Here is a 72,089-nt window from a genome sequence, read left to right as displayed (position 1 = left end):
GTTATAGACAAATCAACAGATCATGCAAGATAAATGTAGTAAACCCTAACATGGAGAATTCAGCCTCGCAGTAATGTCATTATAATACTTGAGATATATTCAAATAAGAGTCAGGGTAGTTAAAGGTACCGTATGAGTTTTACGGGGATAAAAGAAAGTGCTACTGGGAAGGCAATCAAAATGTCAGTTCAGAAGCAACCATACAAGCACAATGGCATAGAGCTAAGTAACTACGGATAATTATAAGCAAGGAAGGATATCAAAAGATCCGTAATAAGCTCACAGCTTTATGAGGGTCAAGGGTTCTCCCTAAGTATTACAACGAAAGACCAACTGAGGAAATAGGGAAGAAGGCTTCAACTTAAGCGCAATGACCTAAAGAGGAAATGGTCTTGTAACAATAGTCTCACAACAACATCGTATGCACTCTATAAGAACGTGGCACCTACCATGACTAATGAACGGGAAGTAAAATTTAAAGTAATATTCGAAGATCATATGAGTTGTATAAAAATTCCGGCATGCGTGGGAGCTAAGATAAGCTAAGTATGCACGCAACAAGGGGGAGAAAGATCAGGAAAGGTAATAGCTTACGTTAAAGAAAGCTGAGAGGGAACGAAAGAAATTATTTGATCAATGATCCTGAGTTGGTGATGTTATAAAAACACTTAAGATTTTGGAGTTTTATACATGTAGCATATATTTTGACAATCATACAGCCGTAAAAGATTCCGGCATAAGTTAAAAGAAAGAATTGAGCCCAGGTCATAGACAGAGGAAGGAATTGTTAGAAGATTGTATCATGGTTATTCCATAGCGTCCATGGAGGGCTAAAGTAACAACTAATACCATGAGCCGCAGATTGGAAGATAACTTAAGCCAGCATAAAGGCCGATCAAAAGAAGAAGGAAACTAAAAAGTTACATCAACAAAGTAAATCAGGAATCTGATTATTGGACCCAAAGGTTATAGGAATCATGATTAAGGACATAGCAGAATTACTCTTAATATTAGAGGTTCAAGAGAGATAGCACAACAACTATGTTCCATAACAGCTCTACGATAAAGCTAGTTATAAGGGTACCAATCTCATAAGAAGTCAGTATGAAACTCCCACGGGATTGTGTATGCACCAGAGGTGCAAGTATTATAATAGAGCTTCAAGTCATGGACGTGAATTACACCTAGGTGGAATGGAGGTCATGAGAGAGATAGAAGATACGATGCGAGATTTTAAGGTAAGTATGGTAAAGGTGAACAACGTACGAGATACTCAAAGGCAGAAGATCGTGAATAGTCCATACTTAGGATAAAAGGGCTAGAAGCACGAGGATTCATTATCTAGGAATAATAGCGGCATCGTCAGTAGCATACCTTCCAGCCTATGGTGTAGGTATTGAAAAGCTTGACTAAGAGAGTAAAGAATAGTTAGAGACGATGTGATGTATCGTTTGATATTACTAATAACATAAGAAAATCTATGGTGCAAGAAAGTTGAAGGAAAGTTGCGAGTAGTATAAATAGATATGTATAGGCCGCAAGCTAAAGTATAGTAAAGCGACAAAGTTTTATAACAAGATGTAAGAACGAAAAAAGGCGAGTGAGAAGGTGACGAGAATGAATTAGTCCTCAGGATTAGGCCTATGAAAACAAGGGAGCTAATGGCTTCTCTATGTTATAGTAAGTTCAGTATAGCCTGAATGGACTCAAAGAAGTTACATCATAAGTAGCATTTAGAAGAGATGGAATGCTACCCTAATAGTACAATAATGGTGTAATTGTGATAGATAAAGGATGACGATTGGGCCTTCGATTGAGTAATGATTTGAAGAAAAAAAAAGCGGGATTCCATGAGTTGCACAGGATTAAAATACCCACGTAATGTGAATCACATTGGGATGCAATAAAATACGGTTATAGAAGTATGGTATCACCCCCGGGTAGACTAGGAAAATCACTTCCAATGTTCCTTGATGCGACATGAGCTCTAACCACGGTGTTACATAAAATTTCAAGTTATCAATTGTAAATTATAGATCAATATTGAGGTAAATCAACAATAGCTAGATAAATGTCACAAAGTATGAGATGAGATTAGGCCATCATTCTAAAGATGAGCAGTAATGAGGAATCATTAAAGGACTTAAATTTATACATATGGAATAAGCAACAAGAGTAAGCTGGGATTTGGTAGCAGACCTCAGCAACGATAAACTAAAATAAGAGTTATGGCAGTAAATTCATACGGATGGCTAAACGGACCTATGCGATGAGATATAGCAATATTCGTGAATTCAACAAAGTATCGAACGAAGAACTTCAATATACTCATAGATGTCCAAAGGGATATCTTATCAAGCTCTAAATATGAAGCCTAGAGATTGGGCATACTTACAAGGTCAAAATTATACAGACTACATGATGAAAGGTAGCAACAATTACGAGATTGGAAGGATTCCGACTACAAGTTGTGGTATGAGAAGGAGGCCAAAGGGGGAAATGCCCTTTGAACTTTGGACTCATTCACAAAAATGTGAGAAGGAGTCCAAAGGGGGAAAATGATAAATGCATCAGTCAGCATTCAAGGACGAATGTTCCAAAGGGGGGAATAATATTACGCCCCACAGTATTACGTCGATGTTATGCTCTGCAGTAATATATTATGATGATGTTACCCTCTGTAGTAATATATTACAATGATGTTACGCTTTGCAGTATTACATTACGATGATGTTACGCTTCACAATATTAAGTTATGACAGTGTTGCACCCAACAGTATTACATTACGATGATGTCACGCTTCGCAGTATTAAGTTACGAAGATGTTGCATCCTGTAGTATTGTACGTTAAATTTGTCATAAGGTAATTGACATCAGTCCAAGTAAAAGATTATTTGGAGATTATAAGTATTATGCTATTTTACAAGTGATTAGTAAAGGTGAAAGGGAGAGCAAGTCAAAGAAAATAAATTTTTGTCCAAGTTTGACATGTTGGGATAAAATACGGCTCGAGCTAAAATACTCGGTATTTATGGACTAGTACCATACAAGGTACCACATGACCATAATATTAAGGTGTATAAGGTATGTGAAAAGTGAGTTATATTTCAAGTAAGTGGGAATAATTCTCAATTTTGCAGGTAATTGATTAATTACCGGATAACGGGACATTACCTAATTAATTGGAGATATATTTGGATAAGATTAATCCCTCCCCCCCAAACAAAAAAAACGTGGCAGCCAAATATGTGTAACCTAATGACTACTAATGTCACATGAAATGTGGCAATAATTTGAAGGGATTAGTGGCCAACTAAGCCATCAAAGTGGGGCCCACTCTCTTTGAAAAAAAAGGACCATCTTCCAACACTATTAAAGGAAACTAACTATGTCCAACATAAAAGGTTACAATGTCCCAAAAACATAAGACTCTCTCAAAGTTTACAAGTCCAAAAACGTGAGTCTTTGAGAGTTTACAAAGTCCAAAACGTGAGAGTCTTTGAAAATCCAAAACGTGAGACTCTCTTGAATATTACAATGTCCAAACGTGAAGTTCTCTAAAATGCTACAAGGTCCAACATGAAATGCTAATTCAAAGAAAGACTGGTACAATCTTTCTTAAGGATATCATACGAATTTATTTTCCTACTTCGATCCGCCGTTACGTGTTTTCGCAAAAGAGAATTGGTTCAGGTACAGATAGACAGGTCGAGAGCCCTCCAAGTAAGCTATCAGCTCAGCAAAAAATGTTGGTGCGCTCCATTTGCTTCGGAGTTGCGTGTTTGGTTAGTATGATTTAGACGTGTATTGTTTGGTATGGCGAGACTCTGTCCCAACCTTTATGACATTTATGTACTCTTAGAGACTTGTAGATATATATCATATATGTGAAAGATTGTACGACCTTATCGGCCTATGTTTTGAGTTTATAAAGGATCATGTTGGCCTATTAGGCCCATATGCCATGTGTATATGATGATGTAATAAGAAAGATACGTTACATTGGTACTCGGTTGAGTAAGGTACCGGGTGCCCGTCGCGGCCCATCGGTTTGGGTCGTGACATATCTTTTGCAAATATCTCTTATAAATATAAAGAAACTCTTTGCTTTTTCTTCGATTTGCATTGAATCCCGTTTTTCTTTACTTGTGAAAAATTTGATTGTATGACTATAATGATCAGTTCGAATATTGGTTTGGACTCAGAATATAATAAACCCTTAGGTTTTTTATTGATCAATATAATACCTCTTAAGGTTTTTGTTAATCCTCGAGCTAAGCTTAAATTGATGCGAGCTCGGGATGTCGGGACTCTTGAGATTGAGTGGAGTGAGACCAAAGTCTCGAACCTTGTACATTTTGGCCCTTAGACTTTTTTATATCGGCCCTTAGGCTCTTTTAGGTCGGCCCTTAGGCTCTTTTAGTTTTGCCCTTAGGCTCTATTGGTTTGGCCCTTAGGCTCTTTAGATTGGGCCAATTCGGCCTCTAAAACGGCTATAATATTTCCCCTTTTTCGGCTAAAAGACTTAGTAAAAATTTATTTATGCCTTAGTGTGTGTTTTTGTACCCGTTGGGCTTTTCGAAGGTTCGATCGATTGGAACCTCATCTATAATTCGTTTGTGTATATATAATCGAATACCTCTTGAGGTTTTTTTGAAGGATGATGTTATCGAAGCCTTTAAATCATTCGAGGGATGATGTTATCGAAGCCTTTAAATCATTCGAGGGCTGATTTTATCGAAGCCCATTTATTATTTGATTTTGCCTAGGGTATCCTGATTTAACCGATTTTTTAAAGTGTCTGAAGGCCTGTTATTTATGGCGAAAGTCGGACGTCTCCGAGCCACATTATTTCGACCGTAGCCTTTATATGACCGTAGTCTTTGATATGGCCTTAGCCTTCGGGTATGTCTCTTGGACTTTTTTCCAGATAATCTTTGGAACTTGTTCGAAAGGTTAATCCCCGAGTATGATGGCCTTGGACTTTATATTGAGGGGATACCTCTTTGAGGTCTTACTAGATCAGGTTTTTGATGACTCAAACATGCTGACTATCGATGACAGTCCCCGAGTATTTGGGGCGTATTTGCGTTTTGGCCCTTGGGCCATTTCTCGTAGAATTATAAGTGTATAGTTCTTCGAGGAACAAAGTGTTTTGATATAAAAAGAATGCTTATTTGAATAATTGATACATGAGTACATGTTTTGCTGTCGGGCCTCGATTATTCTATATGGACACGGTTCATCTGACCGTTTGGCCCATTACAAAGTTCTCCTATCGAGGCTCTTTGGCGTGAAGTATTTTCCTCGAAAATATAACCTCCGAGGGTGATGCCCCCAGTATTCGAGGTTGATTGAAAAGAAGCCATGGATACTGTTGAGTTCTTCTTAGGTAGCACATAGTTGTTGCCTCATTAAAAACCTTGCCGGTAAAACCCATTTGGGACAAAATCCGATCTAAAGGAAAAAGAGTACAAACCTAAGGCCTTCATGTAAAAAGGTGTCTTCGATAGCTTCGATTGAGCACCTTCAATGGGTTAGTTTCAAATTCAAATGAACAAAAAGAGGAAGCCATACCTTATAAATAGTATCGTTTGAGTAGTGATACATTCCAATTGTTTGACAATTGCTCGCCTTCTATCGTGCCAAGTTTGTAGGACCCTTTGTAGACAACTCCAAGGACTCGGTACAGTCCTTCCCAATTCGGGCCTAGTTTCCCTTCATTTGGGTCTTGAGTACTAAGGGTGACTTTTCGTAGAACTAAGTCCCCGACTCCGAAGTGTCGAAGGTTGGTCCTTCCATTGTAGTATCTCTCGATTCTTTGCTTTTTTGTGGCCATTCGAACAAGTGATGCCTCTTGTTTTTCATCTAATAGCTCGAGGCTAGTGTTCATAGCCTCGTGATTTGATTCCTCCGATGCATGTCAAAACATAGTGCTGGGTTCTCCAACCTCGATAGGGACTAGGGTCTCGAAGCCATATACTAAAGAGAACGGAGTATCCCCCATGCTAGACTTCGATGTTGTTCGATATGCCTAAAGGACCTCGGGTAGAACTTCTCTCCATTTTCCCTTCGCATCGTCTAACCTTTTCTTCAGGTTTTGAATGATCGTTTTGTTTATTGACTCGACTTGTCCATTTCCAGTTGGGTGGTAAGGTATTGATAATATCCTCTTTATTTTATGAGCCTCGAGGAACTCTGTCACCTTGCTGCCGATGAATTATTTTCCATTGTCACATACAATATCAGTAGGTATCCCAAACCGACATATGATGTGGTCCTAGATGAAGTCAATAACTTCTTTTTCTCTGACCTTCTCGAAGGCTTGTGTTTCTACCCACTTAGAAAAATGATCAGTCATAAACAAAATAAATTTAGCTTTACCTGGGGCCGTTGGTAGAGGGCCGACTATATCCATTCCCCATTTCATGAAAGGCAATAGGGATAAGACCGAAAGGATTTGTTCTCCGGGCTTATGGATCATCAGTGCAAATCGTTGACACTTATCACATTTTTTGACAAATTCCTTAGTATCATTTTCCATGCTATCCCAATAATACCCCACTCTGATAATTTTGTGAATCAAAGACTCAGCGCCGGAGTGGTTACCACAAGTACCTTCGTAAATTTCTCGTAGAAAATAATCGATGTCCCCCGGCCCTAAACATACTGCCAATGGCCCATCGAACGTTCTTCTATATAATGTTCCATCCCCATCTAGTGTGAACCTAGCAGCCCTGGTTCGCAGAGCCCTCGATTCTTTGTGATCCGATAGAAGCTTTCTTTTTTTTAAATAATCGATATACTTATTTCTCCAATCCCAAGTTAAGCTTGTGGAATTTATTTCGGCATAACCTTCCTCGACCACAAATCTCGATAACTAAACGATAGTCCCGGGGACAATGTCGTCTTCTTTGACCGACGATCCTAGATTTTCTAGCGCATTGGCCTCACTATTTTTCTCTTAAGGCATATGATCCAGGGTCCATTCCTTGAAGCGGTGCAACATCACCTGCAGTTTGTCTAAGTACCTCGACATTCTATATTCTCGAACTTCGAAGCTCTTGTTTACTTCATTCACCACCAATAGGGAGTTGCATTTGGCCTTGATGACCTCTGCCCCTAAGCTCTTAGCTAGCTCGAGACTTGCAATCATGGCCTCGACCTCATTGTTAGTCAATCTTGAAGTTTTGATAGATTGTCTAATAGTACTACCTGTTGGCAGCTTCAACACAATGCCGAGTTCGGATCCTTTCACATTCGAGGCACCATCCGTGAAAAGGGTTCATACCCCCGATGATGTACCCGATCCCAGCAGAAGTTCTTTTTCTACTTCAGGTATGAGGGTCGGCGTAAAATCGGCCACGAAGTCAGCCAAGATTTGGGACTTGATAGCCGTTCGGGGTTGATACTCGATATCGTACCCGCTAAGTTCAACGGCCCATTTGGCTAGCCGGCCCAATAGATCGGGCTTATGCAAAACATTTCGAAGGGGATATGTTGTTAACACACATATGGGATGACATTGAAAATATGGCTTTAGTTTTCTAGATGCGTTTATCAATGCAAGTGCTAATTTTTCTAAGTGACGGTATATGGTTTCAGCATCTCCTAGAGTTCGGCTTACATAATAAACAAGAAATTGCGTACCTTGCTCTTCTCGAACTAGTACCCCACTTACCGCTATCTCGGATACTGCCAAATATAGGTAAAATTTTTCATCTACCTTCGGGGTGTGAAGCAAGGGCGGGCTCGATAGATATTGCTTTAATTCTTCTAAGGCTTGCTGACATTTCGAGGTCCATGCAAAGTCCTTTTTCTTTTTGACAAAGGAAAAGAACCGGTGACTCTGATCTGATGACCTCGAAATGAATCGACCTAGAGTAGCTGTTCGACCTGTTAAACTTTGCACGGCTTTTACACTATCCACGATGGTGATATCTTCGATGGCCTTGATCTTATTTGGGTTGATCTCGATTCCTCGATTAGATACCATGATGCCGAGAAACTTCCCCAAGCCAACTCCGAAGGCACATTTCTCCGGGCTAAGCTTCATGTTGTATTTTCTCAAAGTTTTAAATGTTTCCTGCAAATAAGTCAAATGGCCCTCTGCGCGCAAGGACTTAACCAACATATCATCAATGTAAACTTCCATTGTTTTACCTATTTGTTCTTCGAACATTTTGTTGACTAGGCGTTGATATGTAGCTCCCACATTTTTTAGCCCAAAGGGCATTACATTATAACAATAAGTTCCAAATTTGGTAATAAATGAAGTCTTTTCCTGGTCCTCCGGGTTCATCTGAATTTGATTGTACCAGGAGTAGGCGTCGAGAAAAGTTAGGATCTCATGGCCGGTCGTGGCATCGATCATTTGGGAAGTGGGAAAGAATCTTTCGGACATGCTTTGTTCAAGCCTTATAGTCTACACATATTCTAAGTTTATTTCCTTTTTAGGAACTACGACTACGTTGGCTAACCATTCAGGGTACTTCACCTCCCGAATAGACCCTATTTTAAGAAGTTTGGTTACCTCATCTTTTATGAACGCATGTTTCACCTCGGACTGGGGCCTCCTTTTTTGCTTCACCGGTTTGAACCTGGGGTCGATGCTTAACCGATGTGTGGTGATTTCCGGTGGAATCCCTGTCATATCTTAGTGGGACCAAGCAAAGCAATCCATATTTCAATAAGAAATTGAATGAGTTCCTTCCTGAGTTCGGGGGTTAATCCCGTTCCCAGGTATACCTTTCTCTCGGGCATATATTCGATCAGATGACCTACTCTAGTTCCTCAATCATTGACTTAATTTCATCTGACTCTTCGGGAACGACGAAGTTTCGAGGAGTAAGGCAATCCTCATCCTCGTCTTCGACTACCTGTTGCTCCAATTCTGTCGAGGCTGGAGACGGTGATTACTATTTGGCCGCCTGTTTACCTTCGATACTCGATTTCTTCGAGGTTAAAGGCTTTGGTATCGGTACCACTTCCTCGATTGTAAACATCTCCTTTGCAGTATGTTGCTCTTTGTAGATTGTTTTCACTATATCCTCTATAGGGAACTTCATCATCTAATGTAAAGTTGAAGGTACTGCCCTCATGTTGTGTATCCACAGTCTTCGAGGACTGCGTTATACCTCATGTCACCTTCGATGACATGGGACTTTGTAGCTTGTATGGTCCCAGCTACATTTACGGGCAGGATAATCTCTCCTTTTGTTGTTTCGCTTGCCATGTTGAAGCTATTTAGGACCCGAGATGCGGGTACTATCTGATCTTGCAGGTCGAGCTGTTCTATGACCATCGATCTAATTATGTTTGCTGAGCTACCTGGATCCACTAAAACATGTATAACTTGAATTTTATTTAAAAGGATAGAAATTACGAGGGTGTCGCCGTGTGGCTGAGATATGCCTTCTGCTTCATCATCATAGAACGATAAGGCGTCCTTGGGCACGTAACTCCGAGTCCATTTTTTTCTGGTGATTGATACCTTGGTACATTTGAATACAAGTCGTTGAGGGACATCGACTCCGCCAATGATCATGTGGATAATATGTTGTGGTTCTTCTTGCTCATTTTTCCTTGCATCTCTCTCTCTGAAGTGATTTTTGGCTCGATCACTGAGGAATTCTCGAAGGTGGCCTTTGTTGAACAACACCTCCTCTCTAAGCTGCCTGCAATCTTTGGTTTTATGGACATGTGTGCCATGATACTTACACATCAAGTTTGGGTTCATTTGAGAAGGATCAGTTTGTATGGGCCTGGGCCATCTGGTGTCTTTGATTATTCCAATAGCTGACACGATCCCTGATGCATCTACGCTGAAATTATACTCTAACAATTGAGGTTCCTCCAAGGGGTCGGTATGCTTATCGAACCCACTCTTACTCATGAGTCCTCAAGAACTTTGGCCTCGATCATTTCTCCGATCATTACGAGGAGTGTTACGACCCGATTTGTTGTTCCTCCTATTGACATATGGCTGATACCATTCTTTGTTGAATCTTGATTCCCTGTCTGTATCCCTCTAGGGCTTAGTCGCTTGCCTGCTAGGATGAACTGAGCCCGAGAGGGCTCTAAACTGGTCTTCCTCGACCCTAATCTTGGACTGGTAATGGTTATGCACATCTAACCATATCACAACTGGTTACTCGATCAAGTTCTGTTGTAATTGTCGAGATGCTATCGAACTCCGTTCGTTCAAACCCTGCATAAAGGCCTGCACTACCCAGTCATCAAAGACCGGTGGTAATTCCATTTTTTCCATATGAAACCTGGACATGAACTCCCTCAACATCTCGTCGTTCCTTTGTTTTATCTTGAAGGTGTCCGATTTCCTTGTTTCCACCTTTATGGCCCTGACGTGTTCTTTTACAAAGGCGTATGCTAACATAGCAAACGAATCAATAGAGTTAGGAGGCAAGTTGTGGTACCAAATCATAGCTCCTTTCGATAGCATTTCTCCAAACATTTTCAACAAAACTGATTCGATCTCATCATCATTCAAGTCATTTCCTTTTATCCCGCAAGTGTATGAAGTAATATGCTCATTAGGGTCAGTTGTCCCATTGTATTTGAGTATATAGGGCATGCAAAACTTCTTGGGAATGGGCATCAGAGCCGCACTCGGGGGGAATGGTTTTTGTATGAACTTTTTGGCATTTAAACCTTTCAAAACTAGAGGTGCCCCTGGTATTTGATCAACACGGGAGTTATAAATATCCACCTTTTTGTCATTGTCTTCAATCTTCTTTTCCCCGGACTCGATCATCTTGGTGAGCTCTTCGAGCATTCTCATAATGGTGGGTTCAGTCCCCGAGTTATTTTCGTTCGACCTCTCTTCCGCTGGTTCAGCACACCGAGTGTTTTCTGGTTCAGCTATACTCAGAGTTTAATTATGACTTTGAAGTTGAGCGATGGCAATATGTTGAGCCTGCACCATCTCGAATATCACTTGGAGGCTGATTCCCCCATCTCCCATTCCTTGTGCTCCTTGGCCACCAGATCGAGCCTCCCTACGTACATTCCCTCTGGGGTCTATGCCTAAGTCCGTGTTTAAATCATTGTGTGAACTAATATCAACCGGTTCCATATTTAGCATTTCCTCTGGGTTTATTGGTGGTACACCGACCCCGATACTGCTATTTTCTCCAAGACCTTCGTTGTCATGAAAATGTGCGTTTTGTGAGCTAGACATGTTTCAACTTGAGAATAAAAAATTCTTGACAAGAAAAAGTATAAAAATAACGTGTGTAATGAGAATCGCTAATGAAACAATCACTATTATCTTTGGCTCCACGGTGGGTGCCAAACTATTTACCTCGAAAATACGAGTAACAATTAAATTCGATTTGTGGTTTTAAAGATATGTGATTTAGTTCAATACCAATTAATAATCAAGAAATATGAAGTATAGATGAAGTAAAATAGGCAAGACCAAACCAGCAGATAGGTTAGTAGGCAGTAGCGACCTCGAGCTTAGTGACGTCGAGATGAACCAAGAACAGTAAAGTAAGAGCAATAAAGATAAAATGATAATTCTGATGAATAGTGAGCAAAAAGAAAGATAGTATATTCTTTGCCAATGATTAGATGAAATGATTGGGGTCCCCTTTATTTAGGAGGGGAGACCTAAATAAGGTATATTTCCATTTAGAGTAAAGAATCTTATTGGTACGACTGTCTAACTGCCCAGTACGGAATAGTACAATCCTATTCCGGGATTTGCACCATAATTTTAGAGACGTGGCAGGAATCTCGCTCATCCTGTCAATCTACAACGGCTTTATTTCGGGGGCGAGCATACTCGGCTTCGAGGTCTATTGTACTTTGATCCTCGGTCATTGCATCCTATCTTCGAGCATAGATCTGATCCACCGGGCTCGGGCTTAAGACGTACCCCCGAGCCTATAAATCGGAAGCATACGATTTTTACTGTATACAAAACTCTATCCTTTTTGAGTGGCTATAATTGTAAATTTTAGACATGTGATATTTTATTTAAATAAAAATATATATTTTTTCTGTTAAACCTACACATTTTTTGGTATCTATTTTCCTGGTCAGATATAACAAGCTTGGCCATAGTTTATTTTGGCATAACTTCAATTTTACATATTAAACATGCGATATTTTATTTTATATCAAATTATTTTTCTTAGTTTAACTCATGCATTTTTTGGAGTTTATTCTTTTTTGTCAGATCTATAACAAGCTTCGTTATAACTCTATCTCTGTTAGATCAGATCCGACATTCTAAATAAAAAGGAAAACAAAGAGTTGAGAGAAATAGTTATTGTAAAATTTATAAAATTATAAAAATTACACAATCGAAACAAAAGTCATTATATATGATCAAGTGGCATTTAGTTAGGGGACGAGAAAGTAAGGCTTTTTTACTTTTGCTTTGCTAACAAGGAAGTGAGATCCCCACATTGAAGATTTAACCAAATAATCACTCACCTAATCTCTTAAATTTAAAATAGCCGGCGCATATATAATATATATAAAATTCATGTCTAATATAAGTATAACTATATATAATCTATGTATATCGGAATATTAAACCCGTCCGGCTATTTCTGTAACAATAGGCACAAAAAAAAGGTGCAAGAGGGCTATAAACTCACCATAGTTTAGGTGTGCAAATTATAAATAGAGCAAAATTAGGGAACGTTTTATGTATTGTCCCAAATAATTAGCATATATATCTCTTGTTTTATAGGTTTTTTGTATGGGTTAAAATCTGTCCACACGTGGATTAGCGCTAAAAGGAATGGTAAGGGGTCGACTGAGCCACGATCGTACTCACAAGGCATAACAACGATAAGCATCTCGGCCATTGCCGAGATCGAGCCATCACCAAGCTTGTACGACGAAACATGTAACGTAATGCTTGAGGGAAATAATGAAAAGTATAATCAAGAGAGGGCATTCTGGTTAAAGACTGTTGGACAAAGGGGAACATTCTTAGTATAAATAGAAGGTAAGAAGGCAAGAAAAGGGGATGATTCCCTCAGGAGAGAGAAAGGGATAGAAAAGCAGAAGAAGATCTCTTTCAACAGACCAAAAACTTAGATTTCGGTGGCAAGTCTTTATAATCACTATTATTGAATCAATAAAGATATATCCCATAGTTATCAATAGCATTCCTCTTTTTCCTTCTTCACTCTTATATTACGGAACGATGCATTAAAGATGTAAGCTTATCATTCATATTTGATGTCTTTTGATAGTCTCAAAGAGAGTTATATAAGCTTGATTATATTTGATTCTCATATCTGGCATGCTTTATTCTAGAACTAATTACTCATGGCTAAGATTTATCCTTCATTTTCTTTTATTAATTAGTTTAGCAAAAAGCTCAACACTTTTTGTCAAACAATTTGGCGCCGTCTATGGGGATTTCTTAGCCAAATCTTTAGTTTCCTTTAGATCGAAAACCAGCCGAGTATCATTTCCAGACTGTCATAGCCTCACCATCTCGGTACGAACACCAGCTCGAAAAAGTGATAGATAAACCTTCGAGATGACCAAACCAATCTGAGTCAGATCTCTACATGAAATCGAAGTCATGTCCGATGCCTATGCAAAACCCACGCCTCATCTGTAGACGATGGGTTTGGCACGTCATATGCATGTTCAAAGTAGAACCACAGTCATAGACACCTAGCATGACCGCAGTCCTATTTAATGTGTTTACTCTATATACCGGTCAGTACTCCCACCTCTTAGGAAGGGATGATAGCATACTGAGTGATTCTCTAAAATAACGGGAGTATCCTGCCTTATTTTCATACCCACATGTACTACGTGATTTATGAATGAGTATGGCATATTTCCCTTGTTGTTTAAGCATATCGGGCGGGATCAGATTGGGACTCGGACTCGAGACCCCACCGGCGAAGTAAGTCCAGTCCACGAGAAGTCAAGATGCGACCAACAACGAAGTGAAATGCGGCGACAAATCTGAAACCGCCGTTCGAGCATGGGGCAAAGCAAGTAACCTTATAACGCCTCCCCCCTTCCCCGACTCTCCAAGTCAAGGTAACATGCAATTCTGTTTGGATTTAACTTACCATACTCTCTTTGGCCTAAAACCGTAACACGACCATTCTTACAGGTACGTGAACGAGGAACGAATGCCACTAGACACACTAGGAAAATGTCAAACACTGTACCATCTCGCAAGCAACGACCGAGCAAAGCCCTATGCGCCATGCCGTATTATAAATAACAGATCTAACCCAAAATAGGCTGACATTATTAAGAAACAACCTATGGAACCAGGGACTAAGCAACGGGCCCATGAAGGATATAGTCTCCCCAACTGACAAAACATGGGCAGGAAAAGCCTGATGCCCAGTAACCCGAATAAAAAGTTCATCATCCGTCTCACCAACGGCCTTTTCCGGGCCGATCAACGATGGGACCGGATAAACCGGACTCCACCGACGCATACAAACTATGCAATGACGCACAATACTCTCCAATAAAAGCAAAATCAAGCAAATTAGGACTCACCCCGATGCATGCACCAACAATGCGGTAACGAGTAATGATCTCCAATAAAAGCAATGCAACATGCAAATCTCACCATCCCTCCAAACCCGCACATCGTTAAATAGGTTACAATTCGACCTCGCTCTAATTAACACCTTTATGGCCATCGACCATCATCAAATGGGTTACAATTCGACCTCGCTTGAATTAACACCTTTACGGCCATCAATCATCGTCAAAAGGGTTACAATTCGACCTCGCTCGAATTTACACCTTTACGGCCATTGGCCATCGTCAAAAGGATTAACATTTGATCTCGCTTGAGTTAATACCTTTACGGCCATCGCCCATCATCAAAAGGGTTACAATTCGACCTCTCTTGAGTTAACACCTTTACGGCCATCGACCATCGTCAAAAGGATTACAATTCGGCCTCACTCGAGTTAACACCTTACGCATTGGCCACCGCCAAATAAAAGGAAACTTTGACCTCACTCGAATTTGCAATGGATTACACTTTCGATCTCTCAAATTTACATCCCTATGGCCATCGGCCGTCGCCAAGTAAAAGTAAAAATTTGCCCACCCGAATCGATAGATTGAAGTTCGACCTCGTTAGAATATAAGTCAGAAACGGACTTCGCCCAAGATGGTGAGTCCATGTTCGACCTCGTTCGAATATAAGTTAGAAATTGACTTCGCCCAAGATGGCGACTCCAAGTTTGACCTCGTTCAAATATATAAGTCAGAAACTAACTTCACCCAAGATGGCGACTCCAAGTTCGACCTCGCTCGAATACATATGTATGGCAAGTCCGAATTCGACTTCGTTCATATCAAGGTTGATTCTGACCAAGTTGGCAAATTGGAAGTCAATCCCGCCCTAGTTGGTAAATTGGAATCAAGGTTGATTCCGCCCAAGTTGGAAAATTGAAAGTCGACCTTGCCCGAACTTACAGATCCAAAGTGACTTCATTCGAACTCATATGACGAGATCCTACTCAATCCGGGAAAGGTCGGATTCCCAATTAAAAAAATCAGGGACTCGTCATGAAGAAATCCAAATATCTTCTCCCTAAGAAAGAAAGGACAAAGAAAGGAATGAGAGAGGAGGAAGAAAGTCAAAAGGTACACAAATAAAGGTGAAACAACTGTTTTATTCAAATATACATGTGCAATAGTTGCTTTTACAAAAAGGCCGAAATGGGCCCTAAAAAAGAAGTAAAAACAAACAACAAAAAAACTAGGTACAAAAGCTGCAGCAAAGTTTCACTCGGCGTCATCTCCATCGCTGTTCTCCCCATCATCATCATCAGGAAGCCCATACTCAACATCAAAGCCCTCGCCAACCTCCGGTGTCGCAGGGTCATAATCGCAAGCAACACGAGCCTCGCGTGCCTTCGCCCGAGCATCTTCAAAGGCAGCCTTCGGAACACATCCTGCCTCCCATAAACCCTTGTATATTCTCATACAAGCAGCAGGGAACTGCGGCAGAGAGAGATTCAACCTGAGCCAACAGTTGCGCCTTCTCAGCCTCGAGAGTCACGACATGATCTCCCAGGTTTGAAACTTCCCAGTTGATTTAATCGATACACTCCTCAAGCTGCGCCTCCCTCATCGTGGCCGTCACCCTCTCAGATTCCTGCTCGGACCTAAGGACACGAATAGAGTCTTCTAGCACCGCAACCCTCGCCAAAGCTGAAACTCGAGCATCCTCGACTTTCTCCAACTCAACCATTTTCTTTTCCAGCTCGGCCACCTTCTCCCCCCATTCTGCACTGAGGGCGTCGACCGTAGCAGTATTTTGTTCAAGCTCAGCTCGTAAAGATAGCACCTTCGCCTGAAGGTCCTCGCGTTCCACTGCAACCCCTTTGCCCACCTCGAGCTCCTCATTCTTGGCATGAAGTAGCTCCTCAAGCTCACTACATCTGTGGATAGACCGCATCAGTTCCTCATCTCTCTTCTCCAACTCCTCCCTGGAGAACTGGGTACTAGCGCCCGCTCTAAGCTGCTCGTGCATCTAGCGGTACCTTTTACGATACCGCTGATACTTCTCGGCCATTTTCAAAAAATCTCAGCCCGCGTCTCAGCCCTACGAGCGCTTTCGATCTCCATCATGTAAGTCTACAAACAAACAAACAAAAATAGAAAGAGTCGGTAAAGATAAGAGTTGCAAAATAAAGAAAACAAAAGGGAACTCACCCTTAGGCCCATCACGGCCACACCACGTGACAGTTGAGAATCGCTGACTTCTTGAAGAGCACCGCTTTCAACGGCGGAGCAGAGAAGATCAAACTGCGGTACCAAATCCACCGTATCCTGCATCTAGTTGAGATCCGATGGGATTTTGAGTATGCGGGAGGGGCCTTCCGCCCTTACCTCAGTCCTGGTGAAGCCCTCCTCGAACATTCTCATGTCCTCAGGGTCAATGTCGGACTCGGCTTCATAATTCTTAACCATGACACCTTTCCCTTTCTCTTTGGCCAAAGAAGGGCCACAGTTCTGCCGAGATGATGATGGTCTGCTCGAAACAACTGTGGTGGCCACGAGATTCCATCCTTCCGCTACATTAACCTCTTAAACGCTCGCAACAGGCGTCACCTCTGCCTCCTGGTTAACCCCACCGCTAGTTTTAGGAACCGACGAAACAAGGTCGCCCCTCGAGGACATTTTGTCTATAGAGGCCCCTTCCAGCACTACCCTCTGTCTCTTCGACGGGGCCTCTCTACTACCGGCGCGAGAAGATTCGCTTGTTGAACGAACTGCGGGGATCGGAGTCTCCGGTTGAGAAGCGACCTCTAAGTGCACAGCTTTAGCTGCGGGCGCGGTTTGATGAGCGACCGGGTTCTTCGTGTCCTCACTTGTAGTAACTCTTGGTGCAGGCCGGGCAGAAGTCGCCGGTTGACGAAATGCGAACGGAAGAGCCCTCGTCCTTCTCACTCCTCTCCGACCTATCAACAATGAGGGATTTGAGCATATAACGATGAGGTTAAAGAAACTATGAAGCAGAGAACAGAACAAACCACATCGAGTCAACTCACTGTCGCACCCCCTTTTTCCCTCTGCGAAGAGAGGTCCGGGTTTTGACATTATATGGGGGGTAGTAACATACTTCCTTTTGGGAATTGGGTATTTGAAGAGTCGCCACCTAACGGATTAAGGTGCGTTAGGGCACTTAAAGCGATTAACGCTTGGATGGGTTTGCATTACCAGAGACTTAGGGTAATGGCTCGAAATAACCTTGAGGGAAAGGTGTTAGGCACCCCTCTCGGTCCACAACTGTGGGTCCCAATCGAACTTATACTTATGAATTAGTCCTTTAACGAATAAGTATTTGAAACAAATAATTACAGATAAAGCACGGTGTACATTATATGACTCAAGCAATAAGACAACGGATTTGAAAAGGTTGTGTTCATATAAAACAAAGTTGTAAACAAAAGGAATTTGGGAAAGGAGGGGTCCTAGGTTGGTTAACCTACAGGATCACCCCATATAATGTCTATTAAATACTCCTCAATAAGGGGCTACACGTGACATTAGCGAGTAGTCATCATATCCCATATCTACCCTTCCCCCCTTAGCGGTTATTAAAGCGAGTGTTGGTTTTGAAATCTCTATTGCGTGTTGTTACCCGTCCCTTCTTAATGGTCCTGGAGGAAATTAGGACCTCTACCTATAGGCAGTTCTAGACAGACTCCTAAGGTTTAAAGGAAAAATACTAAGTCAACAAGCAAGAACACATAGGACTCTTAGAGACTAAAAGTAGAAAGGAGAAAATAAGAGGCTCAGTTTTACCTCCACAGATAAGGCATGTAATAGCATGACTCAAACACAAATAAGGGTAATATTATTAAACAGGATCCTAAGGCATGATGTCTAAGTGAATATCAAAACATAGAAGATAGGCAGTTTATTTTATAACCTCAAAAGTAATGGCCCTATCAATTTCCCTACTGATTTTAAGCCTGTTGAATCTGAATAGTTTTAAGCAGCAAAAAGAGTTTTAGAGTTGCAGAATTTAAAATCACATTGTAGGTTTGCCTAAACGTAGAACATTGATGTCCTAAGAGCATGGTAACTACGTTGATATAGTAAAGCAGTGAACAGTTTTTAAAATGGGCTCTTGAGTTCCTATAGGCATGATTTCTAGTGACAGTGATGACACTACTTGCAAGAATTCATTTAAGGAAAACAAAACCATTGATTAGGACAGTTTCGAAGTAAACTAACATGAATTGAACTAACTTATTGATTTTTTATTCTATAGGCAGAATTTCTAATTTTTAATTCCTATATGCATGGTATCTAATAAGAACTGATGTTAGAAACCTATAGGCATGATATTTGTTATGCAACGCCTTCCTGATGTTCTTTGGAAGGGCAACGTAAGGCTAAGGAACCGATGTCAGTGCGGTTGTTGTCCGCCAATGAGATCCCCACCGCATGCTAGACTAGATTGTCAATGCCGTGCGGGAAAACCAATGTCAAGAGCAATTGCGGAAGCTGAGAGAGAATTGAGTTTTGAATGATGATGATGATTTTATTGATGAATGAAATGCTGAAATGCTGAATGAAAATGATGTAAACTAGCCTATAATTACAATGAAAAGGACTTAGTTTATTACAATGTAGAACCAAGTCCGATGGCAACAACTTTGTCTTGTGGATTAGGGTCTGCGCGCGCAGTGCTGTGGGCACACGCGACACTTGTTGTGTTGGCCTGAGGCTGGGCGCTGGTGCTTGGCATCAGGGTCTGTGCGCGAGGCACTGCTGGAATAGGCCTGCAGCTTGGCGCTGGCGAGGCATCAGGATCTGCGCGTGGGGCATTGTCAAGGCGCGTGACGCTGTTGTCATTGGCCAGCCACTGGGCGCTGGCGAGAGGCATCGGTGGGGCAACAGAGGCACATGCATGCTTGTCACTTGGCGCAGCCAAGACCACGGGGACGACCATGGAGCTAGGCATTGTGAGGCTTGCTAGGCCGCCATGGGGCGCGACCAAGGGGTCATGGGGCATGTCTGGAAAGCAGCCCATGACATTCTCTCCCACCTGAGTTGGCACCGTCCTCGGAGCCTTATGATGATGATGATTCTGGTGGTTGTTGGATGGGAGGTCTATTCCCCTCTATTCTTTGAGTTTGCTGTTGTAGCGACGCAATGATTTCATGCGGCTGACATAGAAGACTGGATGGATCTTTCACTAGGATGGAGTTTTCACCTGGTATGTGGACTTCCCAATGCGTTTTTCAATGGGCAGGGGCCCGATGTATTTTGTTGCAGGGGAGGGTCATGGGTTATCTCTGCAAACAAGTATTGCTTTGGGATGCATAGCATTACTTTGTCCCCTGTTTGATGTTGGGCAAAGCAAAGATTTTATTCGGTGAATCTTTTTTCCCGCTCTTGGGCTTCGACGAGATAGCTCCACACTATCCCCATGTTGCGCTCCCATTCGCTCGAGAAGTTGGCAGCTCGAGGAGATTTCGGCCTGGTTGATGCATTCACCATTTGTGGGAGAAGCGATTGCTGTCCGGTAACAATTTCAAAAGGGCTTTTGTTTGTATGATGGCTCTTTTGAGAATTGAAACACAGTTGAGCAGCATCCAAGAGCTTCACACAATGCTTCTGTGATCCGATTGAAAAGTTGCGGAGATATTCCTCCAGCATGTCATCGAACCGGTCTATCTGGCCATCCGATGGTGGATGGATGTCTGAGTTGTGACTCAATGTTGACCCAAAGCACCTGAAGAGATGGGTCTAAAAGTTGCTATTGAAGTGTGAGTTGCGCTTACTAACAATGTTTTTGGGCAGGCCCCAATGTTTGACAATGTGCGAGAAGAAGAGTCGAGCTGTATCTTCTGTTGAGATGTTCTGCGGGACTGCTATAAAGGTTGCATAGTTTGAAAATTGATCTATGACAACCAAGATGGATGCAAGATTACCGACTTGGGGCAATCCCGTGATGAACCTGAGGGAAACACTTTCCCATGGTCTTTGAGGGATATGTAATGGTTGCAAGGGTCCCATTTGTGATAAGTGATCCGACTTGTCCTTGTGGCATGGCTGACAAGTCTTCACACGCTGAGGCGCATCACCAGTTTTTTGAGGCCGATGACATGATGGCTGATTGTTGCTGCGAAGGGTAGCCGGAATCAGGGGTTCATGTCTGTTGACTACCTTCTCCAACTGCATGGCCGAGATGTTTTCAGTAACCATCTTTATCTTGGTATGGTGCAGGGCTTGGCCCCGTCTTCTCCCAACATCAGGAGCATGTTGGTATCTGGTACTGGTATGGTGTTGGTTTGCCTCATGAACTCCAAACCCACTATCATGTCGAAGTCATCTATGATTGTGATGCGCAGGTCGATGCTTCCTTTGTATGGGCCAAGTTTCACTAGGACATCTGTGGTTGTTCCACCCAATGCCTAGGGTGGTGAGTTGATGGCCTTGACACGGCCTTTGCTCTTTTGCACAACAAGACCCAGGCGCTCTACTTGAGTTGAAGCCAAGTATTTGTGGGTAGCACTCGTGTCTATCAATGCGTGAAGGGGCTTGCCGTTCACTTTTAATTCGACGAACATTAGGGTCTTCGCTTGTTTAGGAGGTCTTTCGTCCATCTTTTCCTTCCCTTTCTTGGTGATTGGGACTGAGATTTTCTTAGGAGGACATGCACTGGTACCCGCTAAGGCATGTGGGATAGAGCCAACAATTGCATTGAAGGCGCCTACCTGGTCTGATTCTGATGTGTCTGATGTATCTGACTCATCCTTGACAGTTTGATGAGCATTGACCTTTATGTTTGGGCATTCATTGTTCCAATGTGCCCCACCGTAATGACGGCATTCTGAGGGAGGCTTTCTCTCCTGATTATTGTTGATGGATGCAGTACTGTTGCTGTTGGAGGGAGGAGTCTTAGTTTTGGATGCACTCCGATCTCCCCCACTTTTGCTTGGGCCACCATTGTTGGGATGTTTCCCGTTGAATCCCCCTCGAACAGATGGTTGGGGTCTGTCGTTCTAAGTTCCCAAATGATAATCGCCAAGACATTCTGCAGCTTGAATGGCCTTGGGCAGGGTGTCTACCCGTTGTCTCTGTAGTTCCATACGGGCATGAGGTTTCAAACCTTCTATGAATGCAAAGAGTTTGTCTTTGTCCCCCATGTCACGTATGTTTAGCATGAGTGCGGAGAATTCGGGCACGTACTCCCGCACTGATCTGGCGTAGCGGAGCTCCCGTAGCTTTCTCCTTGCGTTGTATTCCATATTTTCGGGGAAGAACTGCAGGCGTAGTGCTGCCTTCAATTCATCCCATGTCTGGAGAGTATCTTCACCGGCCTTGATGGCTTCGTATTTGACCCGCCACCAAAGTTTGGCATCGCCCTGAAGATACATGGCAGCAGTTTCTACCTTTTTGGGTTCTTCCAAATGGCCCACGGCATCGAAGTATTGTTCGGTGTCGAAGATGAAATTTTCCACTTCTTTAGCATCCCGGGATCCGTCGTATGGCTTTGTCTCCAGTATCTTAAGCTTTTGTGGAATGGGGGTGAAGTTTGATGCACCCCTAATGTGGTTGTCGCCTCCTAGAAGTAGGCTTTGTAGGGCAGAATTGACAATATTGAGCTTGCCTGTCAAGTCGTCTATGGTTTGCTGCATGGCAGTTAGTCTGTCTGCCTCTTGTTGCCGATGGGCTAAATCATCGGCACGCTCCTGTTGGAGGTCCTCAAATTTGCCATAAATATTGGCAGTTTCAATGGTTGCCGTTTGTCGGTCATCCTCAGAGTCACGCCTGATAGTTGCAATGTCATTTGCCGCCTGCCGCATTCGACGGTCCAAGTCGTCCAACCTTTGCACTAGGTTGTTGTTTTGATCAGGCACTGTATCCACGATGGGTCGTAATCAGTCAACCATCTCTTCTAGGGATGCTAGACGCTCCCCATGATTTACCATGGTCAGAAATGGTGATGATGGCAAATGTGTTCCCTCGTCCGATGTCAAGCCTAGGCTCTGATACTAACTGTTACGCAACGCCTTCCTGATGTTCTTTGGAAGGGCAACGTAAGGCTAAGCAACCGATGCCAGTGCGGTTGATGTCCGCCAATGAGGTCCCCTCCGCACGCTAGACTAGATTGTTAGTGTCGTGCGGGAAAACCAATGTCACGAGCAATTGCGGAAGCTGAGAGAGAATTGGGTTTTGAATGATGATGATGATTTTATTGATGAATGAAATATTGATTACAAAAGATGCGGTGTCGAGGGGGAGAGACACCAGTATAGAAAATTGCTTGCTTGAAAATGTTTGATTGTTTGATCTCCCCTAATAATACTTAAAAAAAATAAACCAAAGTTACATGACTAGTCACAATAAAGCTGTAGAAGCACACTAAATGAAAATGATATAAACTAGCCTAAAATAACAATGAAAAGGACTTAGTTTATTACAATGTAGAACCAAGTCCGATGGCAGCAACTTTGTCTTGCGGGTTAGGGTCTGCGCGCGCGGTGCTGTGGGCGCGCGCGATACTTGTTGTGTTGGCCTGAGGCTGGGCGCTGGTGCTTGGCATCAGGGTCTGTGCGCGAGGCGCTACTGGAATGGGCCTACAGCTTGGCGCTGGCGAGGCATCAGGATCTGCTCGCTCGACATTGTCAGGGCGCATGACGCTGTTGTCATTGGATAGTCACTGGGCGCTGGCGAGAGGCATCGGTGGGGCGACAGAGGCACATGTGCGCTTGACACTTAGCGCAGCCAAGACCACGGGGACGACCATGGCGCTAGGCATTGTGAGGCTTGCTAGGCCGCCATGGGGCGCGGCCAAGGGGTCATGGGGCGTGTCTGGAAAGCAACCCATGACATATCTAATGAAAACACATGTAAATACCCATTGTAATAGAAACTGAACCTGATCACATTCTATAAGCATGATATCTACTTATGAAGTTGGTTTTTAAACCTATAGACATGATTTCTATTATTGTAACCACTTAAACCCTATAGGCATGATTTTTATCATGGTAAGGCAAACACATCAAGTATAAAATCCTATAGGCATGGTTTCTACCCATATTACCCCATAGATATGTAACTACCCACACCTTTTTTTACTAATCACCCCAATATTTGTTTACAAATAATTATTACAAACCAGATGAATGAATTACATAATTAGATAGAATAAAAGAAGAAGTTACACTATAGGGAGCCTAACACAGGCCCAAATGATTTTCCTAAGCCTCCAATAGCCCCAAGTGCCAAATTCCATAGACAATATCATTGTCTAGGTGCGTCAGAGTACCCTAAGGATCTCAAGGATCCTGGGCAGTGATCACAGCTAGACTTTCCATACCAAGGATTGAGTAAGTGTAGTGTGGAAGGGCCAGCCTCAGTGTGCCAGAGCTCAGAGGGATCTCAGAAGAATCCCAAGGCAGTACCCACACTAGAGGGGGGTAAAACCTAGGGACTTAGGAGTAAAGTGAGAGTGCTTGACATAATTTTGAAAAGGTTTTAGCAGGAAAGCAGTGTAAAAAGAGACTTAGTTGAAATAATTTTGTAAACAAGAGAATTGTTTAATAAAACAGCTTTTGAAAACAATTGTGTAATTAAACAGACGGCAGATTAGTCAAACAAGTTCAGCAATACTCAAATAACAGTCCTTCACACAGGGAAATGGGAATTGGGGACACATAGAGCACATAGTATACAGGAACATAGCAGTTCTTGTGGGGTTTGTGGGATTAGGGGATAGCTATTGGTATCAACACAATAGGAATTTCAAAAACAATCATAGAATCAACCATTTTAACATCTTCAAGGATAACCCACTCTAATACCAATTGATATTTTATACGTCAATACCACACAAGAGGGGGGTAATTTTTTTGGTACCCAATTTTCGCTTAACTTGATTATAGAAGGACCTGGTTCTTCTATGTGTTCCAACTCCTACTGTTTGCGGAATAATAAGTAAAGAAAATAAAGAACACAGAGATTTTTACTTGAAAAACACCTGGCTCAAAAGGTGAAAAAACCACGACCTACTACTCAGTAGGATTTTCCCAAACTTCCACTAAAATTACTGAGCCAAAAACTGCATTTACAAAAACTCTTTTGTAAACCTAGGATTAACTCTAATCCTGTTGTGGCACACAACCTCAATTATTGCGACAACTTCAAGTTAACTCTAACTAGAACACTCTAGGTACCTAATACAATTGCTTCTATAAAAGCTGAAAGGTACAATGTAAAATCACCTACTACAATTGAAATAGACACTTGGAACTGATTTTTCTATCTTGTTCAAGTAGCTTCAGGATTACACGCTTGAATCACACATAAATTGCTTGCAAAATCGCCTTGCTCTTTTGCTCTCAATTTAAGTTTAACTTCTACTTATGTGCATTACCTTTAAAAGAGAACAACACTAATATTTAATGGGTTAGTAAATAGAGATTGACTGGGATTCAGATACTACTCTTCTATCGTAGAAGAGTTCTAGGTGATCTCATACTCTAACACCATCTTATTCCTAAATTGTATTCTCTTCATGTAAGGAGTCTTTCTCTCCTTATCCAATATGCAACCTTTTCGATTAGATCAAGAGACATCACTTCTGATAAGTTAGATTTATCTCCTTCACGTACTTCTCGCATATTTGGTTTGATCATGACTGTGCTTCACAAGATGGACTTGGTCCATGTCTGGGTTCTTTTGTCAGTCTTCAAAACTTCACATGTATTTGGGCCAACAAATTCCCCCTTTTTGATGATGACAAACTTTGTGATTTTTACTTACTTGGATCCTGTAAGAACTCAGCTTAACCATTAATACAAAGATTAGAAAATTTACTTATCATCAAGGACCAGGTTAATTAGGTTATAAATATCACTTATTCAGAATATATAAAGCTCAATATCTCTTCCCCCTTTTGGCATCATCGAAAGGTTGCATACAAAATATGAGTCCCAGATTTTAATAAGTACTCATGGCCACTGGGGCAACTGCAATGGCAATCATGGATTAATCATCAGTAATCAAGCAAATATATTTAAACTATCAAGGAAAGATTAACAATGAACAAGAGCAAACATAGTAGATATCATTGATAGAAGATATGTTGCTACCACAATCCACAACTAGAAAGCAAAAACATTCAAAATATGAGCAAAAAGAAATAAAAATCCCTAATCCGAGTCATTGAAGGTACTAGACAGGTTCAGGAGATAAAGGCTAGAATTCCTAAGGCTTGGCAGAGCTAGAGGGTTGGTTTTGGGCTTGGAGAAGGGTCAGCATATTCTGATGAACCCCATTATTCTTCTCCTTTTCCTTATTGAGCTTAGTTCTTAGACCATCCCTCTCAGATTCAACCTCAGCTAAGCGAGCCTTCAGCCTAGCTATCTCAGCATCTTTTGCTCCACACTCCTGCACCAGGGCTCTGACTTTGCTGTTTATAGGTGTCTTCTTGGATGAACCAGGTTCATTGGGAATGGCAGTGATCTCATAATCACAGGCAATCAAAGTGTTGATTCCAAAGTGATCTTTGGTTGAGGTCATCTCCCACTTCTTTAGTGGCACCTTGCAGCGATCAAGAACAATAGCCAAAATGAACCCATAAGGAGTGGTATGGGCCTTGGAGCCATTGATAACCCTGTCTAGCAGCTTGATAATGAATGCAGGCATGTTGATCTGCCTTGTTCTTTCAAGACACTCCATCAGCACCAAGTCCATGTAGTTAGCAATGTGTCTCCGTTCCTGTCGAGGCAGCAAACACTTGTTGATAAATTCAAACAAGACTTTCTGTTGTGGCCTCATTTCACTCTTTTGAACAACCCTAGCCTCATTCACATCTGCAGCATCACAGAACCTCGTGGTAATTTTGAGGGCAGTAGGAAGGGAGTCCAGACATGGCCACTTTTGCCTTGTATAGTCATTAAACCCTTCAGAGGGTATGTCAAGGATCTCACCTAGCTTCTTTGCATCAAAGGTCACTTGAACTTCTTTTAGCAGGCTGCTAACTCTTCCATCCTTAACCTATGCATTTGTCATAAACTCAATGGTATCATTCCTAGCTAGCTTTCCATCCATCTGAAGGACCATGCCCTTCTAGCCCTGAGTAGCTAAGGCATCCACTAGTCTTATCATTCCTAGTTCCACCAGGCCTTTCAGCAATCTACCCTTCAAAATTTTTCTCTTGCCAAACTTGGCCAGCTTGTCTTGTTCACTATCAGACTCACTTTCTTCTTCACCACTCCATTCCTCCTCTTCAGAAATTCTAACTTGTTTGCTTTTTACTGCAGACCTTGTCCTCTTGGCCAATGAGGGTTCAGTAGCCTTAGACATAGAGGAAGACTTCTTGGAAGAAGTCTTGGGCTTGGGGGTATGAACCTCCACTGTTGTACCTTTCTCTTGATAGACCTGTTCCATCTTCTCAATATCAATAGCTTCTGAGGACTTTGCAACCTTACCCTTTCCTTTAGCAATCCTTTTCTTCTTACTTTCAGCCAGAGCCTTTTGTAGATCATTCTCACTCAGTTTCACCCTACTTTTTGTGGCTATTCCCTTGGGCAAGGAAGTTTCAGTAGTGGTTGGGGAGGAAGCCTTTCTTTTCTTGGAGGGTTTAGGGGCACTGAGGGCTTTTGGTGTGGGAGTTATCCTTTTCTTTGGATCGTAACTTGCCCCTACCTTTTTCAAAAGGTCTGGTAAGGTCTCTTTAGTTGATGAACCAGGTTCATCTCGCTGTGCACTTAAATGAACTAACCATTCAGCAGCTTTACCAGAACCACTTTCCCCTGACTTCTTGCCATTTTCTTCAACATTTTCTTGTACAACCCCACAAATAGCAGGCACAGACAAATCAGCAGTGGGTGAATGATCAACCACTCCTTTTCCTTTTCCTCTCATCACCACATTCACCTTCTCTCTCTTTTTCTTTTTCAGATTTCTTTTTACCTCCACTCCTTCTTAACTCAGGCAATTCCACATCCCTGATAGGCCCAACCAAACCTATTTTCTAAATTCTCAATCAAAGAAGAACTGACCGTAGAAGGGGATTCTTGAGCCTTCTAAGAGTCAGAAGACTCAGGTCCTTCCCCCTCACTAGTAGATTTGTACAACTCAGAATCAAAGTCTTGAGCCTGACTTGCCTTTAATTGCTCATTCAATTTCTTTGAGAGAGCACCAGATGCCACCGTTTTGAGAGCAAGCATTTTTACTCTTCTTAGCCTGGATTTGGGATATGTGCTAGGTGGAGGAGGGGTAGATAAATCAGAAGGAGTAGGCTGTGGAGGAGTTTTAGGATTGTCTTGTGGGTTTGTCATTATAGCTGATTTCTTGAGAGAATTGGTGAGTTAGAACTTTGGCGAAGAACGCAATTGAGAGTGAAGAAGGGTTTTTGACGGTTTAGAATTATGAAGATGGCAGGAGGTAATATTGTGTATTTAAAGAGAAATACTCATTTAATGAATAACGACAACTTTTAGCAGTAGTCAATTAGAGGTCTAATCAACCTGAAATTTCAGGTTTGAATGACTGGTTAAGCTTCCCTAGATTTTAGGCAATTTTTGGTTTAAAGTTCTAATGCGGACGAAACTGGTTAAAAACAAATGGATAGAAGTTTCTAAGGAGTTGAACAATTGTAGGACTTCTACTCATGATTTAAATATTTATATTTATAATTGTGCAGAGTATAGAAAATATAACTTAGCATTCAAATGAACTAATACTGATGAACCAGGTTCTTCATTTAGAATTATCTTGACCATGCCTCAATTTGCCACAATAGAGAAAATTTTGTAAGAGATCAGTGAGTCATATTAATACATGTTACAGGAGTATACTAATTACAGTATGAAGCTGAGTAAAAATTAATATAGATATTTACACAAGTTCAGATTTCCTAGCCAAATTTTTTTTAAATTTTTTTTCGTTGTGCATTCTGAGTTAGTCCTATTAGGTGATCTTAATCATCTCTAATTCCAATCTGCTCCTTTTAAAGTTTTCTCTACTCAGTTCTTTAGCAAAGATGTCAGCAATTTGTTTATCAGTAGCATAGAATTCTATGGTGATCAATCCTTTCTCATAGTTATCTCTTAAGAAGTGATGTCTAACATCTATGTGCTTAGTCCTCTTATGATGAACATGGTTCTTTTTCATACTTATAGCACTAGTGTTATCACAGAAGATAGGAATGCAACCAGCTTCACTGCCAAAATCTATCAGCTGTTGTTTGATCCACAACAAGAGGCAACAACAGCATATTCAGCCTCAGCAGTGGATAAGGCCACTGAATTCTGCTTTTTAGTGGCCCATGATACAAGATATGAACCAAGAAAATGAGCCATACCTGAGGTGCTCTTCCTATCCACAAGGAAACCCGCATAGTCAACATCAGCATACCCTACTAGATTGAAATTACTACCTTTAGGGTACCAAAGAAACAGATCAGTAGTGCCTTTCAAATATCTCGGTATCCTTTTGACAGTAGTCAAGTGAGATTCCTTTGGATTTGCCTGAAAACGAGCAAAAACCCCTACACTGAAAACTATATCAGGTCTACTGGCAGTAAGAACAAAAGTGAACCAATCATACCCCTTTACAACTTCTGATCAACAGATAAAATAGGTTCATCTGTGTCTAATTTAGTAGTTGTTGCAATGGGAGTGTCCATTTCTTTTGATTCATCCATTTTAAACTTTTAATCAACTATTTCGCATATTTTTGCTGATGGATCATGGTTCTATTTAGGTTTTTCTTGATCTGTAAGCCTAAGAAAAAGTTAAGCTCACCCATCATACTCATTTCAAACTCACTCCCCATTAATTTGGTAAAATCCTTACTTAGTTTGTCAGTGGTTGCCCGAAAAATTATGTCATCAACATATTTGTACCACAAGAAGATCCTTACCTTTTTCCCTCAGGAATATAGTACTGTCAATTTTACCTCTTTTGTAGCCGTGTTCAAGCAAGAATTTGGACAATCGTTCATATCATGCTCTAGGAGCCTGCTTGAGTCTATAAAGATCCTTGTCTAATTTGTACACATGTTCTCGACACTCCTTGCTCTCAAACCCTGGAGGTTGTTTAACAAACACTTCTTCTTTTAGGTAGCCATTTAGGAAGGCACTTTTGACATCCATCTGATGAAGAGTGAATTCCATGTGTGTTGCAAAGGCTTTGAGGAGTCTTATTGCCTCCAGTCTTGCAACTGGAGCAAAGGTCTCATTATAATCTATACCCTCCTCTTGGCTATAACCTTGGACTACCAGTCTTGCCTTGTTTCTTGTAACTGTTCCACTTCATCAAGCTTGTTTCTAAAGACCCATTTAGTGCCAATTACTGATCTGTCCTTGGGTCTTGGAACTAGATGCCAAACTTGACTTCTCTCAAACTGATTGAGTTCATCTTGCATTGCATTTACCCAATCTACATCCTGCAAAGCCTCAACAACATTTTTAGGTTCAATAAGAGACAGGAAAGCATCAAAAACACACAGATTCTTTAATTGTGATCTAGTTTTAACTCCAGAGGTTGAATCAATGATTATGTTCTCAATGGGATGAGAACTTTGATACTTGTGAGGTTTCACAACCAAGTGATTTCTGCTTGATGTTTCTCCCATGTTCTGTTGCTGAGGAATAGGGTCATGAACAGGTTCCTTTAGGGGATTGGTTTTAGTTCCTCTTTGTTCATTTCCCCCTGTTAGGTTACCCTGGATGGAAGAACCTGTTCCATCACATGTTCCTTCTTTTGATGCAACTTTAGCTTGAGCTGAGACTTCACTCAGATCTTTTACCAGCCTAATAGCTTCATCTTCATATTCTTGTCTCTCAGAAAGAATGTTAGTTTCATCAAAAACTACATGTACACTTTCTTCTACACACAAAGTTCTTTTATTGAACACTTTATAAGCTTTGCTATGTGAAGAATGTCCCAAGAATACTCCCTCATCACTTCTGAGATCAAACTTACCTAGGGAGTCATTTCCATTATTGTGCACAAAGCACTTGCATCCAAATGCCCTAAGATGGGATATATTTGGTTTTCTCCCTTTAAGTAACTCATAGGGAGTCTTCTCTACAAGAGGTCTAGTCATGCATCTATTAATGATGTAACATGCAGTATTTACAGCCTCTGCCAAGAAGCTATGTGGCAGTTTACTAGAAAGAAGCATAGTCCTAGCCATATCTTCAAGAGTCCTATTCTTTCTTTCAACTACTCCATTTTTTTTAGGAGTCCTAGGGGCAGAAAAATTATGATCTATACTATGCTCATCACAAAATTTAGCAAACTTAGCATTTTCAAATTCAGTTCCATGATTAGACCTGATTGATGCAAGTTGATTACCTAGTTGTTTCTGAGTTTTTCTAACAAAGGCAGTAAACATGTCAAATGTTTCATCCTTAGATGTTAAAAATAGTACCCAGTTAAACCTAGAGTAATCATCAACAAGTACCATCACATATTTCTTACCACCTCTGCTCAAAGTTCTCATTGGACCACATAGATCCATATGAACCAGTTCTATCGTCCTGGTTGTGCTTACCATTTTCTTGCTTTTAAAGAATGATCTTACCTACTTCCCCCTTGCACATGCCTCACAAACTTTGTATTCCTTGAACTTGATATTAGGTAACCCTATCACCAGGTCCTTGGAGACTAATTTGTTGAGATTTAGACTTGCATGACCAAGTCTTTTGTGCCACAGGAGGGGATCATTGTCCAACACACTTAGGCAAGTGAGTTCATTTTATGAAAGAGTGGACAAATCTACAATGTAAATATTAGTAACTCTTTTTCCCTACAAAACAATCTTGTCAGTGGTAAGATCAATCACAAAGTATTTGGTAGAGGTAAATTCTACAAAGTTACCTCTGTCACACAGTTGTGATATACTAATTAGGCTATATTTCAAGCCGTCTATCAAGTAGACATTCACAATGTAATGTGAGTCTATCTTACCTACCTTTCCAACGCCAATAATATCACCTTTCTTCCCATTTCCAAAGGAGACATTACCTCCTTTTAAGTTTTCAAGTGAAAGGAACTGGTTTTTGCTTCCAGTCATATGTTTTGAGAAGCCACTATCCATGTACCATATTTGGCTACTTCCCTTTATTTGGACCTGCAAAAGAAATCAGGGGTTAGTATTAGAAACTCAAACTAGTTTGGGTCCCTTTCTATAGGCAAATGGGTAAATTAAATTCCTTTTAGCCCACCCAGGCAGCCTATTTTTCTCTTAAACAAAGGTTTTGTTCTTTTGACTGGCTTTTTTTTGCATTACATTCATTTTTTTAATGACCAGTCTTGCCACAGTGTGTGCAGGTTTTGTTTTCGGGAAGTGTGATGTACTTGCTTTTGGGGTCCCACTTAGGTGCTTGGTTCTCATAGCCAAGTCCTCTCTTGTTGCTACTGTGATGTTCTTGTAGCCAGGATAGTGCATCAGAAGCCTTATTCCATTTGCAAGTTCTGTCTAGTTCATGCTTTACCTTCCCTAGGTCTTCTTTTAAGACTCTTATCCGCTCATCCTTTTTGTACAACTCATCCTTTATTTTTTCCTAGGTTTTCTTCTAAGGATAGATGTGTATGATCAGCTTTCTTCTTACCTATTCCTGATTTCAATTTTAAATTTTCAGACCTAAGTTCTAAGACACTGGTGTCAAGTTCAAGAACCTGGTTCTTCAACTCAGCATTTTTACTATCACTCTCATTAGCCCTAGATTCTAGATTTTTGCACTTGGCTTTTAAGATCACACACTCCCTAGACAGTTGTTCCTTCTCTTTGTTAATTATCTTAGACTCATCAATGAAGTCTAGCAATAGTTCAGATAACCTTTCTTTAGACAGAAATTTAATCTTGTCTTTGAGATGAATCGCACTTACCTCTTGTTCATTATCTGATTCTCCAATGGCCATAAGTGCTTGTTCATCTCCAGCTTCATCTTCTGAATCCTCATCTAATGTTTCTCCCTAAGCAGCAACCATAGCCTTTGTTGATTCTTTGTTCTTTTTGGGTTGAACATTTTCCTTCTTCATGTTCCTTCGTTTAGCCCTTTTCTTCTTCCATTCAATTTCCCACTGAGGACAGTTCTTGATCATGTGATCAGTCTTGCCATATTTGTAGCAACCCTCGTTGTTCTGTTTCTTAGGAGCTCTTGGTTTGTTGAAGGTTGTACCTCTTGAAGAACTCTTTCCTCTCATTACGTACTTTTTGAAATCCCTTGTGATCATGGCCATTTCATCATCCTCCAGATCTGCACCTTCAGCTATTCTGAGAGCCAAACTACTTTCCTTCTTGGGTGCATCCATTTTCATGGTTTGCCTTCTCAATTCATAGGCAGTGAGATTTCCAATCATTTCATCCAACTTGAGAGTAGCAATGTTCTTTGATTCCTGAATAGCAGTGATTTTGCTTTCCCAAGTTACTGGTAAGACCCTTGTCAAGTTTTTCTCAACCTTGTGTTCTTCAAAGATAATTCTTCCAAGAGTTTAAGTTCATTTGTTAGTGTTGTAAACCTTGTGTACATCTCCTGAATAGTTTCTCCTTCCTTCATAGTGAAATTCTCATATTGAGAATATAGCAGTGCTCCTCTTGATCTCTTTACTTGAGGAGTTCCTTCATGATCCACTTGTAAAGTGTCACATATCTCCTTAGCAGTGGTACAGCTTTGAATATGACTGTACTCGTCTGGACCCAGTCCACACACAAGCCATTTCTTGGCCTTGGCATTCTTTTCCCATTTCTTCAAGTTTTTAGCAATGTAGTCAGCTCTTGTCTTTGGCACGTCCACTCCTTCGGCATTCTTCTTTGTAGTAGCTAGGGGACCATCAGTGACTATGTCCCGGAGTTCATAGTCTTCTCCTATGATGTGATCTTTCATCCTGTTCTTCCACTAAGAATAGTACTGACTATTAAAGAGTGGAGGCCTAGTAGTGGATTACCCTTCCTAGTTTCCAGGTGGTGCACTCATCTTGATCTTTTCCTAAGGTGTTAACCTCTTCAAGGATAACCCACTTTGATACCAATTGATGTTTTATACGTCAATACCACACAAGAGGGGGTGATTTGTGTGGTACCCAATTTTCGTTTAACTAGATTATAGAAGGACCTGATTCTTCTATGTGTTCCAACTCCTGCTGTTTGCGGAATAATAAGTAAAGATAATAAAGAATATAGAGATTTTACGTGGAAAACACCTGGCTCAAAAGGTGAAAAAATCATGACCTACTACTCAGTAGGATTTTCCCAAACTTCCACTAAAATCACTGAGCCAAAAACTGCATTTACAAAAACTCTTTTGTAAACCTAGGATTAACTTTAATCCTGTTGTGGCACACAACCTCAATTATTGCGACAACTTTAAGTTAACTATAACTTGAACACTCTAGGTACCTAATACAATTGCTTCTATAAAAGCTGAAAGGTACAATGTAAAATCACCTACTACAATTGAACTAGAATAAAAGATAGACACTTGGAATTGATTTTTCTATCTTGTTCAAGTAGCTTCAGGATTACACGCTTGAATTACACATAAATTGCTTGCAAAATCACCTTGTTTTTTTGCTCTCAATTTAAGTTTAACTTTTGCTTATGTGTATTACCTATAAAAGAGAACCACACTGATATTTAACGGGTTGGTAATTAGAGATTGACTGGGATTCAGATACTACTCTTCTATCATAGAAGAGTTCTAGTTGATCTCATACTCTAACATTATCTTCTTCCTAAATTGTATTCTCTTCATGTAAGGAGTCTTTCTCTCCTTATTCAATATGCAACCTTTTCGATCAGATCAGGAGATATCACTTCTGATAAGTTAGATTTATCTCCTTCACGTGCTTCTCACATGTTTGGGTTGATCATGACTGTGCTTCACAAGATGGACCTGGTCCATGTCTGAGTTCTTTTGTCAGTCTTCAAAACTTTACCTGTACTTGGGCCAACAACATGTCAATTATATGTTGAACAACAGAACCATAGATAGAAACAAATCAGAAACATGATAAACTGAAGCAGTAAAAGAAACATATTGGTTTTGGGACTTGAATTGAAATCAGAACATACTAGTAGAGAGATAGTAAACACAAAGTGAGGAATAGGAGAGCACAATAGTTAGCCTTGGCTTGCAGCCGGCTAACTCGGAATAATAGCAAGTAACCAAAGAGAGAGCAGAAAAGTTTTGAGTGTGAAAGAGTTTTGAACTAATGTATTCGTGTGTGTGTCTGACTATTAATGAGAGAGCCTATATATAGTAGTTCAAAATTAGGTAAAATAAGGCAAGAATCATAATAGCATAGTAATTATGGAACTCAAAACCAATTAGAGCAAAATCAGTACAAGTACTCCCTTAATTTAAGGGAATCAGTTCAAACGGTAAGAACAAGTAACAAATAAGGAAAGAAATCAATGTGTAGACAAGGAAATAATTCAAACATAGTAGGCATAGAGTAAACAATTAGGGCTAGGTTCAGAAAAACTCTAATTAAGGAGATAGTCTGTAATTGGGTACCATTGCAGCCAAGGTAAGGGAATCAATCGAATTGAGTAGAAAGGTAGGAATTGAAGGTTTAAAGGAAAGTGTTCAAATCAGACCAAGAAACAGGGAATTCAGAATCAATCAGAGAGAAAGTCATGAGTCAGTGTTTCACATATAAATAAAGTAAGACATGGATAGTCAAGAGTCGACATACAACTCTAGCAAACATGAAAGTTAAACAATACTGATTCAATGAGAAAAAGGCAAGTCTTGAATAGTCAAGATGAACACAAGCATATAGAATCAGTGTAAATTAGGGTAAGAAACTTAGTAGAATCATATCAAGGCAAGATAGTCACGAGAAATCACAGAAACTCAAAAACGAGAACTGGTCAGTCATGCTGATACACAGAACCAAACGAAGAATCCTAAAAAAATTAGGGTTTTCAATATAGACGAGTTAAAGAAGTAGGAGACTCATAGAATCAATCAGAATATGCAAGAAATAGAAGTTTCAACACAAAGAATCAGTTAAACAAGATTTTAAAAAGAAGTTCTGAAAACCCTAGTTTTAGAAGAAGATGAAAAATACTTGAAATCATACGATTCTTGTAAAGAACCTCAAGGACAATGTAAAATATTCAAGAAAAGAACTCAAATCGACCTAGATCTGTACAGATCTAGGAGGTATAGAAAAGAAATTAGGGTTTCGAAAGAACCCATATAGAGATGAAGAAACCTATCCAGAAACTCAAATATCATAGCAAATATAGAATGATTTTGCTTAAAATCACACTGGAATAGCCAAGAACAGGCAGGAGATGAACCCTAGATGCAAGTCGGCATAGCCCTGGGCCCTTGAAGACCTTAGAGAAGGCAAGCATGGCATGAGAGAAGTCATTGGAGGCTTATGAGACGATGAGATGTCACCGGAGATGGCCTGAGATAGGAGGTCGGCGGTTGAAGATTAGGGTTAGGTTGAGAGTGTTTTGAGAGCAGAGAGGATTTTAGGGCGGCGGATGTAGAGAAATGATTAGGGTTAGGGGGTCGTTTGGAATTAAAAGGGAAAGAACAAATGAGGGTCGTTGATCTTTTAGATCAACGGCCAGGATCTGATGGGGCCTTGGGTCGGGTAAGTACATTTAGGGCCTGGGTCGGGTAATTTAACTAAGAATTGGGCTGGGTGTTGGGTTGAAATTAGGCTAAAATTGAAATACAATTTGTCTAAGTTTTAAATAGCCAATTTAACCCTATATAATTTATAATAAATAATAGATGATTTCTAAAAAATAATTTCGTGTACTAAAATGATTTAAAATAGATATTTAATATTTTAATTATTTAAAAAATTATTTTATGCATATAAATGTAGTTATGCGTTAATAGGTCTAGTATTGCAAATATATGCAAATTAGTTTTAAAAATGCAAATGCAATTATAAAAAATGCACCAAAAATACTTAAGCACTATTTTGGCATAAATATAGGATTTATATGGCTAAATTACTACAACAATAATTTGAAGGATAGTTATTGGAAATTTTATAAGTAAAAGGGGAAGAATTAAATCATTTTAAAGCCTTTAAAAATATAGAAGAATTATAAAAATCTTGTGCATGCTTATATATACATATATGTGCTATTTTGAAGGTATATATGTATATAAATATATAGAGAGAAAAATTGGGTATCAACACTCACCACTAAGAGGCTTGCGCCCAAACTTCTCATGGAAAGGCGCCCACTCACGAATCCCCATCGTGTGGGGTAGAATAGCGCTCAACCACTCGCGGATATCGGCAACTAGCAGGGGAGGCATCCTCTCGGCTGCAGAAGCAAAAGCAAATTCTAAGTGAAATCATTAAAAGAAAACGACCGACGACCGTCTTAAGAAAAATCACAAAATAAAAAGAGGAAAACTCACTAGTAAAGTTCCACGTCTCTGGAAACCCTGCCGAGTTCGCCACAATGTGCTCTGTTCGCATATAGAAGTAACTTTCCCAAAAGCGACGATTGGATTTATCTTCCATCTTCACCACCAAACTCTTGGTTCCTCGATAGCGCATATGAATCATCGTACCCCGAAGAAAATGAGTGGCAAAGATATGGAGCATGTGCCCTAGAGAAATCCCTCGGCTGGCCAGCTCCGTGTACTTGATGAGCATGAGGAAGAGCTTGTACGCATACGGGGAGAGTTGAGCCGGTCACACTTCATAGAAGCGGCAAAATTCCTCTACCAGGGAAGGAAGAGAAAACGCGTATCCAATAACAAAAGGATACGCATAAAACACACAATAGACCGGGCGATGTAAATGTACTATGTCCCGACCCGCCGACACCATTTCGATATGATCGGGGATTCCCCACTTGGCCTTGAGCGCCATAATCGCCGCAGTATCTATAGTAGAAGGAACGGGCATCGACTCATCTTCGACAAGGCTGTTAAAATCAGTCTTCGCCTTTCCCGGGCGGGGAACCACCTCATCCACCATCGAGAACCCTTCATCTTCCACCACCTTCACTACCTCTTCAAGTAGGGATACGTCATTCTCTGGCACCGGAGCACCAACAACCTTGTCAGAATGGGAAGAAGTACTAGCCATTTGTTGTCTTTGATAGAAAGAAACAAAAAACGATGAAGGAAAAAAGACAATGGTCACAACGAATTCTAGCAGAAGCAGAAGTATGACAGACTAGAGAAGGAGGAGAAAATTTGCAAAGCTCTTTCTTAAAACAATTGAAAAATGCAACATTCAAATGAGAGGCTCTCTCTATTTATAAGGGAATAAATATCCTGAGCGGGAAAACCAAGATCCGCTAGCTAGAAAACGGAAAGGACACGAGAAACGACACGATTCCTGGAAAATGTACGCCATAATGACGCATGAGAAGTATTTATGACATCCTGAATTAATATGATGATCCAATTCCGAACTGACGTAACAGTCCGATGCAGTTCTTGAAGCGTCACGTCGCTATCTCTCCATGAGGATCTCGCCCCTTGTGTAAGGCGTTCAAATTTCTCCCAATTTTCGAATCCACAAAGTCCGGCCATCGAGCTCTCCAAGAGGCAACCCCAACGGGCGGAGGGACTAACTGTATGGGTCAAAATCTGTCCACACGTGGATTAGCGCTGAAAGGAATGGTAAGGGGTCGACTGAGTCGTGGTCGTACTCACAAGGCATAACAATGATACGCATTTCGGCCATTGCCAAGATCGAGCCATCACCAAGCTTGTACGACGAAACATGTGTCGTAATGCTTGAAGGAAACAATGAAAAGTATAATCAAGAGAGAGCATTCTGGTTAAAGACCATTGGATAAAGGAAAAAATTCGTCGTATAAATAGAAGGTAAGAAGGCAAGAAAGGGGGACTGATTCTATCAGGAGAGAGAAAGGGATAGAAAAACAGAAGAAGATCTCTTTCAACAGACCAAAAACTTAGATTTCGGTGGCAAGTCTTTGTAATCACTATTACTGAATCAATAAAGATAGATCTCATAATTATTAATGGTATTCTTCTCTTTCCTTCTTCGCTCTAACATTACGGAACGATGCATTAAAGATGTAAGCTTATCATTCATATTTGATGTCTTTTGATAGTCTCAAGGAGAGTTATATAAGCTTGATTATATTTGTTTCTCATATCTGGCATGCTTTGATCTAGAATTAATTACTTCTGGTTAAGATTTATCCTTCGTTTCCTTTATTAATTAGTTTAGCAAAAAGCTTTACACTTTTTGGTCAAATATTTTCCCTTTATTTTCATAATAATAGATAATTACTTTTCAAAATGAGGATGTCTAATGTCCGCTTCTGGTAATTTGATTTGAGCATCGACATATAGTTTGGGGGTGTAAGTCGTCTTTTCTCAAACTTCAAGGGATCACATTTCCGAAAAAATTCCATTAGAATACACAATTAGGATATGAAACTAACACAAGCACGATCATAAACCTGAACGGCCCAGATTATCCCAATTGTTAAAAATTCTATTTCTACCTAGTACTTCTCCAAATATTGTGGGTCCCAGAAATCCAAAAACACTTGGCTAATGACTTTTGGATGGATTTACATGGAGCTTTCTTTATATAGTCCACTACATATAATTTGTTTTTTAGCAGTAAAATTGATCTTTAGTGATAGAACCCACCTGAACAACCAAATGTTGCCATGTGTGCGGTCATGGATGGTTTTGGACCTTTTGGGTGCCCCTCTTTAGTACTATGAAAATGACGAGAAACGAAATCATGATTTAAAATTTATAGGTTATAAATCTATAATTAAACGCATAGCTCGTTGTAGTTACTAGGTTCACAGTTAAATTATTATGCCTATTTAATATTTATATATATTTATTAAAATTTTTAGTAAAAATACATAGTCTAAAAAAATTATTAGATTCGCCAGAACTCCCATAAGATACTCTAGCTTTGTCCCGAAAATGTACTAAAGTAAAAATCACTATATAACCCTACTTCCAAAAGAGAATTTTGAGTTTTCAAGATTTACTAACCAGATTGATCGAATTTGTACCCACAATTTTTGTTGTTTCTTTCATCGTGATGAAAAGGGTGATTTTAAAATTACAATTCATAGAAACTGCCCATAAAACTATTTCTAGGTTGTACTACCATGTATTAAATAAAAAAGGGTGTTATTGTTTAATTTATGGGAGCTTCTATTAAACGAATTCAAGTTTATTCTATTTCAATAATTTATGTAACCAACATTGCAGTTATTGTTTATATTGTTGGTATTGATGCTTCAATTGGTTCCAAGTTGGAAGTAAATGTCCAGAGCAAGAAAACAGTTCTTTTCTGGAACTTAGGTGTGTTGATTGTGGAATTCATATCTCAAATGGTCCCTTAACTAACAGGAGTAGAAATTCTGCAAGAAATTTATTTTCTTTTGTTTGTAACAAAAAAATTACTCAACTTTCGTCGTCTCGCACAAAAGGTCACTCACAAGTCACAATACTGAGGTGCTAATATTTTTTAATCCAAACATATTTATTGAGTAAAATTTCATGGATGGTCATTCAACTTTTGGTTACGCAAAAGTCATTTTTCTTTTTCTTATTACGTAAAAGTCATTCAACTTTGTGTTCATTACCTGAAAGTCATTTTTTTTTATTTTGTTACACAAAAACCATTTTACTATGCTCTAGTTATCACGATAATCATCAATTATAATTGATTAAAAGTCTTCAATTATAACCATTTAAAAAAAAGAACTCCTAAATTGGAAGGTGGCTTTATTTATCAAAATTACCTAATGTATATATTAAGAGGTAGCTGAATTAGTATGAATTTATAAAAGCACACATTTATAGGAGCACGAAACTTTTACCCGAATGTTGATTGCTTTTTTTTTTCTTTTTTAACTTCTTAATTGCATTCCACACACAAATAAATTACAAAGCGGATCTAGAATTTCTAGAACATGAGTCACCATTTAAAAAGTGAGAAAAAAAAAGTATTAAATGAGAGTCGATCTATATTCCTTTGAATAAATAACTCAGCATTCAACCAGATGCACCATTTAATCTTTATGAAGTATGTGGGACAACATATAATATTAGATCAATTTTACAAATATATACATAAAATATATAAACCTCACGGTATGTGATAATATTGGGTATGTTGTTCTTCGTCTATACATAAAATACCTAGTTTAACAGAATGACCACGAGTTTACCTGCCCTTACCCAAAAAAGAGCAAAGGGGGCCCTTTCAATTAATTAAGCTACTTTATGCTATGCATTTCATGTTGCATGCTTTGTCATTCCATAGTATATTTCTTACATGTCCACATCCAAAAAGTCTCCAAACCCTATAGGAGAAAAGGATGGGGTTAGGAGGTGGGGAGAGGATTTATTGCTCTATTTAAACTAAATGCTTTTGGTCATTTTATTTTTTTCATTTAATAACATTGTGAAAATTTGTTTCTTCTGCAATTTGAAATCATGATTGTTGGCAATGTTACCTTATTCATTTTGAGATAAACTATGAATTCAATGGTCCAGCCAATAAGAGCAAGGCCTTGTCAACAGGGTGTTCATAAAAATCTAAAAAACCGAACCAAATCGAAAACCAAACCAAACCGACCAAAAAAACCGATACTTTTTGGTTTGGTTTGGTTTTGGTTTTGAAATTTAAAAACCGATCAAATTTGGTTTGGTTTTGGTTTTAATAAAAAAAAAATTGAACCAAACCGAATATAGAAGTAGCTATTTTAAATTTAGAATTACACCTATATTTATGTATACTTTTATACAAAGTTTCAAAAATTTTATTAGTAAATGTTAATCGTTTGCACTTTTATTGCAGTTCTTTACCTTTACATTCTAGTTTGATTGGTAGTTTTCTTTTGTTAAGTGTAAGAATCTATTTCATGTTAAAAATAATATATTTTTAATTGAGTTCTTAAATTATTCATCACTATTTGATTCAATTATCATCAATATATCTTGGTAAATAATAGATTTCTCAAAGGACAATTGATTTGATAATCTTACGTTAAAAATGTGCTCGCTGCTGTCACACCTCCTTTTTCCGCCCCCGCGAGGGGTGCAAGGGAGTTTTTCCAATTAAAGGACAATCGAAACGGGATTTATTTATGTATTTCAGAGTCGCCACTTGAGAGATTTATGGTATCCCAAGTCACCAATTTTAATCCCGAATCGAGGAAAAGAATGACTCTGTTTAACAGTCTGCGCACCAGAAATTCGGATAAGGAAATCTGTTAACCCGGGAGAAGGTGTTAGGCATTCCCGAGTTCCGTGATTCTAGCACGGTCGCTCAACTGTCATATTCGGCTTATTTATCTGATTTTAATACAAATATGAACTTATGTGCAAATTTTATCTTTTTACCGCTTTTATTATTTTTTAATTATTTTTACAAGAATGTGAACATTGTTTAAAAACATGTCTTTGGATTGCGTCACATAAAATGCACCCGCGATCCGGAACGTATTTTTATTCAATGTTTTGGGATTTGGATTTGGGTCGCATAAATGCGCACTCGTGTTTAAGAATGTATTATTATTAAAATCATGCCTAAAGCGATTAACGTGTTATTATTTATGGGTAAGACTGTGGAATTCACTAAACAATCCATCCCGAATTCTAAATACTCAATTAAACATTTATTGAGGGCCCCGCAGTTAGTGCATTTTATTGGGCGAGGCTCATCTCATTTTATTTTTAAAAGGACAGTCCTAAAATGCCTAAATTTTTTATTGAAATTTGTCTCTACAAAATAAAGGAGAAATATCTTAATTTATTTACATGTTATTACCTAGTTACATTATACTAGGCATGTTCTCAGTTTGCCAAATTAAAAAAAACATAGCAATTTTAATTTTAATCCTAGACCATTTAAATGCTGAAATTAACCAATATTATTTAACTAAACAATATTTCTACCAACTTCCTACTAGATGGCCTATTCGTTTGATTTTTGACTCGACGGAATTACTACACCATTTATTTATTTTTAGGCAATAGATGTAGATAGTTCATTTGTTAAGCTATCGTCGAATGTTCCACTATATGTATTAAATATCTACATGATTCTGATTTTTGCAAGCTAAATAATTTATACATACAAATAAAATTCAGAATATAATTAAATATAATTCAGAATTTCAACTCTTCATTTTTTCGTATTCATGCTTCATATTTCGGATTACAATAACCAGCGTGTCAGTTGTGTACCTGATATTGGAAGCAAAAGAAAATGAAGATGAGAATCAACAGCAGTAATAACAATACAGTACAGCAACAACAATCCAGCAACAGTAACAACCCAGGAACAGAGTTTGCAAACCGGTGGAGTATTAATCCCAAAACAAAAAAACTTCAAGCTTTGATGACACAACAATTAATTCTGATTTCAAACAATGAAAGAAAACAGAATATTTTTTTTTAGTTTTTTTTTTATTTGAAAGTTTAAATATTTTTTCGGAATTTTCTCTCTCTTAAATGTTCAGCCCTTTTTTTCTCTCTTATTTTCAGATTCGTTTCTCTCTCCCGTTTTTTTTTTGTCTGTCTCCCTTTTTATTCTGATTTCAAGACTTCTTATAACCCATCCCATAAATCTTTTAATCAATTAAAATCAAACCATTTTCTCTACCAAACCCATTATCTTCCCACTCATCCCCATTATATTAAATAAACATATCACACCACCCCATTTCATTTTGTCCCCCATGCTTCATTTAAAATAATGCAAGATTCCCCTTTAAATTAAATCTTGTCCCCCCTTTATATTAAATAATCATATCACAACCCACCCCATTTCATTTTGTCCCACATGCTTCAAATAAACAATTACAAAATGTACAATTCCTAAACTACCCCTTCCGACCTTACTGAAATTACCAAACTACCCCTGAACGTATTACAAATTTACCAAACTAACCATCAGCTATAACACATCAATTAATCAAACTTAACCAAAATATAGACAATATGATCAATTTCTAACAATGTTCAAACAACAATATGAACACGGATGAACATCATAACAACAATATCACATGAACATGATTTTAACAACATTTCAATAACAAATCACATGAACACAAATTGAACAACCAAGAACAACTAAAATTTGATTGAACAATATTTTTGGCAACAACAAACCTATTTTTCGGATTTAAACAACAACAACAATCAAACAAGTATATTTAGATTCCTAAATTCAATAATATTGAACTTAAAATCAACTCTAACAACATTACAACAAACAATTCTTATATTAAACTTTAAACAAGATTATGAGAACAATTCAAGAAATAATCATAAATGGTAAACAAGAAATCAAACTACACAAAATTCGGATTCAAGATCATCCAAACATGAACATGAATGAATCTATTTTAACACAACAAACATGACGGATTAAAACGATTAAATCAATATATTTCCTTTAACACAACTAAATTCTTTTTAGACAAATAACAAGATCGACGAATAAACAATTATGACCTTAAGCTTGAACTTAACAATATTAACAATTTCTAACAATACATAAACACATGAAACAAATTGAAGAAATAGTTAATTAAATTTCAATTTGAATCTAACAAACATCAAACTAACAAATATTCACTTAAACAATAATACAAACATGAAATGAATATGAAAACAATTAATTAAACTTCTATTTTGAAATCTGAAAATTAATTTTAACAAAGCACATGAACATGAACAAACTAGAAAAATGATTTCAACGATGAACAACGAACAAAACAAGAATTGAATTCTTTAACGATTTTGGATCCGGAAAATACCAAACAAAAATATGGACGATAAATGAGATTCAAAAACCAACTAACCGGAAATGAAACGACGAACAACGATTGTAAACAAATCCGTCCGGGCTTCGACTCAACGAAAAACCCTCGACCTTTGACAAATCGAAGAAGACGGAGCAACAACGAAACAATAGCAACTGCTGCGACGAGCAGCAGCAGCAGTCCGTCGAGAAGCAGCATGAAGCAGACGCCCTGGCAGCAGCACGACGGAGGAAGAAGAAGCAGCATGAAGCAGTAGCAGCTGGGAGCTGAACGCAGCAGTAATGACGAGGAAGCAGCAACGACGGGCGACTCGACGAGACCGGCAGAACAGCCGCGATAGCAGTGTCGACGAAGCTTGGAAGAAACAGTCGCAACAGCAGCATGGTGGAGAAGCAGGCAGCCATGGCAATCTTAGCTCAAACTTGAGCTCGACGAGCTTCATTAATGGCGGATAGAGCTGGGGTCGTTTAGTCGAGCCGGGGTCGTGAGGGTGACGTGCGTGTGTGTGTGAGTGTGACGGGGTGAGGGGGAAGGGCTGGAGGGGGTGGTCGTTGGGGTAAGGCATCCATGGATGGAGCTTGAAGTTTGGAGGAGAAGAAGCAAAAGTGGGGCGGGTAGTTTTAGTCTAGGGTTTTCTTCTTCTTTTTTTTTTTTTATTTTGTTTTTGTTTTTTTTTTGTAAAAAAAAAATGAAAGACAAAGGGGGTTTGGGTCTTTTGGGTTATGGACTGGGTCGACCCAGTTCGAAATGGACTGGGTCGTAGGGAAGATTGGGCCATTTTTTGGGCCTGTGGCTTGAAATCGAAGAAGAGGCTCAATTCCGACTTTCTTTATATTTTCGCTCTCTTTTCTTCTTTTATTTCTCTAAAACTATATTATAAAAATACTTAAACTATTATTAAGAACTAAATTGAGTTATAAAAGCGCAAATTAACTCCCAATAACAATTAACGCAAAATTAAATAATAATTAAGCATAAAATTGTATATTTGGACATTAAATGCTAAAAATGAATTGTATATTTGGACATTAAATGCTAAAAATGCAAACGATGCCTATTTTTGTAATTTTTAATTTTTGTAAAACAAATTTAATTACTAACAATTGTAGAATTAAATCCTACATGCAAAATGCGACATATTTTTTGTATTTTTATTAATTTAACAAATAAACATGCACAGACAAATACAAATAATTATTCAAAATATCACAAAATATCACAAAATTGCAAACCAAAAAAAATTACTTTATTTTTTGAATTTTTTGGGAGTAATTCTCATATTGGGCAAAAATCACGTGCTTACAGCTGAAATATGTGTTTGGTAGTGTGTATGTCTTACATTTAAGAAAAAAACCGACAAATAACCGAAAAACGAAAAAACCGACATAAACCGAATCGAGAATAAACCGACTTAATTGGTTTGGTTTGGTTCTAATATTTGAAAAACCGACTTACTTGGTTTGGCTTCTTTTTAGGGAAAAATCGATCCAAACCGAACCATGAACACCCCTACTTGTCAACATAAATAAGGTTAGGTTGTTGGATCGATTAAGTTAGCATTTGGATATAGATTTAGTTGGAACTTAAAGAAGGGGATTTGAAGTTGTGTCGAAAAATAATTTTTGAAAGTTAAAGTTTTGTTTGGATATGCATTTTATTTGAAAACAAGTTGAAATTTTGTGAGTGGAAGAAATATTTTTACCCAAAAACTGTCCTAAAGTAGTTTTTGAGAACTTGAAAAATAAATTCAATTTTTTTTCAAAAACTAATCATATTCCATAAACAAACAATGATTATAATTTTTTTGAAAAATATAACCAAATTCTATGATCAAACGGGAGCTAAGAAGTCAAAAGAACAATTGTAACTTGGACGATTATGTTTTAAAAAAAGAAAAAGAAATAGGCTTTTCCTTTTGGTGGGGTGTGTATGATCTATCCATTTTGCATCCAGTAATGACGATCGACTTTTAATTTGACTGGTATGATAATCGTCTTTCGGTTGGGAATTGATGCACATTGTTAGTACTTATTATAACAATATAATATTAAATATGTATCTAGAGAATAATTTCTTCAAAATAAATCCTCTTCTAACAGTCCTTCATTCTTTTGAAGGCTTGAGAAATAGAAAGGAAATATGTGATGAGAATCGAACTTGATAATAGCTCTATATTAACGAGCTACTACTCAATTCTCCCTTGATTTCTTATGCTATTTATGTATTCTTGTAAATCGTTTTATTTTTATTTGGTTGTTGAGATTCTTAATTGACACAAACATGTGTTTGTGAGATACAAGATAACAACTTTACTAAGATTATCAATGGATGGAAAAGATTTAAAAGAAGGGAGAAGAAGAAGAAGATTCAATGGTAATGCTAGTTGTGTGTTTAAAATACATTCATATTCTCTGTTTTTGCCTTTCATTTTCAATCTTTTTCATTTCAAACAAGTAGTGATTTATTATATATGAATCCTCACTAATCATATTACACATTTATACTCGTGTCAAGTGGAGTACAAAGTAAGAATATGAAGATAAAATACAAACAAACAAAAATAAAAAAATTGTACAAGTAAAAAATGAAAAATAGAAGGTCACAAGGCAAAACCAATCAAAATAAACAGAATCTAAATTTTATTTTATTATCATTGTGATGTGTGAAAATTTGTTTGGATGGCCATTTAGACTATTAGCCCGTTTAGCCAAGCTTCTAAAATCAGCTTATTTATTAATTAGAAAAGCACTTTTGAGCAGTAATTAGTGTTTGACCAAGCTTTTGAAAACTACTTCTAAGTGTATTTTTCTCAAAAGTGCTTCTCAGAAAAGTGTTTTTGGAAAGAAACTACTTTTTTCTGTGTCTCCAAAACTATTTCTGCTTCTCCTCAAAAGCACTTTTTCCTTCCAAAAGCTTGGTCAAACATCTCAATTTTTGGCCAAAAGTGCTTTTGACAAAAAATAAAATAAAATAAAATATTTGACCCAAAAAATGCTTGGCCAAACAGGCTATATATAAGGCTTTACTAAAGAAGTGTATGGGCCGCTAATCTAGCAAGTACAGTAGTAGTGACTCAAGTAGTCCTTTAAGCGAATTTCTCTGAGACATGAAATATTCGGTAAGGAAAAATGTTTTTCTCAATATATTATACATGCGTACATGTTTGACTTTAGGGCTCGAGTAATCTACATGGGCACGGTTCGTTCGACTGTTTGGCCCTTACAAAATTTAACCTATCGAGACCCTGTCGACACGAAGAATCTTCCTTGTAACAAAGTCGACATCTGAGAATGGTGTCCCCAATATTCGAGGTTGATTGTAATGAAGCCTTAGATATTGTTGAATTGCTCTAAGTTAGCACGAACAATGGTTGTCTCATTAAAAACCTTACTGGAAAAATCCATTTGGGACAAAAATCGGACTAACGAAAAAAGAGTGCAATGCGTGCTTTCAGACCTAAGGACCTTGTGATGACGAATCCTTCGATGTCTTCGATTGAACACCTACAATTGGTTAGTATAAAATGTAAACGAAAATGGAGAAGATCATATCTTAACAATAATATCGTTTGAAGAGTGATACGTTCCAATTGTTTGGTAATTGCTTTCCATCCATTGTGCCAAGTTTATAGGACCCCTTTCCGATGATTTCGAGGACCTGATACAGTCCCTCCCAGTTTGGGCCAAGTTTTCCTTCGTTTGGGTCTCGAGTATTGAGGGTGACCTTTCTCAGAACTAAGTCCCCGATTTTGAAGTGTCGAAGATTGGCTCTTCGATTATAATACCTTTCGATCCGATGTTTCTGTAATGCCATTCGAATGAGGGTGGCTTCTCATCTTTCATCTAGCAATTCGAGGCTTGTATTCATAGCCTCGTAGTTTGACTCTTCCATTGCATACTGAAACCTGAAGCTAGGTTCCCCGACTTCCACTGGGATCAGAGCTTTGGCACCGTAGACTAAAGAGAACGGTGTTTCCCCGTACTAGATTTCGACATTGTTCGATACGCCCAAAAGACCTCAGGTATTATTTCTCTCTGTTTTCCTTTAGCTTCGTTCAATTTTTTCTTCAGATTTTGGATGGCAGTCTTGTTTGTCGATTCGCCCTGTCTATTCCTACTAGGATGATACGGCGTTGACAAGATCTTTTTTATTTTGTGATATTCGAAAATCTTTGTCACTTTGCTTCCGACGAATTGCTTTCTATTCTCGCACACGATCTCGGTAGGCATTTCGAAGGCCTGTGCTTCAACCTACTTAGAAAAATAGTTAGTCATAAATAAAATGAATTTAGCCTTACCTGGGGCTGATGGTAGAAGGCCGATGATATCCATCCACCATTTCATGAACGGCCATGAAGATAGGACTGAGTGGAGTTGCTCTCTGGGCTGGTGGATCATCGACGCATACCTTTGACATTTGTCACACTTTCGAACAAATTCTTTAGTGTCCTTTTCCATATCGGCCCAATAGTATCTTGCTATGATGAATTTGTGAACTAATGACTCGACACCTAAATGATTTTCGCAAGTGCCCTTGTGAATTTCCCGTAGGTCGTAGTTGGTGTCTCTAGTCCTAAATATTTTGTTAACAGTCCATCGAACGTTCTCCTATACACTGTTCTATCCTCGACCAATGTGAATCGTGCGGCTTTCGTGCATAGAGTCCTTGATTTTTTAGGATCTGATGGAATGTTCCCATTCTTTAGGTATTCAGTGTACTTATTTTCATCCAATCAAGGTTAGACTTGTGGAGTTTATCTCGGCGTATCCTTCTTCGATTACTGACCTCGAATGTTGTACGACAGTCCTCGAGCTAAGTTCGTCATCTTTGATCGATGACCCCAAATTTGCAAGGGCATCTTGAGGTACGTGTTGAAGGGTCCATTCTTTAAATCGATGTAGAGACACTTGTAGTTTGTCCAAGTACCTCTGCATTCTATCTTCTCGAACTTCAAAAGTTCTGTTGACCTGATTTACCACAAGTTAGGAGTCGTACTTGGGCTCGATGACCTCCGCTCTCAAGCTCTTAGCTAGCTCGAGACCTGAAATCATGGTCTAATACTCGGCCTCATTTTTTGTTAATTTCGGAGTCTGATAGACTGTCTAATTGTATTACCTGTGGGTGGCTGCAAAACAATGCGTAGCCCATACCCCTTCACGTTCGAAGCACCGTCTATGAAGAGGGTCCACACCCTCGATGATGTACCATATGTTAATAATAGTTCCTTTTCGACCTCGGATACGAGGGCTGGCATGAAGTCAGCCACGAAGTCTGACAAAATTTGAGACTTGATGGCCATTCGGGGTTGATACTCGATATCGTACCCGCTGATCTCGACGGCCCATTTGGCCAATCGACCCAAAAGTTTGGGCTTGTGCAAAATGTTGCGAAGGGGATAGGTGGTTACAACACATTGGGTGACATTGAAAATATGGTTTTAATTTCCTAGAGGTGTTTATTAAAGCAAGCGCTAATTTTTTTTAGTATGGGTACCGGGTTTCGGCTTCACCTAAGGTCTTACTAACATAATAAATAGGAAATTGTGTACCTTGTTCTTCTCGAACTAAGACCCTACTTACCGCTATCTCCGAGACCGCAAGTATAAGTAAAGTTGCTTGTCCGCCTTTGGGGTGTGAAGCAATGGCGGGCTCGACAGGTATCGTTTGAGTTCCTCCAAGGCCTGTTGACATTCTGGGGTCCACGCAAAATTGCTCTTTTTCTTAAGCAGTGAGAAGAACCGGTGGCTCTTATCTGAGGACCTCGAAATAAATCGACCCAGAGCGGTTATGTGTCATGTTAACCTTTGTACAACCTTGACATTATCAACAACTATGATATCTTCGATTGCCTTGATTTTGTCGGGGTTGATTTCAATTCCCCAATTTGATACAATAAAGCCGAGGAGCTCACCCGAACTGACCCCGAATGCACATTTCTCAGGGTTGAGCTTTATGTTATACTTTCTCAGTATGTCGAAGGTTTTCTGCAAGTGTTTTAAATGGTCCTATGCTCGCAGGGACTTAACTAGCATATCCTCAATATAAACCTCTATTGATTTACCTATTTTTTCTTCGAACATTCGGTTTACTAAGCGTTGGTAAGTAGCACCAGCATTTTTTTAGTCCAAAAGACATTAAATTATAGCAATAGGTGTCGTACTTAGTGATGAACGGAGTCTTTTCCTGATCCTCGGGTCCATCTATATTTGATTGTACCTGGAGTATGTATCGAGAAAACTAAGGATCTCGGGGTCGGCCGTGGCATCGATCATGCGATCGATATTTGGCATAGGAAAGGAATCTTTAAGGCATGCCTTGTTTAAATCTTTATAGTCTACGCGCATTCTAAGTTTGTTTCCCTTTTTAGGGACTAAAAATACATTTGCTAACCATTCGGGATATTTCACCTCCCGAATGGATCCTATAATGAGAAGTTTTATTACCTCGTCCTTAATGAATGCATGGACTTTAGGTCCAAGCTCAACCGATGTGTAGCGATCTCCGGTGGGATCCCTATCATATCTAGGTGGGACCAAGCAAAACAATCCATGTTATTTAAAAAGAAATGAACTAGTTTTTTCCTGAGCTCGGGAGTTAACCTCGTGCCCAGGTATACCTTTCGATCAGGTAGGTGCTCAACCAGTACGATCTATTCCAGTTCTTTGACCGTTGACTTTGTTGCATCAGAATCATCAGGGATTATGAAGGTTCGAGGTATCATATAATCGTCATCTTCAAAAATTTCCTGCTCCTTTGATCGGGCTGAGGGCATTGACTGTGGTTGCTATTTGACTTCTTGTTATCCCTTTGACTCCAATCCCTTTATTGATGAAAGCGCTGATATTGTACTACCTCATCGATTGTAAACATTTCTTTGGCGGCGGGTTGTTCACTGTACACCATTTTGATTCCTTCTGATGTTGTGAATTTCAAGACTTGATGAAGCTTCAAGAGCATTGCTCTCATGTTATGAATCCAAGGCTTTCTGAGCAGTGCGTTATACCTCATGTCACCTTCGATCACTTGGATTTTTGTTTCCTAAATAGTCCCGGTCACATTTACTAGCAAAATGATTTCCCCTTTGGTGGTTTCACTTGTCATGTTGAAGTCATTAGGTACTCGAGCTGCATGCACGATTTGATCTTGGAGACCGAGTTATTCTATAACCCTGGATCGAATAATATTTGTTGAGCTACCTGGATCAATCAGCACACATTTAACTTGAATTTTATTCATAAGGATAGATATTTCCAGTACGTCATTGTGAGGCTATTCGATCCCTTCTGCATCCTCGTCATTGAAACACAAGGCTTCTTCTAGTAAGTAGTCCCGGGCTTGCTTTTCCCTTGTGATCGTCACTTTGGCGTGTTTGAATATTGGTCCTTGAGGAATATTGACCCCTCCAATAATCATATAAATCACATGTTGTGGCTCTTCCTTCTCGTTTTGCCTGTTTAAATCCCTATTTTTGAAGTGATTCTTTACCCGATCACTTAAGAATTCTCGAAGTGACCCTCATTGAATAGACGAGTCCCTCAGTTGTCTGCAGTTTTCGGTTTTGTGTCCATGGGTACCATGGTATTTGCATATTTGATTAGGTTTCCTTTGAGCTGGATCGGTGTGTAGGGTTCTGGGACATCTAGTATCCTTAATCCATCCGATGGCTGACACAATACCTGATGCATCGATGTTGAAGTTGTATTCTAATAGTCGTGGTGCTTTTGTGGGCTCGACATGTTTATCGAAGTCACTTTTACTCATGAACCCTGGGGAGCTCTGTCCTCGATCATTCCTTCGATCATTTCGAATGGGATTGCATCCTGGGCCACTATTTTTACGATTTGCGTTGTATGGTCGGTAACGATCTCTGTTTGATAGGGGTTCTCTATCGATGTACCTTTGAATTCTACCGACGGGCCTATTTGAGTAAACAGAACCAAAAGGGGTTCCCAATTGATCATCCGCGACCTTGATCTTCGACTGATATCGATTATGTACATCGGCCCAGGTCACAGCTGAATATTCAATTCAATTCTGCTTTAGTTATTGTGATGCTATCGAACTTTGCTTGTTCAAACCTTGAGTGAAGGCTTGAACAGCCCAATCATCTATGATCGGGGGTAGGTCCATGCGTTCTATTTGGAACTGGGATACGAATTCCCTTAACATTTCATTGTCCTTTTGTCTCACTTTGAAGAGGTCCAACTTCCTAATCGCAACCTTTATTGCACTGGCGGGTGCCTTTACGAATGAATCATCAAGCATGGCAAAGAAATCGATGGAATTGGGTGGAAAATTGTGGTACCGTATCATCGCCCTTTCGATAAAGTTTCTCCAATTTTTTTCAATAGAACAGATTCAATCTCATAATCTTGTAAATCATTCCCCTTTATTGCGCATGTGTAAAAAGTGACATGCTCATTAGGGTCGGTGGTCCCATTGTATTTGGGAATTTCTGGCATACGGAATTTCTATGAGATGGGCTTCAGAGCCGCACTCAGAGGAAAAGGCTACTGCACGAACTTCTTCGAATCCAAACCCTTTAGAATCGGCGGTTCCCCCAATATTTGGTCAACCCGAGAGTTGTACGTTTCTACCTTTTTATCATTAACCTCGATTTTCTTTTCACCTAATTCAATTCGTTTAGTGAGATCCTCGAGCATTTTCATAATGGTGGGGTCAGTCCCCGATTTATTGGCATTCGGTCTCTTCGGTACAGGTCTGACTCAGTGAATAACTTTTTGTGATATTTCGAGCTCAATTATGCTTGGTGCTCGATTCTGATTTTGGAGTTGTGTTATCGCAACTTGTTGAGTCTGCAACATCTCGCATATCATTCGAAGGCTCGTTTCGCCTTTTTCACCGCTCTGTGCATTTTGATCGACTGCTGGAGCATCATACGGATGGTATTCTTAGGGTCGATGCCCAAATTCCCATTGATGGCAATATGGGAGATGACACCAACTGGGTCTACGGCCGGTGGTCCGTTGGGGTTGACTGGAGGAGCTCCGTTTTCGGGGGCGGCAACATTTTCGTTCTCGCCATGAAGACCAAGACCGTGTCCGTGTGAGTGGGTGCTACTTGAGAGTTTGACATGTTGACTCCTGAAATCAAAGACAATTATGAGAACAAGCGTAAAGCAGTGTGTGTTATGAGGATTAATACCAGGCAATCACTATTATCCTTAGCCCCACGGTGGGCGCCAAACTGTTTACCCTAAAATTGGATAACAATTGTGAGCACGTAATTTTTGCCTTACGAAAAACTACTCCAAAATAAATCAAAAAAATAAAATAAATTTCTTTTACTGTGTAATTTCTGAATTTTGCGTGGTGTTAAATATTTGTTTATGTCCGTAAAATGTTTGTTTTGTTATAATTAAACAAAATAAAAATAAAAGTACATGTCTCATGTATATCTAGGATTTAAGTACGCATTTAATTAAGTTAATTTAAAATAAAATCACAAAAATATGCATTAATTCTATTTCAAATGTTTCATTGTTTGATTGATGTTTTGTCTATGTGTTAAATAATTATTATAGATTGATTAATATATTTTTGAGAAGTTAAAATTATATTATAGTTAATATTATTGTAATTTTGATTTTTTTTATTAGGATTAGGATTTTTTTTAATAAAATCAGAAAATAAAAAAATTGCATACAAGTTATAAGATTTGGACCTGGATTAAAATCCAGGCCCAAATCAATTGAATCCCTTTCACAGCCCAATCCAAAACAGCCCTGTCCGGTCCAATTCAAAGCCAGAACCAAACGACGTCGTTTGGTCATCTCTCATCAAGGGCCGTTGGATTAAATCCAACCAACGGCCAAGATCTCATCACCCGAACCCAAGACCCTTACCCGATCCATTGACCCGGTTCAACCAGTCCCCCAACTTAAACCAAACGACATCGTTTGGTTAAGTGAATAGATCCTAGCCCTCCATTCTAATTGATCCAACGGACGATACCAATCCACCCTACCCCTATATAAATCCCAAACCTTACCCAGCCCCTAACTGAACACCCCCCCTCTCCGCTCCTGTTCATCATCGTTCTAAACAGACCCCTAACCCTAGCCGCCCCTATTCCCCTTCGCCTGAAACCCGGCGGCATCAACGCCGCCGGTCACCAACTTAACACCCTAGGACCTCCTGAACCTCCCCTACACAAATCCAACCTTAGTTTCCTTCGAATCAGGCCACAACTCTTCGAATCTTAAATCGAAGGTTGGCCTGAAAACTTGATCTAAACCAATCAGCCCCAAATTAACACCATGGCTTCCCCTAGTCATCCTGAGTATGGATCTGTTGGTTGTTAGGTTCGAATCCGTTCGGAACTTCTCGAATCTTCTTTTGAAGATTCGGACCCAACAAAAATTTACCCAGATCTGTTTCAAACTCACACCAGTTACCCTCCTGGCCTCCCTCGTGCCTAGAATATCTTTGGTTCTTCTCGAATCTGACCAGAAATGGTTAAATCCCAAATCGAGTTTTTAAGAACCTTAAAAAATACCGAACTTCCGGATTCGGTTCAGATTATGATGAAGATTGAGGTTTAATCGACCTTAGTCGAAGTATTTTCATTGGAAAATACTTCGACTAAGGTCAGTTTGATTTCAAACAAAAATCCGAAATCCAAGTTGAGTTCGAGTCAGAATAAAATTAAAGTTCAGAGGTATTTTTCTATTTATTTTTTTGTGTATTCTACATGTATTGCTGTCCGTATTAATAGCTTGTTAATTTTTCATGTTTGTTTTGATCAATTCTGTCATTTCTGTCTATTTAATCCGAATGTGAATTGTTTCTGTTGGTTGTGGTTATTTACATTGTGTGTAATCGACTCGATTAAGTTCGTCGATTAGTTATATTACGAATTTTTTTTATTTCTGAAAATGTTGACTAAAACAGTCTGCTTCTATTTTAGACTAATTATTGACAAATGTTGTAAATAGTCAATTGATTAATGCTCGTCAATTAAATCATGATTGTCTGTGAATCAGTGAATTCAAATGTATGTTGTATATGTTATTGTCTGAACATTAAAGTTTCAGGGCATTGTCAGTATTGACAATGATCCTGTGTGTGTTTGATTTTGGTTTAATGTTAAGTCCAGTCTGAATTGTTTTGATAATTTCAGAAATATGCTGTTATGATGTTAGTTCTGAATTCAGTGTTGTAATGTCCAGTTTGAATTCCAGTTTACAAAAGTTGGTCAAATACAATTGTGTTTAGGAGGTTAATAGGATTGATTTAGCTGTAAATCAGAAAGATAACTGAGTCTGTACAGATTTTAGAATATGTTTTGCTGAAGGTTCTGATTTTTCAGTAATAACATTAGGATTTCAGGGGCACTTATGGGAATGAAACAGTAAAAAACAGGGTGTTAGTACTAGTATATTATAATGTAATATTAGTAGCTATTAGTTAATGATACTAATGGGGAACAAGGGATAATGGACTGCTGAAAATCAGGGAAAAGGTTTTACATAATGGGATTTTCTGTTTTTTAAAAAGAAGAAGGGGGTCCAAGAAGCACTTAAATTGCCTAAGACCAGCCCTGTATAAATACAGGAGCTGGACAGACAAAAGGAAGAGAATTTTTGGAGTGAGAAAGAGAGAATTTTAAGAGAGAAAAAAAATAGAATTCTGAAGAAAAAACAGAATTTTCAGAAGAGAATTTCTAAGGGCAGAAATTTTCAGAGGGAAGATTTTAATAAAGAAAAAGAAAGGCAGAGAGAATTTTTAAGAGAGAATCTTTAAGAGATTTTGAGGGCTGAGATTTTAAAGAAAGAAAACAGAAAATAGCACACTCACATATACACTCACACACAGATACAGCAGCAGAAACAGAAAATCAGAAACAAACTGAATTTGTAACTGAAGAAAGGCTGAAATCTGAAATATTGTTCTTGTGTTGAATATGTTCAATTTTGTGTGATTCCACTGTTTAGTTAAAATCTGAAGTCTTTCAAAGTATCTTACTGTGCATCTGGGCTCTTCGAATCCTATTCTTGATAAGATTTACTGTGTTATCAGTATATTCTACTGAATTTGTTACTGCTGTAACTGCTGAAACTTACTTCTTCTACCTCCATTTTCAGGTATATGTCTTTTAAATTTTAAGTTGAAAAGAGATTCAACATGACTTGTCGATAAAGCTTGAACTGAAAGTCTATTTTTATTTGTCCAAGTTCATCAATTTAAATTTCATTTTTTGTTTCATGTTAGTTAATTAGTAGTACATTCAATTTGATAGCTATGGGCTATTTGTCTTATTTTAAAAGTTTGTATAAAGGTTTGTAATAATATTAGTTCATTATCTCATTAGTTTAATAAATTGTCAAGACAAGGAATAAGGCATAAAAATGGACCATTGATTGCATCCCTTAATACTATTAGCTAAATGCAAAGATAAAGAAGTTACATTAGTAGAATATTTTGTAATGAGTATGATTTTGTTTAGATTGGTATAAGTTATTATATGGTATGATGACAGGTATAATCATATGAGTAAAGTAAGTTGGTATAGCTCGTCATGATGACAGAACGTTATGAATGCTTACGCCAAATAGTCGGGTTGCATGTAATGTAACTTTGTTAAATTAACTTGCATAATAATTCCCTTTCTACAAATTCGATGCTTATCTACTTTCATAAAACAAAGAGAACAAGTAATTAGGCCTATTAGATTAAAAGTGAGTGTATGAGAATGAAAAGAGATGTACAAGCATAGATTGCCACATTTTACATCATTGATAATTAGAAATAGAATTTGTATTAAGTAAACAATGAAAATTCTCGAAAATATTTCCTTCCCTTTATGAATTATTTATTTTTAGTTCCATATGCCATTTATTCTTCGGCATGTATATATATATATATATATATGTCATATATTTTTTTAAAAAAGATAGTATTAATCATATTTTTATTATGAGATAGTATTAATCATATTTTTATTATGTCCTTTGAATTTGAACAGTTGGAATAAATTATTTATATTCGGAAAATATAATCAACGGTCAACATTTAATATTGTAAGTTCTTTGAAACCTTAAATGGGAATTTGTCATGAGTTTCATATAAAAATGTATGAATAATTTGTGGAAAAATCCTTAATATCATTGCAAATATTTTTGCGCAATTAGGGATACGTTCGCGTACCTTGATTATATTTTAGAAGCAAAAATTCGGATTATGCGTACGCGCAATTTCGAACAAATATTTAATAAAAGGATTTTTCCAAAGACGTTAAATCAATTTCATAAAAACCCGAGATGTACGGTTCACTATTCAATAAAAATAAATATTCTTGATTCAACACAATCTCGGAAAAATGATTGCTTAAAATATTATCAAAAAATTATTGTGTACACGTACGCGTGACACAATTCCGCATTTTTAAATTTGTAACACGAATATACGTACGCGTAATTCGATTCGAAGAAGGGTCCTTAATCACGATAAGTATAAGCGGTAGTAAAATCAGATAACATCAATATATTTAATAAAATCAAGATGATTAAGCCAATAATAAAAACAGGTAAGCGACCGTGCTAGAACCACGGAATTCGGAAATGCCTAACACCTTCTTCCGGATTAACAGAATTCCTTACTCAGGATTTTTGGTTCGCAGAAAAATAAACAGAGTCATATTCTCCTCGATTCAGGGATTATAATTGGTGACTTGGGACGCCTCAAAATTCCCAGGTGGCGACTCTGAAACAAATAAACAAATCCCGTTTCGACTGTCCTTTAATTGGAGAAAACTCCCGACGCGCCCCGCGGGCGCGGCTAAAAGGAGGTGCGACAGCTCTGGCGACTCTGCTGGGGATAAAATGTTGTTGTAACCCAGAACCATTGGTTCAGGGTTTAAAGAATTCGAGCTTAAAATATCTGTTTTATTGGCTTTACTTACTATATAATTTTCAACTGTTTATATGCTAATATGCTAAATGTTTTTTTTACCGCTTTAATATTATTTGAATTGTGAATATATACAACTGCTACGAAACCCCCTTCTTTCTGAGTCTTCTGAATTTATGGTGTACACGTGCGCGTGACCCACCTTTCTGTTAAAGTCATACCAAATAAGACGGAGTTGGGACAAGTAACTAGGCCGGGCAGACTTTCGTGCTCCCGGTACGTTACCCCCACTTCGGCTCAAACTGTCCGTTTGGGTAAGCCAGGTTTAGAACAATCAACCTAAGGTTTTACACTTAGAATAACTCAGCCATGTACCGGATCCCTAGTAGGAACGAATATTTGCATCATATGCATTTGCCCTTGGAGACTCAACACAGGGGTTGGGTCTGTCTAGGACAGGTGAACCCAAAATTAAAAGACCATCACGATGCATCCTACTTGCTACTTGTGCATTCATTTGCCTCAAACATGCTTGTTGACCAGCTTAAATAAAATCATGGGAAGAAGCAAGGAATAAAATGGGTTGTTTTAAAATTTTCGAAAAAAAATAGTTTTAAATTTTGAAATAAAAATATTTAATGAAAAAAAAAATTCGAAAATAAATTTTAGTATAAATTTTCCCAAAATAAATTTTGACTTTATTAAAATTAAATTTCAGATACAAAATGAGCACCACACAAAGCCCCTCATCCACAAGTACGGAGGAATTTCTATGTCAGCTTCAAATGTGGTGGTATGATTTGGGCGAAGACGGTCAAAAATGGGTCGTCAAGCATTTGGGAAATCTCACGGACATTATGAAAGTTGAGCCTCGGGATGATCTGATTACGGCATTAGTAACTTTCTGGGACCCTGTTCACAATGTTTTCCGTTTCTCTGACTTCGAGCTTACTCCTACATTAGAGGAGGTAGCTGGCTATGTTGGTTTTGACGGAAGTTTAAGAAATCAAAGCTTGATATTCACAAAGGCTCCTTCAATACATCGATTCTTCGGTCTTCTGAACATCAGCAGTCAAATCAGGAAAAGCAATGTCATCAATGGATGTTGTTCCTTCAACTTTTTGTATTCCAGATTTGGAAAGTCAGATGGGTTCGAAATTCATGAGAAAGGCCTTACTAATAAGCAAAACAAAGACACCTGGCAGATACACCGACGATTTGCTTTCATGGTGGCTTTTCTAGGAGTCATGGTCTTCCCAAATAAAGAGCGAACAATTGATATTCGCACCGCAAAAATTGTGCAAATCCTCACCACTAAAGAAAATCACACCCTTGTCCCCATCATTCTGTCAGATATTTATCGGGCTTTGACTTTATGCAAATCAGGGGCGAAGGTTTTCGAAGGATGCAAAATTTTGTTGCAAATATGGGTGATTGAACATCTCCAACAACAACCCAAGATCATACAGTATGGGTCGAACAGAGCTAATTGCATCGAGAGCTATGAGGAAAGAACAAAAAAATTACCAAGCTCCAGAAGGGATAGAAGCATGGGTATCTCATCTAAAGGCTTTAACGACAAATCAAATTGAATGGACTCTGGGATGGCTCCCGATGAGAGAAGTAATACATATGTCAACCTCAAATAGTTATCTACTACTATTGGGATTGAGAAGCATTCAGCCATATGCACCACTAAGAGTCCTAAGGCAACTAGGGAGATATCAAATAGTTCCTGATGAGGAAGATTTGAGTATGCAAGTAATCGAATTACACCCAGAAGCCACTATTCCCGAAGCTCTACTTCAGCAGATGTGGAATGGGTGCCGATACTTGAAAAGTGATACTCAAGTCCTAGACGCTACCAAGGGTGAGATAAATCCTGGATATGCAAGGTGGTTCGAAAAGCGGTCCCGCGTGGATGATGTACCGGAACCTGAGCTAAAAAGGCCAACAAAAAGACCCCATGTTCAAAATTTCAATGATAAAATCCAAGAGCGGTTAATCTGGGGAGAAAAAGAAAAAGGGTACAAAGCCACTATCCATGCCCTAAAAGAAAATCTAAGAAGCCTCAGTTTGGAGAAAGATTTGCAAGAACAAGAAGCCAAAGGCGAGAAAAAGAGTCTAGCTTGTGAGAATGAAAATCTTCATGCTCGATTCCAAAAAATGAAAAGAGTCTCTGAAACGCCAAAGAGAAGCTGGAAAGATCAAAAAACCATCGCCAATCTCTTCGAAAAAATGCAAGATTTTGACTCCATTCTTGCAGAAAACGAAAGGGCATTGAGCAAAGCAAAAGAAAGGATCCAACAATTAAATGAAGAAGCCAGATCTAACAAGGAACGCCAGGATAGGCAATCCGAAAAAGACAAGGCTCAATTCAAGAAGGAAAAAGACTATTGGATGCGATCAGAAGACCAGCTTCGTGCACAACTAGAAGAGGCAAGAAGATACAACAGAGAATACCAACAAGCAGACCTCGACAGGGAAAGATCACAAGCAAGATTAGAGCAGGCCAGACTCCGAGCTCTATTAGAATCAGCTTTAGATCGTGAAAACCGTGTCAGAGACATAGCCACCACTCGTCAGCAGCAATTGCAAGACCAAGACCAACGTCTCCAAGGTTTCAGGGCACAAGTCCACGACTTGGCAGTCTTCACATCTCAAAGTTATGTAAACTGCCAAGGAATGGATTATGAAAGGTTTACAGAGCATGCGCCCACTTTTGCTCGTCATCTAGCAATAGAGTTGGAAAGGATGTATCGTACGCTGGGAGGCCATCCAGGTCAAGCCCCACATTGAGCAGATAATCCAATATTAGAGAACAAAAGTGGAAAGTGGGGCATTTTGTGAGATGTTATGAATTGTATCTTTTATTCTGATTTAAGTGTGTGTGTTTCAAGCTATTTTCTTAAAGTTTTCGAATGTAATTCCATCTTTGTGTAATAAATAAACATGATTGACTTTGGTCCGAACTACGCAAGGTCTGATTCATGTTTGACATAATACATAGGCAATCTCTAAGAGTCGACCACCACGATAAAGATATCTATAGTAAATAAAAGCGAATGACAATTTTTCAATTTCAATAAAGCTGGGACGATACAAGCAACCGAGCGAATGCATAATAGAAAGGGATTATTTGTCTAGGAGCATTGCATCTCAACGTGTGATTATATATGTGTTAAACTCTCAAAACTAACAAGTTTGTCCATTTTCAGAATTCAACCAGTTAGTTTCTCTAAAGAGTATACTGGCATATTATCACTATCACACAAGATCAAAAGGACCAATACCCGAAAGTATGTCTATCCCAGATGTTGACACAAGTATGGAGATAGAAGAGATGGATGTCGGGAAAATGAAAGAGGAAATGCTTAAGCTCAAGCAGCAAATGGCAGAAATGTACCAAGCTTGGTCTACAGGACAGTTGCCCCCATCTTACCCAAATAACCCTGCTCCATCAATAATCCAAACTCAGGATAATATCACCACTGAATTATCCCCGAGTTTCCCCATTTATCAGCACTACCGAGGCACCACCTCTCAGACACCACAGTCTCCACCTCCAAAACCAGTTCCGTACCTTCCTCCACCTATGACTCCTGTTTTTGTAGCACCTCCCCCTGCTACATTTCACAAATCTCCTAGTGAGCCTACATTTCAGGCCCAAGACAACCAATATTACCCCCCGGAGCCCACCTTCAAAGCCTCCGAAATCAATTCACCTGCTCCTCGGTTTGATCTCCCAACCGAAATTGACAAGCCAGCCAAAAATGCTGAACAAGAAGAGATGTTCAGGAAGGTCAAAAGTCTAGAACAGTCGTTCCGAGACATGCGAGGATTAGGTGGGCAAGTCAGTGTAGCCTACAAAGATTTATGCTTATTCCCTAATGTACAATTGCCATTTGGCTTCAAGATGCCCAAATTTGACCTATACAGCGGGCACGGCGACCCAGTAGCCCACTTAAGGGGTTTCTGTAGCAAGATGCGAGGAGCTGGGGGAAAGGATGAATTATTGATGGCTTACTTCAGTCAAAGTCTAAGCGGATCAGCTTTGGAGTGGTATACACGCCAAGACCATGGAAGATGGTACACCTGGGATGACCTGGCACAGGCATTCGCATACCATTTCCAATACAATCTGGAAATCATCCCAGATCGATTATCTTTGACCAAATTTGAGAAGAAACACAATGAAAGTTTCAGAGAGTATGGTTTTCGGTGGAGAGAACAGGCGGCAAGAGTGGATCCTCCTATGAAGGAGAGCGAAATGGTAGACTACTTCCTCCAAGCCTTGGAACCAACTTACTACGCCCACTTGGTTTCAGCGGTTGGAAAATCATTCAACGAGGTAGTGAAGATGGGAGGTATGGTGGAATAAGGCCTCAAGACAAACAAAATCATGAGCTATTCAGCAATTAAGGCAACTACTCAAGCTATTCAAGGCGGGGTAGGAGGAATCGGAAGAAAGAAGAGGGAGGAAGCAACCGTAGTTGATTCAGGAATTTGGCCAGGACCCAGGGGTTCACCGCTTTACTATAATCAGCAACGACCTCGCCAATCAGCTTACCACCATGATTCATCCCAACATTACTATCACCCTTCAGAGCCTCATTTCGCCATTAACCACGCTCAAGCATATAATCAGCCACCTGTTCACACCAATTGGCGTGCTCCTGTCACACCAAATACCTACCCCCGAGCTTATTCCGGACCAGGTTTCAGGCCTAGGCCAGCATTCAGGGGAGAAAGGGAACAGAAAAAGAAAACTTACACTCCATTGGGAGAGTCTTACACTAGTCTGTTCCACAGGCTGAGACAGTTAGACATGTTGAGACCAATACAATCCAAGCTACCCAATCCTCCACCAAAGAATCTGGATTACACCATTAGCTGTGAATATTGCTCCGGTACACCAGGCCATGATACGGAGAAATGTTGGCATTTGAAAAATGCAATACAAGAGCTGATTGATACTAATAAAATCGAGGTTCAAACCCCTGAAGCTCCAAATATCAATAGAAATCCAATGCCAGCCCATCAAGAGGCTAATATGATAGAAATCATACAAGCTGATGGGGAGACAAAAAGCCGTCACAAACTGTCATGATGATCAAGTCTCATGAAACCAAGCCAGATAAGCAGTTAATGGAGGAGAAGCCGGTGTCTAAGCATAACAAGAATGGTGGTGAACCGTCTATGATAGTCGATGAGGGATCATCGAACAAAGTTGCCGCAAAACAAGAGAGGACAAAGGTGATAGTACCAGGGGTTGCTAACAAACCCGTCGTAATTGTGGAAGGAGCACGTACAGATCGGGTTATTATTGCACCTGTAATTCAGCTGCCAATCATCAACAACAAAGCCATCCCATGGAACTATGAACGGGTGACCGTAATGTACAAAGGCAAAGAAATCAAGGAAGAAGTGTGTGAGGTACAAGGCTTGACTCGTTCGGGAAGATGTTTTACTCCCGAAGAGCTGAGAAAAACTAAAAACAATCCAATGCCCACAAAGAAAGCTGTGACGGAAGAAGAGGCGGAGGAGTTTTTAAGAAAAATGAAGCTCCATGATTATTCTGTTGTGGATCAATTAAAGAAGACCCCCACTCAAATTTCATTGTTGTCATTACTGATCCATTCAGAGGAACACCGTCTGGCATTGATGAAAATCCTGAATGAAGCTCATGTTCCTGAAAATATCTCTGTAAATCATTTGGGCAAAATAGCCAACAGAATCTTTGAGACGAACAGGATTACATTTGCTGATGATGAATTACCTGTGGAAGGTACCGAGCACAACAGAGCTCTTTACCTCACCGTGAAATGTGAAAACTCCGTAGTAACCCGGGTATTGGTCGACAATGGGTCCAGTGCAAACATATGCCCTCTCTCCACTTTAAACAAATTAAAAATTAAAGAGGAGAGGATCCAAAAGAACAGTATCTGCGTACGAGGATTTGACGGTGGAAGTAGAGATTCATTTGGCGACATAGTGTTGGAACTAACTATAGGGCCAGTTGAATTCACAATGGAATTCCAAGTTTTGGACATGACTGTTTCTTACAACTTGTTGTTGGGTCGACCATGGATCCATGCTGCTAAAGCAGTCCCGTCAACATTACATCAGGTTGTCAAGTTTGAATGGGACCATCAAGAAATAGTCGTGCATGGAGAAGAAAATTTAAATGCTCACAACAGCACCATTGTACCAGTCGAGGGGGCAGAAATTGACCAAGGACCATGGGTATACCAAGTGTCAGACACAGTGTCGGTAGAGAAAATTCCAGAAGGAAAATACCTTGCGAATCCAAAGGTATCCTCTACATCAGTCATGGTAGCTTATGAAATGCTGAAGAATGGCTTTATACCCGGCAAAGGCCTGGGCTTATCTTTGCAAGGAATTGTACAACCAGTATCTCTCCCCGAAAACTGGGGAACATTCGGTTTAGGATTCACACCGACCGCCAATGACGTGATGAGAGCCAGGAAGTTGAAACACCAAGCATGGGTTCTTCCAAAACCAGTACTACAGCTGTTGAAATCTTTTGTCAAGACCGGTGCTAAAAATCGCCCGATAACAACAATTCCTAAATCCCAGGTCAATCCTGAGGAGGAATTAATTGAAAGGTTCGAGAAATTGTTTAGTGATGTAAATATGCTGGAAGACGGAGAAGGGTGTAGCAACGCAGAAGTTCAATTCGTTGGACCAAAAACAAAGCTCAATAATTGGAAAGCCACTCCTCTCCCAATTCGAAAGGAGTCTTGGTAGTTTATTTTGATTTTCTTTCAGTTTGTTTGGGATATTTCAAGGTTGTAATCCCAAAATTTATCTTACAGTTGGTTTGAAGCGTGCAAAACCTTGTTATCTTTCATTATCCAATAAAAAGCAGTTTCCTTTTTATTATCATTCCTAATAGCTTTCTTTTCTTTTTCTTTTTTTTTGTACAGTTCTTTTTATGCTGGCTCTAGTGATATGGCATGCATGAGGAATCTTCAGCCCAGTCTTAAAAATCAATCTGATTCCGAAATATTAATTCAAGAAACATATTGTGATTATGAATCAGAATATGATGAAGATGAGGTTTTTGAAGAGATTAGTAAAGAGTTAATTCACTTTGAGGAAAAAATCAAACCTAACTTGAATGATACCGAGGATGTCAATATAGGGGACACGAGTAATGTCCGAGAAACTAAAATAAGTGTCCATCTCGAGCCAAAAATCCGAGAGGATTTAATTAAAGCACTCATAGAATTCAAAGATGTTTTTGCATGGTCATATGACGATATGCCGGGCTTGAGCACTGATTTAGTGGTCCACAAATTGCCCACCGATCCAATGGTGCCTCCTGTCAAGCAGAGGCTGAGAAAATTCAAGCCTGATATGAGTGTGAGAATTAAAGAAGAAATCACCAAACAATTGGAAGCAAAGGTCATTCGAGTCACTCGATATCCTGTTTGGTTAGCTAATATCGTTCCTGTGCCAAAGAAAGACGGCAAAATTAGAGTATGCGTCGACTATCGCAATCTCAACAAAGCAAGTCCAAAGGATAATTTCCCATTACCCAATATCCATATCTTGATCGACAATTATGCCAAGCATGATATAGGATCTTTCGTGGACTGTTATGCCGGATATCATCAAATTCTAATGGATGAAGAAGATGCAGAAAAGACGGCATTCATCACACCATGGGGAACTTATTGCTACAGGGTAATGCCATTCGGTTTGAAGAACGCCGGAGCAACCTATATGAGAGCAATGACCACAGTGTTTCATGATATGATACACAAGGAAATTGAGGTATACGTGGATGATGTAATCATAAAATCAAAGCATCAGACCAACCACGTTGGGGATTTGAGGAAGTTCTTCTTAAGACTTCGCAGGTACAACCTCAAGCTTAACCCTGCCAAGTGCGCATTCGGAGTTCCATCTGGAAAATTGCTGGGATTCATAGTCAGTCGACGAGGCATCGAGCTAGACCCATCAAAGATCAAAGCCATCCAAGAACTGCCACCCCCAAGAAACAAAACTGAAGTAATGAGTTTGTTGGGAAGGTTAAATTATATCAGTAGGTTTATTGCTCAGCTCACAACAACCTGCGAGCCAATTTTCAAATTGTTAAAAAAGGATGCTGCAGTCAAATGGACCGATGAGTGTCAGGAAGCGTTCGATAAAATAAAAGGGTACTTATCAAACCCACCCGTGTTGGTCCCGCCAGAGCCAGGAAGACCTTTGATTCTTTACTTGACGGTTTTGGAAAATTCATTTGGTTGTGTATTAGGGCAGCATGACCTCACTGGCAGAAAAGAACAGGCCATCTACTACCTTAGCAAGAAGTTCACAACTTATGAGGTTAAGTATACTCATCTGGAAAAGACATGTTGCGCCCTAACATGGGTAGCTCAAAAATTGAAACACTATTTGTCATCCTACACTACTTACCTCATTTCTCGTTTGGATCCCTTGAAATACATTTTTCAAAAGCCTATGCCAACGGGAAGACTTGCAAAGTGGCAGATATTGCTCACGGAATTCGACATCATCTATGTGACTAGAACTGCAATGAAGGCTCAAGCACTGGCCGATCATTTAGCCGAAAACCCGGTCGATGAGGAATATGAGCCGTTGAAGACTTATTTTCCTGATGAAGAAACAATGCATATCAACGAGGTGGAACAAATCGAAAAACCTGGCTGGAAACTTTTCTTTGATGGAGCCGCCAACATGAAAGGAGTAGGAATAAGAGCTGTAATCATTTCTGAAACAAGGCATCACTATCCTGTTACAGCTCAATTGCGATTTTATTGCACCAATAATATGGCTGAATATGAAGCTTGCATTTTGGGGTTAAGGCTAGCTGCAGACATGGGTATCCGAGAAATCTTAGTCATGGGAGATTCGGATCTTTTGGTACATCAAATTCAAGGAGAATGGGAAACCCGAGATTTGAAGCTCATACCATACCGACAATGTCTGCATGATCTTTGTCAGTGGTTTCAATCAGTGGAATTCCAACATATTCCAAGAATCCATAATGAAGTTGCCGATGCATTGGCTACCCTAGCATCAATGTTGCACCATCCAGACAAAGCTTATGTGGATCCAATACATATTCAAATCCACAATCAGCACGCTTATTGCAATATGGTTGAAGAAGAATTTGATGGAGAACCATGGTTCCACGACATCAAGGAATATATCAGGATGGGCATATATCCCGCACAAGCCACAGGAGATCAAAAGAGGACCATCAGGCGATTAGCAAATGGATTCTTCTTAAGCGGAGGAGTTCTGTATAAAAGAACACCAGATCTTGGATTATTAAGATGCATAGATGCCAGACAAGCTACAACTGTCATGTCTGAAATACATTCAGGAGTTTGCGGACCCCACATGAGTGGATATGTGTTGGCAAAGAAGATCCTACGGGCTGGTTACTATTGGCTTACCATGGAGAGAGATTGTATCAGTTTTGTACGCAAATGTCATCAATGCCAAATACACGGAGATTTGATTCATTCTCCACCATCCGAGTTGCACACAATGTCGGCACCATGGCCTTTCGTTGCTTGGGGCATGGATGTGATTGGACCAATTGAACCGGCAGCATCCAATGGACACAGATTCATTCTAGTAGCTATTGATTATTTTACCAAATGGGTTGAGGCCAAGACATTCAAATCAGTGACCAAGAAAGCTGTGGTCGATTTTGTCCACTCAAATATTATATGTCGATTCGGAATCCCGAAGGTGATCATCACAGATAACGGTGCTAATCTTAACAGCAACTTAATGAAAGAAGTATGTCAACAGTTTAAGATTACACATCGTAACTCTACCCCATATCGGCCCAAGGCGAATGGAGCAGTAGAAGCAGCCAACAAAAACATAAAGAAGATACTGCGGAAAATGGTAGAAGGTTCAAAACAATGGCATGAAAAATTACCATTTGCATTGTTGGGATACCGCACTACCGTTCGTACTTCAGTAGGAGCAACCCCTTATTTGTTGGTATACGGCACTGAAGCAGTAATTCCTGCAGAAATTGAGATTCCTTCCCTTCGGATCATTGCCGAAGCAAAGATTGATGATGATGAATGGGTCAAAACCCGTCTAGAACAGTTAAATTTGATTGATGAAAAATGATTGACCGCAGTATGCCATGGTCAATTATATCAAAGAAGAATAGAAAGAGCATACAACAAAAAGGTGCGTCCCCGGAAGTTCGAAGTAGGCCAGCATGTGCTGAAATGCATTCTTCCACATCAGGTTGAAGCAAAAGGCAAATTTGCTCCGAATTGGCAAGGATCATTCATTGTGACTAGAGTATTATCGAATGGTGCACTATGTTTAACAGATATTGAAGGCAAATGCATAGATATGGCGATCAATTCTGACGCGGTAAAGAGATATTATGCATAACTTTTGAATGTTTGTATTTAGCACTATTTCAAAGATTGAAATGACAAAGACAATTTATTCTGCTGTCCAAACACTATACCATTTGCTTCCCCTTTGAGCCATACTTGTTTCTTTCCTAACCTCTCTTGGAATCAATAAAATAAAAACAAATTAAAAAAAAAAAAAAAAAGAGATCAAAATCTTCACTATTATGTAGTGAACTACGTTTGACCTGATTCCTCAAAGAAGAATACGTAGGCGCCTCACGGCTCGTTCATAGGGTGCACAACATGCACAATGTGCACGGAAAAGAAATATCAAGAGACCCCAATCAAGGGACAGGGGCAGGAATTGTATTGGAAATAAGAAAAGATTCCAAGAGTTGTAATTTTAAACCCATACCACAACTATTTAGCTTTTAATACCTTTTCCATTCCTAACCTTATACCAAAAAGACCTTTCGATCAATCTTAGAAAAATGCTGATGCAAGCAAATGAAGTGGTACAAACAAGGAAAGAAAGTAAAAATGAGAGAGTCTTATAGGTGAAAACCCACACGGGCACCATAAGGCGACAGAAGTTGAGAGAAAAGTAAAATGAGAGAGTCTTATTGGTGAAAACCTTCGCAGGCACCATAAGGCGAAAGGGAAGTAGAGAAGTGAAAAATGAGGAAAATTGATCAATGAAAACTCCTTGAGACAATTGAAAGGAGATTGATTAAAAGACTGGGTTGATTAATCCGAAATGCATACCCTGATCATTGGTGCCAGTAATTCCAATCAGATAAGTCTTTTATTCCTTTTCCAACAGTCATCCAAAAATTGGATTTTTCTTTTCATTCTATAATTGTCGAAATCAGCGTATTTCGCTACTAATAATCTTACTTTCTCCAAGCTTTGAGATAAATTTTATTCTAAACAAATAAGAAAGAATGTCAAGGTATACTACCAAGATTCAAGGTTACAAAATACAGCCACGAAAGGTGGGAGATAAAAGTACGGGTGTAAGAAGGATGAAATCAAAAGAGGATCAGCAAAGTCAAAAGAAGCACATGATTACAGTTGAAAGATTTTGAAGGAAAACACACAGAGGGAAATCCTATAGTCAAGGATCAATTACAAAGACAAAACAGTCTTTTCAATCATTCCAAGGCAATAAAGAAAGACGAAGAGAAACATCACCATCGGCAAGAATACCACAACCAGCCACCTTGCTTTAAACTAACAAAGTTTTCTTTGATTTAAAACATGGGCAAATACAATATTTGTGTCTGGAAATACCTGGTAAAGAAGAAGAAGTCAGGCGTCCACCTGGAGAATGAGGACAAAGAATTGAAGAAGTCAGGCGTCCACCTGGAGAATAAGGACAAAGAATTGAAGAAATCAGGCGTCCACCTGGAGAACGAGGACAAAGAAAAAGAAGAAGTCAGGCGTCCACCTAGAGAATGAGGACAAAGAATTGAAGAAGTCAGGCGTCCACCTGGAAAATAAGGATGAGAAAAGAAGAAGTCAGGCGTCCACCTGGAGAATGAGGACAAAGAATTGAAGAAGTCAGGCGTCCACCTGGAGAATGAGGACAAAGAATTGAAGAAGTCAGGCGTCCACCTGGAGAATGAGGACAAAGAATTGAAGAAATCAGGCGTCCACCTGGAGAATGAGGATGAGAATTGAAGAAGTCAGGCGTCCACCTGGAGAATGAGGATGAGAATTAAAGAAATCAGGCGTCCACCTGGAGAATGAGGATGAGAATTGAAGAAATCAGGCGTCCACCTGGAGAATGAGGATGAGAAAAAGAAATCAGGCGTCCACCTGGAGAATGAGGACAAAGAATTGAAGAAATCAGGCGTCCACCTGGAGAATGAGGATGAGAATTAAAGAAATCAGGCGTCCACCTGGAGAATGAGGACAAAGAATTGAAGAAATCAGGCGTCCACCTGGAGAATAAGGATGAGAAAAGAAGAAATCAGGCGTCCACCTGGAGAATGAGGATGAGAATTAAAGAAATCAGGCGTCCACCTGGAGAATAAGGACAAAGAATTAAAGCAGTCAAGACACCCACCTGAAGAACGAGGGAATACAATTGAAGTGTTGAAATCAAAAGCCCGCTCATATGATAAAGGAGCACACTTAGAATCAATAAAGCAGAGAAGTCCAACAGAATCCCCAGCAAGAAACAACAAGAGTTCCAAAAGGAATACGGAATAAGCCAAATGCCCAAGAGTCACCAAGATATCAAGACAACAAGAAACGCAAGGGCATGATCTAGATAAGATTTTTATAATTCATGTACCATAGTCTAATTTAGCTTTTTGTATTTCCTTTAAAGTAAGGTGTAATAAGGAGGTCAGCAAGCAGTAAAAACAGCACAAAGCAGCAGTAACATCACAGTCCCATGGTAGTCCCAGCTACCAAAAATTCCCGAACTACATTGACCTGATTCCTTTATAGCCAAGGATATGTAGGAAACCTTTGAAGCAGAGGTTCGGTCAAATCTTTCAAAAAATGCTTCCCACGGAGTATTCGAACGGGCAAAAATCGCTCGTATCCGCTCACTTTATCTTTGCACGAAAACTCTTCGAGTTTCCGCACAAAGAGGGGCAGCTGTGAGCACGTAATTTTTGCCTTACGAAAAACTACTCCAAAATAAATCAAAAAAATAAAATAAATTTCTTTTACTGTGTAATTTCTGAATTTTGCGTGGTGTTAAATATTTGTTTATGTCCGTAAAATGTTTGTTTTGTTATAATTAAACAAAATAAAAATAAAAGTACATGTCTCATGTATATCTAGGATTTAAGTACGCATTTAATTAAGTTAATTTAAAATAAAATCACAAAAATATGCATTAATTCTATTTCAAATGTTTCATTGTTTGATTGATGTTTTGTCTATGTGTTAAATAATTATTATAGATTGATTAATATATTTTTGAGAAGTTAAAATTATATTATAGTTAATATTATTGTAATTTTGATTTTTTTTTTATTTATTAGGATTTTTTTTTTAATAAAATCAGAAAATAAAAATTGCATACAAGTTATAAGATTTGGACCTGGATTAAAATCCAGGCCCAAATCAATTGAATCCCTTTCATAGCCCAATCCAAAACAGCCCTGTCCGGTCCAATTCAAAGCCAGAACCAAACGACGTCGTTTGGTCATCTCTCATCAAGGGCCGTTGGATTAAATCCAACCAACGGCCAAGATCTCATCACCCGAACCCAAGACCCTTACCCGATCCATTGACCCGGTTCAACCAGTCCCCCAACTTAAACCAAACGACATCGTTTGGTTAAGTGAATAGATCCTAGCCCTCCATTCTAATTGATCCAACGGACGATACCAATCCACCCTACCCCTATATAAATCCCAAACCTTACCCAGCCCCTAACTGAACACCCCCCCCCCTCTCCGCTCCTGTTCATCATCGTTCTAAACAGACCCCTAACCCTAGCCGCCCCTATTCCCCTTCGCCTGAAACCCGGCGGCATCAACGCCGTCGGTCACCAACTTAACACCCTAGGACCTACCTCCCC

The sequence above is a fragment of the Nicotiana tabacum genome, chromosome 6 (genome assembly GCF_000715075.1).
Source record: "Nicotiana tabacum cultivar K326 chromosome 6, ASM71507v2, whole genome shotgun sequence".
In the NCBI taxonomy this organism is placed as follows: Eukaryota; Viridiplantae; Streptophyta; class Magnoliopsida; order Solanales; family Solanaceae; genus Nicotiana; species Nicotiana tabacum.
Note: the sequence above shows the minus strand (reverse complement) of the source record.